The sequence below is a fragment of the Vigna angularis genome, chromosome 9 (assembly GCF_016808095.1).
Source record: "Vigna angularis cultivar LongXiaoDou No.4 chromosome 9, ASM1680809v1, whole genome shotgun sequence".
NCBI lineage: Eukaryota > Viridiplantae > Streptophyta > Magnoliopsida > Fabales > Fabaceae > Vigna > Vigna angularis.
Genome location: NC_068978.1, coordinates 25,820,129 through 25,892,217, shown reverse-complemented (window position 1 = coordinate 25,892,217; position 72,089 = coordinate 25,820,129). Strand labels below are relative to the sequence as shown.

The window sequence follows — 72,089 nt, the reverse complement described above, 5'->3', positions numbered from 1 at the left end:
TTTCATCCAAAGAAATTATTAAATTTTAAGTTTAATAGGCTTTTTTTTGTCATTATCATGATTTATTTAATATCGTTTTATTATTTTAAATATCCTCAATTTTATTTTAGAAAAATGCAACTCGACAAATTTCTTCTATTAAAGTAATAACAACGGCAGTACAATAATTATTATGAATAGCAAATAGTATGTTATTAACTGAATAAATATATATTATTTGTTAAAATTAACTTTTTAATGGAGTCTATATGTGCTAGGAATATCAAGTATCATTTAGTAACAAATTTGACAAAAGGAGTTGTTGATTTTCAAATACTTTAGTTAGTTTAGTTAGATGGTGATTAATTTTTAGTATGAGTTTTTTGGATTATTTGGAGTTTAAAAGAAATATATCGATATTTACATTTTTGTAAAGATATATGATTGAAAGTTTCATTGATAAATTAACTAGTTCTCATTCATACAAACATATGATTTTATTATTATATATTTATTTAGATTATTTATAATAAATATATTCTGTTTATATTTCGTGAAATATAATTTTTATCATAGATTTAATGTCAGAACCATTAAATTCAAAGTAAGTGGAAGTCGGGTGTTGGTGTGAGGGTTTAGAAAATTCAGAAAGTGGAAGACATGTGTATGCAGCTGGTTGGACAGATCGGTTTTTTACGGTAGTATATAAGCAAAATTTTCAAACGTTGAGCCACTTTTTGCATGCACCTCTTCTCTTCAGATTTCTGAGTTTCTCCTCCTTCTCTCTACAATCCTCCTTCTCTCTAAAAATCCTCACTCTCTTCTTCTGCTGATCATCATCTAGGCCGTGTTTGAATTCTTCTTTGGTGGCAAGAGTTTCTTTTCCATCAATCTAGCTGTTGTGCGAAGTGGGTAAGTAATTTCTCTCGTTCGTTAAAGTTTTCGATAATTTCTTATACATGCAAGAACTGTTCAACTTGCATGTGTTCTTCATCTATCTCTCTCTAAACCTATTTCTGTTTTGATCCTCTGGTTGGTCCCTTTTCACCGATCGGAATTGTAGTGGGTTGCTTTAGAAGTGATTGCTGGTTATTCAAAGTGGTGTAGGCTTAGGAAATTCCTAGTTTATTCAAGGTAATGGAAGCTAGTGATTTAATTACATTTTTTTTGTGTTTGACGTTGATATGTGAGCGTTTGCATGTATAAATGATGGTATGTTTGATTGAATTGTATTCAAATTTTGTGTTAGGCCGAGACTTGTGAACTGAATTAGAGTTCCTATTGTAGAACGTTCGGTCAATTTGGGTGAGAGAAGAGATTGTGTGAAAATGTGAGTAGTGAGCGGTGTGTAATAGGTTCAATAGAATAGGTTTAAAATAACTTAGAAATCACGTTTGGAGGGTTAGAGATTAAGAAAAATATCTTATTTTGGTTTAAGAATTGTTATTCAAAGATTTGTTCAGTTGACCGTTCGACTGTGTTATGTACTCAGTCATTAACTGGGTTCAGTCTATTAGCAGTATTATCTATTTATGACCGTTCTGTCTAATCGTAAGTGTTATAATATTAAACTAGTGTTCGGTCTGCATAGAGTATCAAAGAATCTCTAAGTACTCGGTCTAGTATAATATTCAGTATAAGTTTTTAAGAGTTTTTAGTGTAAATTATGAGTGTGTAGTTTAAACTCTTTGGATTGGGCTAATTTTCTAGTAGTTGGTTTCTATGGTGGTCGGTCAATAATAGCGTTCGGTCAGTGTTTTCTACTTTGTTTGTTATGAACCGTTTGGTTCTCTCGATTGGGTAGGGTGAAGGTGTTCGGTCTCCAATGTTCACAGGTTTTATCTTTATTATGTGAAAATTTAATTGATGAATGATTGTGTATGTTAAGAATTGAAGATTTATACTTTCAAATATTGTGGAAGAGAATTCCAAGGAGGAATGTCTCATAGATGATTGTGGAATTGTAAAGTATGAATATGGATATGCTAAGCTGGCGTTCATCCTGATATTCTGTGAATTACTCATTCTAAAGTAGAGAGGAGTAACTCATGAGTGAGAATGGCAGGAGGTCCTACCGCCTCAGGGTGCCGAGGTAGGTAGTATGGGATTAACCTTGGGTAGTAGCTTGATTGGTGTCAGCTATTACACTACCACAAGTGCAAGGACGACTGTAGCTACATATTCATACAATCCAGATGGTCAAGTCAGAGTGTTCGGTTTATATATATTGATATGAATTATGATGTTTTGGTTGTATGTGATGAATTGTATTCATTGTTGTATGATGTACCGTTCGGTTTCATATTGATTGAACTTGCATGAAATGCATATATGTGGTTATAATTAAATTACAATAGCTTACCCTATTTTCTTGTTATGTCTTGTCTTGTCCGTTCGGTTTTCTTTTTCCTTGCAATGATCATCCTATGGATGTGAGCAGAAGGTGACGAGTGTATGGTGGAGCAAGTGTTGGAAGACGAAGATCATGTCGCTTAAGTTATGACCGTTCGGTCATATGTTGTGTATAGTTTTGAATTGGACCGTTCGGTCAATATATTTAGTATTCCTTTTTCAAACCGATCGGTTTATACAGTGTGTTGTATCACCGTTCGATTTATTCCTATGTTTTGTATCAAACTTATGTTACTTTGTAAAGTTTTTAAGTTTTATGGTTATTTTGGATAACTGTAATGTTAAATACTTTACTAACTCTAGTTGAACTGATCTATCTTATTATTATATGTGATTAATCTATGATATAGTATTATGCTATATTTTGGGATGTTACATTTAATGTGATTTTTAATGTTTTATATTTTTTGATTTCTTTTAATAAATTTTTATATGATAATAAATAATTACTAAACTTTGGAGTGTAATGATTATTAAGATGTCAAAATTCATTTTGATATTTATTATTATTCTATTTGGAAATAAGATGGAATTGGAAAAAAAATATATTAAGTTCACTATGTAAATGTCTTAAAAAAAATTAAACCAAAGTCATACAAAAATCAACTAATACTTCCAAAGAAAACAAATAAATGAAATCTAAAATGTGGAAGTTAAACCAATTTCGAAAGAAATCTAAATAAATAAACGAGAAAAAAAATTAAACCAAATAAAATCTTGTTTATTTCCAATCCCAAAATTAGGTATCCACACATCATTTCCACAATTTGCAGTCATACTCACAATTTAGTGACCGAAGAACATTCAAAGAAAATGTGTTCTTATCACAATTAGCACAAAGAACATAGAACAAAGAGTGATTCTTTTTCTTGAAGATCAATATCAATGGACAATCTATCGTGTAAAAGTTTCCACAAAACTAAAGTTTTAATTGGAGAAATAACTTTATTCCAAATCAAATCATCCCAAGGAAAAAAAATAGTATATGAGAATGACAAAAAAACTCATGAATCTAAATATTATTATATAAATTATTTATTCTTTAAAATTGGGAGATAAGGAAAGGTGGTAAAGCTGGATTATTTATACTATATAAAACATGTTTGATAATAATGTTTGGTTGTTGAACCCAATTGAAGTGTGAATGATGTATATATTTTACATTTCACGTGAACTTGATGCAATTGGTAGTTTTAAATGGATGATGACCATTAAAGCAAAGCTGTGAAATGGTCAAATTCCATATTATTGTCATGCTGTATATTTTATATAAAACTAACTTCCAAGTAAAGTGGGTTTGACTCATAGAAAGACATAACATGTTTAAAGTGCGAAATTAATAAACCAAACCTACGTGCCAAAGTTCTTTAGCAAATTAATATTTTAATCTTGAACCATAACTTCTTGTCTCCATCAAGGAATACAATAATTAATTCCACCCCAAACAGAAAGAAAAGAGAAAAGGTTGAAGCTATTCATAATAGATCAAACTATTTTTATTAACAAAATAGATAAATAATTAATTTAGTAAAATGAATATTTCCATATTTTATTTGTAATATAATAAAATTTTCAATTTTATTTGTTCTATGTGAAGTAAGTGAAGACGTAATCTCTAATAATTGTCATGTATTTATTAAAATAATGTTAACATTAATATAAAATTAAATTTTAAAAATTACTAAAAATTTTAAATTTATAAAGTAAAAAACCAATGTAGGAGGGTTTTTCTTAAAGTTAAGTATATATTAATCCTATTTTTTTCTTTAATGAATATATTTTTAATAAATATATTTGATAATTATTAAAAACATTATCTTAATTATAAACGTTAAATAACAAAATTAAAATTTGTGTATTAATTATAGTACCGGAGGTAGGTGAGTACCAAGAGTGGTGTTAATAATCATTTGTAATCGTGTGAAGATTATAGTAGAACCCTCTGCGAAGGAGAGTATATGTAGCTTAGTTTGAGCAAACCAGTATAAAATCTGTTGTGTTATTCTCTCTTCTCTTTACTAAACGATCCTCTTAGAAAATTTGCAATTAAGTTTTGGTTTAATACATCATTTGGTCTCTAGTTTTGGGGTTTTTGTTCAAAGTCGTCATACGTTTTAAAAAAGTTCAGTTAGGCCTCATATTTCGTTAAAAAACGTTCAAAATGCTCCTTTTGACTTACGGCGTTAAAAACATAACGGTGCAGTTGCCTTCGTGGCCAAAACTGAATGACGTGTAAAGTTTTTGCAATACGTGACACATATGATATATTTGAATGTGTAAATTAAAAAAAAATATAATGACATCAGCTAGGTTTAACGATATGGGTTAAATTAAATTATCCTTATCTAAGAATCCTATCGCGATTTTTGGGTTTAACAATATGGTGAAACTGGTCTTGTAATCACTGTGGCATGGTGATTCGTTGAAGGTCAAATTTGAGGAGCGTACGTACGTGAGGTAAGTGTTGCCAACCCTAGCCTACTTACTTGATGTTTTTGTTGTTGGATTTGGGGATTAGGGTTTGAGGTGGAAATAGAGGGTGGAAAGTAATGGTGGAGAGGAAGTGGATGGTGGAGTGGAGGTGGACAAAGATGGTGGACTGGAGGTGGAAACTAATGGTGGAGAGGAGGTGGATGTGGAGTGGAGGTGGACAAAGATGGTGGATTGGAGGTGGAAACTAATGGTGGAAACTAAGCCATATATCTTTCATGTGTTTTTCGTTGATATTCATTTGGGACCAAAGTACACAGTTTTAAATTGAAAAGGAGACCACATTGCACAATTTTTGACCAAAGGGGAAACTAAATTTAACATTACATATAAACACCTAAATGTAAACATTGAGCTTCACCTTCACATTACATGAACACCTATACCTAAACGTAAACATTGAGCTTCACCTTCACATTGTTTATGCGTTTCTAGCTTGTGCAATTTGCAGGTTGGTGCCCATGGATGCTACTTGCGAACTAGGGTTTCTACGATTTATGTAGTGATTATGTATGTTTATGGGTTGCTGCAGGTGTGAATTGGGTTTCTAGGTGTCGCGATTGTGATTTTCTTATTCATATTTGGGTTGGAATTTCTGGTTTGCAGGTTAGGGATTTCGATTCGGTTCTTGCTTAATGGTGGTGAGGCGCAACGCATGGTGGATATTTTGCCCTGATTACTGGCGACACGATTTAGGGTTTCGTGGTGGCTAGGGTTTGATTTCTTGGTTTTATGTTACTTTTCTCTGCTTCGAATTGTAGGTCTGTGTTGATGGTGGTGACGGCGGCACGGTAGCTTGAGGGTTTGGTGGTGGCGCGTTTCATTTTGCGGCAACGGCGACTGCTAGGGTTTCATGGTGGTGACACAAGGGTTACTGGTCTTAGGAAAATTAGGGTTTCATAGTGTCCTCCTATCCTTTTACATTAACATTGCCACATTAGTGGGTCACATTTGCCATGTCATAAAAATTTGGACAGATCACAGTTGCCACATCATTGCACCGTTATGTTTTTTGTCGCCGTAAGCTAAAAGGACCAGCTTGAATTGTTTTTAACGAAATATGGGACAATAGTAAACTATTTTAAAAGGTAGGATGACTTTGAACACAACGCCTCAAACTAGGGACCAAATGATGTATTAAACCTTAAGTTTTATATTTGAAAATATAAGAACTTCCATGTTAAACGAACCTTTATTTTTAAAGGAAGTTCTTAAAACACTACAATAGAAATTATTCTGAATATCACGACGATCTTATCAACGCATATATTTTAAGTCGAGCGTCTAAGCTTTTGAAAGAATATTTTATATGCTCGATAACATGGTACATCAGAAGTGTTACAAAAAAACATTTTTCATAAACACTATTCAACCCCCTTCTAGTGTTTTTTAGGTACTTCAAGACTTTCATTTCCATAAGAAGCTAGCTTGCTTCGGCTCATAGAGTTTATTGAGAGATTTAAATAAGAGACACTTAATTTTAGATTTTGTTTATGATTTTCTAATCTATTCAATCAGTTTGGTCTAGAAAACATTACTTCAGCTCTAGGCTCAGACAATATAAGATGCTTCTTTACTAGAGGTTACTTGTTCGAAACAACTTTTCCTACACAACGATATTTCGTTTAATGTTGACTATTAAACTTCAAAACTTAGGTTGCTTAGATATTCTACTCTCTATTTAACATCTTCAAAATGACCTCTTTATCTACTGGATGTCAACAATGCATTCCTTAATGACAGTTTGTAAGAAGAAATTTATAGGGAGCAACCTCCTATATTTTTTTCTCAAGAGAGTCTTTTAGGTTGATATTTTCTCTTTTTTGTCGTTTTTGCAAATCATTAACAATTTAGTGTCACTCGAGTGTAAAAGCATAAATTTTCACTAAATGTTAATTGACTATATTAATAGAAAACTTATGATACATACGATTTGTATGCACCATTTTGAAGGAAAATATTAGATACATTATCTCTATTTTATCTTTATTTTTTATCTTTAGTTACTTTGTTATTATTTCTTATTTGTATTTTGGATTTAGTCAATATTTCTTTTATTATAAATAGAGGACCCTATGTGTATATTCAACACTAGAAAGATTAATCTCACATATAGTTTTTCACTATATTCAACCTATATTATTACCAATAACATGTTACAGTTGTAATTGATATATATTAACATATGAGACATTTTAGCTAACAAAATATTACTAATTTAAAAAAACATGAGTTGAATGAAAATATTAATATTTTAATGTGTAAATATAATTCTTTTACTTTATCATAGTTGTAACTTTTTAATTTAGAAAAAATGGTAAATTTATGTGTGGTGTTAAATTTAGTTTTAGTTCCATTCAACTTGTTTTGGTCTTTTGTCCACTAATTTTGAAAAAGCTCTACTTTGTTTCTTCTCATTAGTACAGTCAAAGGTTTTATACATGGAAAAAAGTACTTTAGATAACGCTTAGAAGACTAAACATAACATATTTCAAATATTGAAAGGAGAAAAAATATTGAAAAGAATTCGAGGCAAATTTACAAAATTTTAATATGATAACAATAAAATTTAATATTTTTCTAATGATACTTCTTATTGCGAGGTTATCTTATAAAATCTTTCAATTGTTAAATCTAAAACTCATAAAACCATAAAAATAAAAAAATTTCAATTTCACAAAAATAATTAACTCCCATGTTATGACTACATAAAATATTTTATGTGCAACAAAGTAAATCATTATGAAATATATGTTTACATTTTAAAATGTTCACACATTTGACCTTTTATTTCTTCACTTTATACATAATAAAATGTCAGAATAGTTATTAATATAAATTTTACTTCATTATTATTAATTAGCATCCTATTAGAAAAGTTAAACCATAACAAGTGACTGGTCAAACTCTTTAAACAAAATAATATAATAATAGGAAACTATTTTCTGGAGAATGCATTCCGTGGAAGTTATATAAATTGAGAACTTTTAAATTACATAAAAGCTATATAAAAGCGTGTACGTAGTTATATGCAAGACTAAATTTCCTTGACTGTTTTGTTTCCTCTCTTTTCGAAAGTAACTTATCATATATGATAATAATATTATTAGCAATAATTTCTTCTTTGAGAAATATAATTAAAAACATTCTTGTTTTCATATAATAATGATAAATTTATTTCTACGTCAGTATTATTTTATTAAAATAATATTTTGAAATTTTTTAAATTTATATTTTATTATACTTAAAATGCAGATTAACTTTTTTTAATTTATAATATATATAAAAGCAACCATTTTCTATCTTTTCTCCGCGTTTCTTCAGGGCAATCCCTGCACTTACGCGATCCCTATTTGAAGTTATTTATAATTAGTAAACTTTTTTATAAATAAAATTGTTTTGGGATATTGAATTTTTTTTTTAGTATTACTAAAGGATCTATGGAGAGAAATATACAAAGTTTATATACACTTTGTCATTCAAAATAGAATTCTTGTTTGATATTTTTGTTTGTAAAAATATAAATGATCTAAAATCATTTTATGAAAATGAGTTACAAAGAATATATTATTTAATTGGATACATTGGATTGACTCTATATCAGAAGTCAAAGTTTGGAATTGAGCGGCTGATTTGCATTTAGTGAATTGATCTAAATTGACCATTTAGATTGACTTTGAATTATCAAGTTCATACCAATTCATTACTAGCCACATAAATATATGAATGTTTAACATAAATAGGAATTTAGTTACAACAAAATGGATATTGAAAATAGCAAAGAAAATAAGAACAAATCCCCTTGTCTTCTGCATTAATACCAAATGACCTTTTGCTATGTTTTTTTCTTTTCAAAAAGTCATCCATTAATTCTTCAAGGTCATCTTCAACATAAAACTACTTTTAGGTGCAAGTCTTCCTTCTTACTTTTCCAATTTAACCATATTTACAAGTATTCTTCTCTCTATTCCTCTATAATTCTTTGAATTTTTAAGTAGGTCCCACCTACAATTCTTACACGCATACATTTCATCAATAATATATATATATATATATATATATTAAGTTATAATTATTTTATTTATAGAATAAATAAAATATAAAAATTAAGGGATTTGTTTATATATTATTTTGCTAAATAGTTCTAAAAATTCTCTAAATTATGACATAGTATTCATTTTATATTATGAAAATGTGTTATGACATTTAACAAAAAATACTGTACAACATTTTTTTAAAATTATAAAAACAAATTAATTTTCCAAATATACATGCTCTGGTCATTAGTTAAACAATTATTGCTTCTAAGACAAAGTAACATGTTATCTAAAACCCATGGTGATTAAGAAAAGCACCCAAAAAATAATTAAGCCTAAAAAAAACTAAAACAAGGAAACAAAATAAGCTCCTTTTACATACAATCCATGGTTGAGGATCAGAAATAAGCTAAAGGAAAAAAGCAGCCTCACACTACCTTCTTATGATGTTACAATGCCAGCAGAATTAGAAGTTCAGTAAATCTTCATAAAGCAATACATAGATAGCCATTTAAAATATATATATATATATACACACTTATCTCCTTTGTAAGTAATATATGCTAAAGCATAAGCATGGAAAAGTACTGCTCAAATTCTTGATCAATTGTTGGTGCCCTTGTTGTGCCTGATTGAGCCTCTGCAACCAAAAAATAACTTATAAACAGAACATTTGATGTTCAGAACACATATTCTAGCAACTAATTTCAATGAACATAAAATGATCCTATCCTCACAAACATTCACTGTCAATAATGCAGATGTATACCTTGGTTTAGATCCCATCTTCCAGATGAAAGGACATACTTGTGATGGTTTTCTCTTTTAGTAAAAAGATCTTCAAATTCCATATCAGTGGACTCCTCAGTACTGTCTTTAGCATATTCTTGGAGCAAGTTATCTCTGCAGCTTTCTATTTCTAAAATCTTTTCCTCAAGATTCTTCAGAGCCTGTAAATCAGCAGAATGATAAGATGGATCACATTCTTTGTCATGGAATGTGTCTGCTTCACCTGTGCATCCCTTATCAACTGCAGAATCATCTAAAGTGTGGTGATTATCCTTGGCACTGTAATCATCCCAACCAAGCAAAGTGGAAGGTCTTCCATGTTGGTATGTCATTGAAGATTCGGCAACATGTTTACCTTCTTCATTTACAGACATGGCAGTAATGGAATCTTCTGATAAACAGTTGCTGTCTTTGACAGAGTCAGCTTCTGAGTTTTCTGCATCTGTTCTACCCTTGAGTACATAAATATGCATGCTCTCTAGTGCAGGATTTTCATCATCAAACGTTGAAGCATGTTCAGAAGAGGATTTTTCAATCCAGCATTTATGCTTTGGTCTAAGCAAATCCAATTGATTACTTTGGAATTTTCTTTTCTTGTTCCATTCAATAATGTTGACCTTGTGTACTCCATCAACACAATATCTGAAAAGAACAACCGAATCATTAAGAGAGGTTGGAATCTGAAGCAATCACAATTAGTTAAAAGAAAATGCTTAGTTAGAGCTTAAACATAATGAATCATTACTATTCCATTATGTTTGGTCTTGTGTGTTTGAAGTTCCATATCAACTAGGACCACTTTATATTATATAAATAGATGCACACTTCACCTTATAAGTCTGTTTTCTCAAAACACCTTATAAGTCTGTTTTCTCATCTTATAAGTCTGTTTTGTAAGGTTAAGTTAGGTTTAAAGTTCAAATTGTGGAAAAATTTTCTCATATACAATACTTATCTTGTTAAAATCATCGTTAAGAGTGTGTGCGTGACACATTAGGTAAGAGTCCATTAGCCTTATGATGAAGCATAGTTTATTTGAAAAGAAATGTTCTAATTAGAGTTCAAAAATTACAAGTTTTCAACAGATTTGAGAAGGAATGTCTTGTGTACCATAATGATCAATGACATGGAGTTTAAACAAAAGATCTTATAGTGGTATATGATAAATCAGATAATATTCATGTATAACCTTATATGTCACACTCAATTTGTGTATGAAGTGTACAATATAGTATAGGTCAAATTTTGCATGTAACAGCTTTATTTACATGGTTCCAACTGTAAAAATTTAACAATTCTTGAACTAAAATAGACAACAATAACTTCCATTTATGTCCATAAATAAATGCAAAAGGAAAACTCAATTCACAGTGGAGGAAGCCATTTTGTGCATCCAATTTCATGTGTTTCCATAAAAAAAATAGAAAAAAAAACACCTCAAGCACAAGTTAAGAACTTCCCAAAATAGTTCCATTCCACACAGTATGCAACAAAATCTAAACACTTCAACATATAATCATCCAAATCACTATCCAAACACGCAGACAACAGAGTTCCATTGCTTTTAGTTTTTACACTTCATTGAACTGAGTGATTTCAAAGCCTTATTATTCTTTAGGTATTCAACAAGTTAAAACCCTTTTATCAATTTACAAGCCACAGACATCTGATCTTGATTAGAGGAGTTTTCCCATAAAAATTCCTCTTTTAAACAAGTTCATAATTTAAAAAAACAAAAAAAAATTGAGAAAACTTCATGATAGTTGTACAAATGAGATTGTTGATATGATAATTTTAATTTATCTCAATTTCTTCTTCCATTTTTTTCTTTTATAGCTTTACTCAGAAAATGTTCCCCAAATCCTTAAAACCAAAACGCAACAGTACACAGGTGATCACAGGAACAGTAACATCAAATCTGACATGAAAAGCGGAGAAGGGTTCTAACAATTCAGAGATAAAAAAGGACCACAAAAAAGAAGAAGAACAAAACTTTGGAAAACCCCAGATTGCCAAACCTGTAACCTTGAGGTGGGTTGTGAATATCTGCCTCCATCTTTATCTAGAATATCAAAGAGGTCTTCACAGCTCAGAAAGAGGGACTGAGAGAGAGACAAGCCATGCTCTTTGACAAATTCCCATAATATAATATCCACACGGTTGTCTTTTTCTTATCCATTTTTCTAGATAAATTAACTAATTTGAGTGTCATCTCCACATAAATTAACTTTTTTTCACTGATAAAACTCAAACTAAATTAAATAAATAAATCATAAATAAAAATAATTCAACTTATCATTTATTTATACATAACAATTAATAATATAAATTTCTTTTTTATAATAACATTTTTCTACACAATTCCTTTACCCTTTTATTTTTATAAATACAACTAATTTTATTCTTTATATTATCCGCAATAACTACATCAACAACTGACGGTAGATATTTTTCTTAACTTTAGTACGCACTTAATTATGTGTTGTACATATTTTAAAATTTATTTTTAATTATATTTTAAAGTTTTAAAATATTATAAAATACTCATTATTGTTAGTTTTATTTTTTAATAAAAGTATGAAAACAGGAATGGTCTTGTTTCAGTAAACATAAGAACAATAGTTTATAAAATATTCTTATAACAAAAAAAGTTAAATAGTTTATTTAATATGCATATGTGAAAATTGGAACACTTAAATGATCAACTTTACTATCAATATATTAAATAATTTATTACAAGTTTATATCAATACAAAAGTATAATCTAATTTGCAGAGCGGCTGTAGCGAAATGGTTAGCGTAGGATAACAAACCAAGATGAAACAGATGATTTTATCCTGGTTCGGATCTTACTAATCCTACGTCCAGTCGCGTATCTCAAGACATGAGACACACTTCCCTTAAACACACCAAGGGACAAACACCTCCTCTGAATACTTCACGAAGGATGACTTCCTCTTCCAAACACCTCCTCAGACGCACCAAGGATGAACCGACTATTCCTCTGTCACCTTAGCAGCACTTCACCAGCTCCGAAGACGAGAGTTTCTCAAGCCGAACAATAACACACAATTCTCAATGATTTCTGAGTTTTAGAGCATAAGGGAAGAGTTGTTGTTGAAGAAAAATGAGAGTTTATTTATAGACTCAAGCAAATACTCTTCCGTTCTTTGTTTCAGCCATTTAACATTTTTAATCGATTAATATTCTTGTTAATCGATTAAAATAAGTACAACGTCTAGTTTTAACGGCTAGAAAACTCTAACGGTCACCTTTAATCGATTAATTCAAGTTTTAATCTATTAAAAAGTATTTTAATCTATTAAAATAGAGACAAATTGAGTTTTCAACTTTTACTCTGTTTAATCGATTAATACTAGTTTTAATCGATTAAACAGTGCGATTTTGACTCTGGACATCAATTATATAATATGAAAGTACATGGAATCAAAACCACTTAAAATCTAAGTCCTAGACACAAAATTACAATTATTACAAAAGCTTTCTATAACAATACAAGTCTTCAAAGGATCTTCTTGAATCTTGATTTCTCTCGACTTGATTTGGACATCATCAAAACTTCATCTTTATCTATTCAAACATACATAATAGGAGATTTAAAACATATAATTTTAGGATAAAGAACTTAAAAATCATTGTTTAAACATACATTGAATCATACAAGATAGGAATTTTAAAGCACACAAAAATATGACTACTTTTTCAAATATGCGAAACTGGGACGCATTTAATCGATTAAAGCTAGGTTTAATCGATTAGCTTTGATCTATTATTTTATAGAATAATTGATTAAAATCACTATTTTTCGTAAAACGCTTAAAAATGCACAAAATAGATCAAAATGTAATCCTAAGAGATTTCTAAAATTCCTAGATCTCTTCTAATGTTTACCCCTTTATATATGTCTCCAATTTTGTTGTGTAATGATAATCCTCTAGGTTGGTGTCACATTTTGTTTAGATCTTCATTTTGAGAATTGTCATCATTCCTTGGTTCATTTGTTGTCTTCTACAAGTCTTCATTTTCACCTGCATCTGATTCATCTGACTCAAGAGGTTTTGCCTCAAGGTCTACAATTTCATCAAAGATATCATGCACATATTCTTCTATTTCAAATGTTTTCCTATTGAAAACTCTATATGTTTTGCTTGTTAGAGAATATCCAAAAGAGAATAGCTTCATCAGCCTTGGAATAAAATTTTCTTAAATTTGTTTTCCATTATTTAAATTATTTAAAAAAAATTCTTAAATGTTAAACATTAGGTACCCAACTACTTTGTATGGGTCCTTTGGGTTAGATTGAAAAAAAAATTGAAATCATTGTACAACCCAAACATATCTACCACTTGGAACACCATAATGCTTAATTTTACATTTATTTGAAGTATGACCTTTTTTCATACAATAAAAGCATGAGACAACATTTGTGTTCCTATAAGTTGTTCCTTTTTCTGCCCAAGTTTAGGGTTTATGGTTTAGGATTTAGGGTTTAGGGTCTATGGGTTCTATTATTATGTTTATTTTTAATTTTAGGAACATACTTATTTTTATCAACCTTTTTACTTTCTACATTATTTTTGCTACATTCACCTAAGGTTGTTTGTTCTAGTAGTTTCTTAAAATTTTCACAAGATGCACATTCATCACTACTAGTAAATTTACCCTTTTCATAAAATGAAATTTTATTTTTTAAATCTTTATTTTCTTCAAAAATATTTTCAAAATTTAGTTTTAAATTTTTATTTTCTTCAAAAATATTTTCAAAATTTAATTTTAATTCTTTGAAATCCTTTTTCAATTTCTTATGAGCTTTATCTAATTTTCCAGATTCTACTATTAAAGCAGCATAAGTTTCATGCAATTCATCTTCACTATATTGACTATAATTATCAGAATCGCTAGATGTACTTACTTGGCTTTCAGTGGCGTCGTCCGCCATTAAACATATGTTTACTTCTTCATAAGAATTGCTCAAGTTATAAATTGTTTCGTTGTCATCGTCCCATGCGATATAGGCTTTCTTTTTCTTGAAAAACTTCTTTTCTTTTCTTTCTTCACCTTTCTTTTGATTTGGGCAGTCAGCTTTTAAGTGTCCCCTTTCTCCGCAACCATAGCATCTATAGTTTGAGGAAGATCCTTGATTTTCTCTCTTTTCGTATTTGAATCTTCCTTTGTCTTTTGATTTCATGAACCTGTTGAGCCTTTTTATCATGAGTCTCAAATTTTCTTCATCTTCTGAATCTTCATCTCCTATTTTGTTCTTGCTCCTTTCTACCTCAGATTTTAAGGCTAGAGTCTTTTTTTCTTAGTTTTTGCTTCTTCTTCATCTAATCTTCCAAGGTCAAGTTTATGCTCTCTCAATTTCCCAAATAATGACGCCATAATCATGGTGTTGAGATTGTGACTCAGAAATTGCAGGCCCTTTTGGTTGCCACGACCTGTGTAAAGATTTCAATATTTTTATGTTAAGCTCATCATTTTAGAAAGACTTACTTAGTCCAATGAGATGGTTTACGATGTTGGTGAAGCGTTTCTGAGCATCTGATATTATTTCTCCTTGCTTCATCCTGAACATTTCGTATTCCTAGATCAAGGTATTCTTTCTCGCTCTCTTTACGTCATTTGTACCTTCGTGGGTTACTCTTAGCACTTCCTACATTTCTTGAGCAGTCTTACAAATAGAGATCCTGTAAAACTCATCAACAGTTAAAGTAGATGAAATGATATTACAAGCTTTTACATCATTTTGGAATCTTTTCTTATCATCAGCAGTCCACTAAACACGAGACTTTGGTTCCTGCATATTTTTAGTAGGAACAAAAGGGCCAAATACAATAGCTTCCCAGATATCTGTAAGACCCATAGAAAAAAATAATAATTTATATATGTTGTGGTTTTGAATAATTATTTATGGTGTAAAAAATGTATAATGAAAGTTGTTACCCAAATTAATTGTGATAAGATGTTTTATTTCATTTTGTTCCATAATTAATAAAAAATTTATTGTTATATGATACTAATATGATATTAAAGTATTGAGTATATGATTTTAATATTTTATTTTAGTCTATTGTATAACTAGGGTATATATATCTATATTTTATTAAGTTAGAATATACATCTAGTATATAAGTTGTCTATAGTAGAAATACTCATTATTTTGGCTAATGAAAATGTAACATCTTACTTTTCTCACTTCCATAATGAGGTCTTATCTTATTTTCCACACACACCTATAATTCATTTCTTTCCACCTAGCAACTTTGAAATTTTGACTCCACTTCAAACTTCTGCTCAATGAAACCAAACAGGACAAACCTACAAAAGTTGAAGTGATATTGTGGGAAACATTAAGTGTAGATTAAGGGAGAGTGGTCTCTTTGTGGTAGGAACCATCCAACACTAAGATTGCTGGTTTTCAAGGATAAATACATTGGTTCTTTGCCTTAATAAAACTTAAGAAAACAAATTAAAACTTTGGAGAGAAGTGAGGTTGGTCTGAGAAAGGAAGAAAAGGGTGCATAGAGTAGAGAAGTTGGACAAACTCAATCTAGATCTAGACGTTTGGAGTTACTAAACTTGAGGTAGGGGAACAAATCATTTCTTATATATGATATTTATACATGTTATGATCATGAATATGAGCTATGAACATGTTAAAATTTTGGTAATGGTAGCTATCTATTCACTTGTGTAAATTTAGTTTTCATGATTATAATTTTATTATTTTCGAGTTATTGTGATAAAACCTTTCTTTTCATTTTTTTTACCGTTGGATTTAGCTAAAATTTTAATATATGAATCATAAACCTGTTTATTCACTTTGACCATCGGATAATTAATTAGAAGTTTGTACTTGGAGAAATAAATCCTACATGTTTGAGTAAATTAATTACCCATGTAACTCTGATACTGAGTCCTCTCGGTAAAATATAGATTCTGGCCTATTTGACTATTAGATCAACCTGAAAATGTGATATATGCTTCCTAAGATATTTTACTACACTTTGACCGATCGGATTTGTAATTGGAATTCTATGTTTTGAGAAATTAATTTCGAAATTGTGAAAAATCTGATGAACATTGTATTTCTATTCTTAAGTTATCATGGTAAAAACTTCAAATATATTTCATTTACCGTTACATTGAGCCCAAACTTTACTATGTAGTTCATAAGACATATTAAGTCATTCCGCATTTTGAGTATAATCGAAAACCACTTAAATTCCTGTCCTTATGTTACCTCAGTAAAACCTCAATATCTACCTAGTTAACCGTTAGACTAACCTGAAATTTTAATATGTAGTTCCTAACACATATTGAATTACTTTGACTGTTCAGATTTTAAATTGGAGGTACAGATTTAGAGATATTAGTTTCGTATCTTCTCAGGGATCTCAATATTGCTTAATTTCTGTTTTTGGATCAATTATACAAAAAATAAGATTTTCGCCTTATTAATCGTTGGATCGAACTGAAAATTTTATCATATGATCTAAACATGTTGTTAATTAGTTTGATTGGCTCAAATCTTTAATTAAGGATATGTGTAATGTTAGAATCATTAAAAATGCACTCAAACCCCTCTGAACGGACGCTAGGTGTCAAGCAACAAGGATCCAAAAATCAGATAGTGAAAGGCAGGTGTCGGCAGATGAGCGGACGTTCGTTTTAAGCAAAACTGAGTTTTTGGAAAGTTTACGTCACACTCTCTGCATGCATCTTCTTCTTCCAAAACTCTGAAATTTCATTTCTCCTCCTTCTCTCCACCAAAACTCACCCTTTCTCTTCTTCGATCACCGTTCAGGCACCGTGGAAGTACTTCCGGCGTCCAGAGCTTCAGTTTGAACCGAACGGTTTCGAGTTCTGAACTGGTAAGTTCTTCTTGTCCTTAGTCGTTCGTTCTCTGGAACATGCAAACCAAGTTCCGGTTGCATGAGTTCATAGTCTCATTCTGAACCATTTTGGTCTGTTGTTTGATTTTGGTTTGAAGAGTTCTTGAGCGTTGAGGGTAGAAGGAATTGTAGTCAGGCAAACCGTATTCTGTCTCTAGTAACGTTCGTTCACGCTTAGAGGTAAGGGAAGCTTATTAATTTAATTTGTATGATTATGTGCTGCATGAACGTCTGTTGAGTTGATGAATGATATGAAGTACTAGTTTGATATGTTTGATTATATGAAGTATGATTATTTGCTATGTTATGGGTGTCTGATCTTATGAAAATTGATTATGATATGAATGTATAAAGTTATGAAACTATATGTTAAGAAATGAGTTGAAAAAGATAAATGATCCTGGTATGAAATTCCCCTAAGAAAGGGTATGTTCGTTACTGAACGGTCCTTGACCGTTCGGTTTTCTAGTGAACTTGGTTAGAAGTGGATTCTTTCATTTGGGAAGAATCCTAGATGAGGATGAGCGTCTGCGTTTCGAAATACCGTGCTTGAGTGTTCGGCCAAGCATAGTTGTGTCTTGATATTCTGTTATAAACTTAAGTATCTATATATATATATATATATATATATATATATATATATATGTATATATATATATATATGTATGTATGTAATTGTATATATTAGTTATTCTTAAACACTACTCCAATAGTATCTTAGTATAATTATCAAGCCTCTCCTCTTTAAGATTAGTAGCACTTGGTCTTATATCAAGCGTTCGTCCTAATCAAGTGTTTGGTCTTACACCAAGTACTCGTTCTAGTTCCTTACGCTAACTTCATAATACGAGCGTTCGTTCAAGCCCACTAGGGTTCGCTCACTATAGTATTCAGTCATTAACTGGCATTCATTTTCTTGATGCTAAACTCAAATAAGCTAAGTAATTATAAACGTTCGGTTTCTTCATGAGAATGCTTCTATTATTATTCTTTGAATGTCTTGAAGTGTCTATATCCATTCGGTTCCAGCCTAGAGTCTTATTACTTGGCATGGTCTTTTCGGCATTCGGTTGGAGCTCTCAGGAGTCAGTTCATCTAATTGGCTCACTTTGTAATGTACATTCGTTCTAGTCGTCCCTGTTACATATGATTGTAACCGGTTCCTTCTCAAACCCGATAGTAACCCTCTTTGATTTTAATCTGTTCTGGAACAGGAGACCTCTTGGTCTCGCTCCAAGTATTCGGTCTCGTTCTGAGTAATTGTTGAATGTTCGGTATTTAGTACCCTTATGGAGCTTTGTGAGAAATGTTTAAGCGAGATGAATAATAATGAAAGATAAGAGAATATGATATTGATTGAAATGTTTTGGATTATGGACGAGCGTTATGGGGAGGAACAACTCATGAATGAATATTGAAATGGTAAAGTATGAATGTGGTCATGCTAAGTTGGCAGTTCATCCTGATGTTCTGTGAGTACTCGTCCTCACGTAGAGGATGGTAGGTCATGTGTGGGAACGACAGAAGGTCCTAGTCCTTATGGTTAATTTAGACAGATAGGACTAACCTCGGGTGGCAGCTGTTGAGGGCATCCCAGTTACTACATCACCCGGGTGCACGAACGCTTGTAGCTACACGGATTTCATACAGTCCAGACAGTCAGTCTAGTATTAGGCTTTGTATGAACGAACTATGAACTATCTTGTTTGTTTGATTTTGTGAAATGTATGTTTATACATGAATTAAATTACATAAACTTACCCTGCATTTTCTTGTCTTGTCCTTTTATGTATGTCCATCTTTGTCATTGCAATGATCATCCGTGTGAATGTGAGCAGAAGGAGACGTACTGTTGGAAGAGACGCTGGAGGAAGAGAACCTGGTCGAGGTTGAAGTTAAGACTGAACAGTAGGACGTCCGGTCAGTAGCTTAGCTTTATAGTAAGGTGGTCGTTCGATCACCTTCCCTTTTGATTTGTATGACCGTTCGGTAGTTTCTTTTGTAAACCGTTCGGTCAGAAGTGTACCTTTGTACAGTTTTACTTTCTTGTTTTACTTTGTAAGGCCGTTCGGCCATGAACGTTCGTTCTCTCTTAGTGTAAGACTGATCTGAATTATTATTAAATGTGATTATTCTATTATATAGTTTTAGACTGTATTTTTGGGATGTTACATGTAAAGAGTAATCTTTCCACGAAATAGTAAATTTCTTTGTATTGGGTAAAATCTTGACTAATTATATTCTTAAATTGTATGTGTAGTTGTATTTTGAGGATTGGAAGATGAGTAATATGATATATTCTATACTAGAAATTAAATTATATTGAACATTACCGAGTTCGTAATCATTATTTGAGTTAAATCATGGACTATAAATCATTTGATGGGAAATTTGGATGGGTTGTATAAGTATTCTTGCCATAATTGTAAATCCGAAATTTTTTATTTTCTATGACTTTGGTAAGTCGGGAGGAGAGAGGTTCGAAGTCGGACACTACTTTGGTAAGTAGGTGGGAGGATGAGAGGTCAATTTGACATAAACCGTACTGCTTTGGTAAGTAGGCGGAATGTCTCATGCTATGCTTTTATGTAAGTAGATAATGTCACTTGTTTGTGTTACTTTGGTAAGTAGACAATATTACCTTGTTGTGCTACTTTGGTAAATAGACAATATCACCTTATTGTACTACTTTGGTAAGTAGATAAAAAATCACCTTGTTAGATTACTTTGGTAAGTAGTCAGTATCACATGGTTATGCTACTTTGGTAAGTAGACAAAATGATTATTGACTGCTTTGCTTTGGTAAGTAGGCAGGTTAATAATATGTTGTATTGACTCTAATAAATGGACTAATGATTTTGACTTGAGAAATATTATATAGTATTAATGTAATAGTTTGTTCTTGCGTATGTTTGAGATGCATGAATTGGACTAATTACCACTCTTGTGATATTAGTAAGATTGCGGATGATGTATATTTCTTGATTCGGTTAGCTCACCTTACTGTTTGTGTCTGTGTATGTGAATGCAATGATCATATAATGTGTGATATTATACGGGAGCAGAAACTATTTCAGATGAATTAGCAGATGGTTTTGGACTTGCTTAGAAGATGAGAGATCTGCGGGGAAAAGAGACATGGGAAATTTCTAAATAATTATAGGTTTGAATTTCTGAACTGTGTGGAATTTTAAATTTCAGAATTTTCTGAACTGTGTGAAATTTTATTTTCAGAAGACTTGTGTTGTAATAAAGAACTTAATATTTTTTGTTGGTGTAAAATTTGTCAAAAAATAATTATATATATATATATATATATATATATATTATGGAACATAAATTGTAACGCCTAATTCGAGGTGTTACAATATCAACATCAATAGACTCAATAAATATTTGCATTCTAACCTTCCATAATGCATGATTTTCACTTGTGAATAGGGGTGGTCTATTGATAGAAGCACCTTCTGCAAATGTTTGATATGATCCTACCATTTGAATAACTATCAAATATAGCTCTGATGCCAATTGTCAAAGCGACTGCAGCGGAATGATTAACGTGGGATAAAAAACCAAGAGGGGTTTTAATACAAATGTGTGTCTTTTAAATTTCTACTCAATTAAACTTACTAAGCAAATAATAATAACAAATAAAGAGAGTAAGGTTGAGAGAAATTTGCACAGATAATTTTATCCTAGTTCGGATCATACCAATCCTACATCTAGTCACTTATCTCAAATCAAGATAAACAGTTCACTACTCACAAAACAATTACAAATTATAATCACAAAGAAATAATTTGTAAAAGTTTAGAAAACACCTCTCTTGAAGCCACAAGAGATGAAACACACTTTCCTTAAACACACCAAGGGACGAACACCTCCTCCGAATACTTCAAGAAGGATGAACACATCCTTTGAGTCTTCACAAAGGATGAAACACTTCCTCCAAATACTTTATGAAGGATGACTTCCTCTTCCAAACACCTCCTCAGACGCACCAAGGATGAACCGGTTATTCCTCTATCACCATAGCAGCACTTCACTAGGTCTACAGACGAGAGTTTCTCAAGCCGAACAAGAACACACAATTCTCAATGATTTCTTAATTTTAGAGCACAAGGGAAGAGTTTTTGTTGAAGAAAAATGAGAGCCTATTTATAAACTCAAGCAAATACTCTCTCGTTCTTTGTTTCCAGCCATTTAACGCTTTTAATCGATTAATATTCTTGTTAATCGATTAAAATAAGTACAACAACTAGTTTTAATGGCTAAAAAACTCCAATGATCACCTTTAATCGATTAATTCAAGTTTTAATCTATTAAAACAGTGCGAGTTTGACTCTGGACATCAATTATATAATATGAAAGTACATGGAATCAAAACCACTAAAAATCTAAGTCCTAGACACAAAATTACAAATATTACAAAAAAAATTTATAACAATACAAGTCTTCAAAGGATCTTTTTAAATCTTGATTTCTCTTGACTTGATTTAGACATCATTAAAACCATCTTCAACATTTTGCTAACATAATTAATATATATATATATATATATATATATATAATATCTTTATATTTGTATATCTAGATACATTATAATTTATAAGTCATACAAATTCATTCTCATTTAATATAAAAACAAATAGACCACTTGTGTGTTTATATGTAAAGAATATTTAAAATATAGAATATTAATTAATGTATTTTAGAAAACCTAGATTAGTACATTAATTTTATCATATCAAAGTAAATTTATTATAACTTATGTAACACATTTATACATTTAGCAAACATATATATTGTAATATGTAAAAATTGTTCCTTTTGATACCTTATATATATATATATATATATATGATTATAAATTCATATAAATTTCACCATCTTAATAAATATTGTAAAACAATATAACACATTTAAATAAAATAATAAATCAATTAAATATTAAATTTATATTCATTTTATATTCATAAAAACATACATCTATCCAATAAGTTTAAAAGATCATAATAAAAAGAAAAAAATATTTTTAATTTCAGAAAAAATGTGCCCATTTAAGTGAAAATTTTATTTTTTAATTGAATTTTGGGAGGATTTAAGAATTAAATTATAGTGTATTTTTGTTTGACCAAAATAATTCTTTTTTGGAACGAAAATATAATTGAGTAAAATTACTTTTAGTTTTATTCTCATTTGAATGAAAAGTATCTCGTATAATTGAGAGAAGAGTTTTTATTCTATTTTCATTTCAACAAAAAAATCAATCCCAATAACAAAACGAAACCAATTTCTAAGGATAATTTTAAAAGTATCGTGATATAACTTTTAAACAATTTAATTGAGTAATTCAAACCATAATTTAGTCAATCATAATTCTTTACTCATTTCATATCGATCTTACTTTCTTAACTTAAAATATGCATGTTTAAACTTATATCAATTTCAAATCATCTTAAGAAAATATACATACATTTATTTTATATAGCTAAATCATCATATTTAAAACTCAATAAAGAAAACTATATACTTAACACATAATTTAGTCACTAAATATTGAATAAAATTCAATAAAATTTAACTTTAAACCTTCTAACATTTTAACTTTTTAGCGTTTTAGTTTAGGATTTAGGGTTTAATTTTTTTTAATAATCATTAAGTTTAAACCTAATTAAATTTCCTTTCTTTCAATTTTTAAATTGAGTGTAGTATTATCATTTTTATACCATTGTAAATCCATTTAAATGCTTGAATACTTGCTATATATAGAATTAGATATGAGATTTTGGGTTAGGTCAAGGGCTCTTCAAAACCTTTCAAATAAGTTTTATCTATTACTTTTCCCTATTGTTTTTAAATTTAATATAAAAAACACAATTCTAATAAATAAATGTATAAGCTAAATAATATATATATATATATATATATATATAACTACTTCTGTATGGTTCATTATTAATTATATTTCCACTTAGTATAGATTATGTAAACATGACATAGAAACATATGTTTTAGGTGAGTTAAGACATAAATTATGTTATTAGACCAATATTTCTTTCAATTTAACATTTTATTTTTAAAATTTCTAAAGTGGACCATATTTTATATTTTTTTAATGACATTTTTTTTACATTAAATACATAATAATTAAATTATTTAATTTTTTACTAAAAAAATTAATTTTTTATATTTAAATTTTCATAATATTCTCTTTTTAGTCTTAATTTATACATTGATTTTCTTTTTTTAAAGGAGTTTCATTAATTTTTCTTTTTAATATTAATATTGTGTGGATTTTGAGAATTAAATACAATTTTTCATATGACTCAAAAAAATCAAAACCTTAATTGGGTGTTCACTTGAAAGATGAATTTGAGGAGGGGAAGTTGATGAATTTAAGATGATTTGAAAGTAAAATGAGTGTTATTTTTGTTTTTGAAGGGATTTAGAGGTGATTGAAAGTGAATTTCAAGGTAAAATTTGTGAAAGTTTGTGTAAGATTTAATCAAGATAAAGATAAAAAAATATTTTAATTAATAAAAAAATAAAAATTACCAAAATATTTTTAATGATAAAATTAATATAAAATGATTTTTATTAATAACATATTTATTTGTAAAAAAATATTATAGGAAGGAAAAAAATTAAAATTAATTTTGAAAATAAAAAAAAAATTGGTTTATGAGATTAAATGAAGATGGAGAATCTATGTTATGTGAAGAGAGAATTTTTTTTTGAAAGAAGCTAGAAAATAAAGTATTAGAGTTGATAAGTGTATTAAAATAATGAGACCGAGTATTTTATTATAAAATAATCTTATAATATAAATAGAATTTTCTAAACTCGTCTCATTATCTAAAATATCGTCTATCTCTCTAAAACATTATTTTGTTAACCTCTCTACCATCTCTCTAAGTTTTCTCACTCCTTGATCATTTGTTTGACGATCAGGATGTATCTAGATGATCACGACATCAAGGTCTTCAAATCCAACCGACCAATTTGTTGATTAGAGCAAGTAAGTTTCGTTCCTTTTTTCTTGGTATTTATTGACTCTTGATCATGCAAATGAAATTTGTTTTACATGTAATGAGAGTTCCTCTTCCTCAACTCTTGATTCAATTTAGGTTTTAAGGTTTGTCTCCAATCACCAATCGGTGATTTTGTAGGTCGTTCTAAAGGTTCCTTGCGGTGGAAGCAATTGTTGGGTTTTTCTAGAACTGTGCCAGTTTTATAGAGGTAAGGAAAGTTAGATATTTGGTTTTAATTGCAGCATGTGGTGTAAGTTTGATGATTTGTGAGTATAAAATTGTTTGAATGCAAAATGTTGTTTTTCGTTAGTGATGATTAAAGTAATTGGATGAAATTGATTATGTGATGATGAAATACTATTATGACATGTATTGAATGATTACTTGATCTGAAACTGGATGATATCATGTTGTGATTATGTTAGAAATAGGTGTGGGAAGGTTTATTAAATAAATGTTGAGAACTTAAATGTGTTAATAGTGTTTTGGTAGGAGAAATGAAGTTTTAGGTATTGTAATTGTAAGGAAAGAGTAGTAATCTGGTTTGATGCAGTTGTGGTCTGTTATGGGAATGTTTGTGAGTTGTTTTAACAATTAAAATAGAAGAAATTTGAGGTATGAGTATGTGATGGTGGTTAGGTAGAGTCCACTTGGTTTAGAACACAATTTTAAGGAAGTGAACTAGTGAAAACTTGAGTTAGAGGTTTTGTACTCAAATGGTCAGTTTGGAGAGTCTTGGTAAGTCATTTGGTACCTGTTAGAGTCCTTAAGTTGGCTTGAAATTGTGCCACAAATGGTAGAATTCAATTTGAGTCTCTAAGTTGAAGTTTTGTAACTTTTTGGTTGAAATCTTGTAGCCACTTGTTTAAAATGAGTTTAGAATGGTTTAGACACCTTTGGTTGAGTATAATTAAGTGTTTAACAAGATCTAGGAGGGTAAGAAGTTGGGAAAAATACATCAATTTGCTCAATAATGGTTTGGGGTAAAAATTATGCAATTTTCGTGCTGCAGAATTATGTAGGCTCGTTGAGCGAGTGAGGTCGCTAAATGAGAGGTCAGGGGTTTGGACCACTGTCTCTTGTCTCACTTAGCGAATGGGTTCATTGGGCAAGTGGTTGAGGGGTCTAGACCACTATCTCTAGATTTGCGTAGCGAGTGGGTCGTTGGGCGAGTGGTTGAAGGGTATGGACCACTGTTTATGGTCTCGCCTAGCGAGCTGAGTCACTAAGCGAGAGGTTGGAGTCTGGGAACACTATCACTTTTATTCGCACAGAGAACTGGGTCGTTGAGCGAGAGGTTGGGGTCTGGGATTAATGTTATTTTACTCGCACAGGGAGTTGAGTCGCTAAGTGAGAGGTTGAGGTTTGGGGAACATTGTCTGCGTATTTGCACAACGAGCTGAGTTGTTGAGTGAGAGAACTCTATGGTTGCCCAGCGAGTGTGGTCGCTAAGCGACTGGTCTAGGTTTTTGGTTTACTCTTTCCTTCTTTGTTCTTGATTGATTAGAGTTATGCTTTGATTCATTGTGGATGATGTATGATTGTGTATGAGATTATATAAGTATCAAAGTTATGAGTTGAGATTCAAAGTGAAAGTATGTGGTATCAAAATATGGTTTCAAAGTGGTGAAAGTAAGTTCCAAAGTGGAATCTCTTGGTGAAGTTCATATATGTTTAGAATGAATGCAGGAGCTCAATCTTGGGAGTTATCCTGAAACTGCAATGGTCTTTCATTTTCAAGTAGAGAGGATTGATCCATGTCGTGAGGAGTAGCAGGAGGTCTTAGTCTTGGGTGCTTCTAGTATGATCCAAGGCGTGGAACAGACTAACCTTGCGAGTGTGATAGGGTGAAACCCATTGGCAATGACTTTGCAAAGCAGTAGAAGCCACCACAATTGCACAACCCGACATAACTCGACAATCATTCTAAGTCCGGACGGTCAATTCATTTTAGTGTCATGCATAAAGTGTGTTGTGTTGGTGAATGACTATGTGTGATTGTATGTAATGTAGTTGATGAGTATATTGATTGTTCTTTTATTTTAAACTAGCTTACTCTTTTGTTTGTGCTTGTGTTTTGTATGTGCGTTGTTTTCCTTTGCGATGATCATTCTGTGGGTGTGAGCAAATAGAGAGGAGGTTTCCCTAGAGCAGGCGCTTGATGGAGGAGACCCTGTAGCGTAAATTTCTTTTGACTAAGCTTGTACATAGTTTTGTTTAGTCGTCTGTATATAAAGTTTAAAATTTATAGTTTTGTTTTTGTGACTGTAAATTGATACTTTATAATCTAATTGATAATTGTTCTATCATATTAAATCTGCGATGACTCTTTTATATATTTACTATAATTTTGAGATGTTACAAATTTAAGTTTATTATAAAATTGAAGAGTTTGTATTTTAAATTTTAAGAAATAATAAAATCCATTCCATTTCAGCTCTAACCTTTTCCATTACCTTGTAAAAATCTAAAAAAAATTATGAATTAAAATATTAGATGATTGTTTTGCTTAGTTAAAATTAATATATTATTATTATTATTTTATTTGATTATTATTATTAATTAGTATAATTATTAGATTTGAATGAATTATTTGTTGAAATTATAACGTTGCTCCACTAAAATTTTGCCATTCCAAAGAAATATTATTAGCAGAATTTTTATTTTGTAAAAATTAAATAACAAATAATTTGTATTTTACATTTTAGAAAACTAAATGTATATTTTTAAAATAGAAAAATAGATCACCTATTGCATGGACTAAACGAAAAAAAAATCATAAAACAGTATAACATGAATACGTGTTCAGAATTGGTGGTTAAATTCTTATTAGAATCGAATATATAATTTTTCGTAATCGATTCCAAGTGATTTATTTTCACTTATCATTCTCAAAACCTGACGTTTTGAAAGCAATTCTCTTTTTTGCAATTTCACATTGGATGATGATTAAATGAGAATAATATTGTGAAATTTTTTTTCTCACAAACGCAAATTCACGCCTTTATTTATTCTCAAATCGTTCGTAGCATTATAACACAATAATTACTCACAAATCTACTTTTTAGAATATATGGTTGTTTAAAAGGAAAAGAAAGAATCGAAAAAAGAGGAAGATTCACGAACTGCAATGAAAAGATGGATAGGGATGGAACAGATTCAACACCGTGCTTTGTGTCCCAACTCCAGACTTCTTTGGCATTATACTTAAGAAAATATATTTTATTATTATTATTATTATATACTTTATTATATGACAAGGATTGACTTTAAATATTAATTAAAAGAGAAAAATATGAATAGATGGATTATTTTAGTGCTTTAAAGAATACTTTTCACTTTCTTCTACTCTTATGATTTTATTTGTTTTAACAATTTATTTTGGACTTTATTATTTTATTTTATTTTATTTTCCTCCATTTTATCACTTTGAAATATTTTATTTCCGAGCATTTTACATTTTTTTTTCTAGTTTTATCTGCTTTAATTTTTGCATAATTTTAAATTTTTGTAATAATATATTTATTTTAAAAATCTTTTAAATATTCAAATTAAAAATGAATATATAAGATCGAGATCATAAAGATGAAATGGTTATAAAGAGAGTGCATATTTCACTATTCAAATATTCATAATATAAATTTATTTTATTCAAAAAAGTATAAATTATCAAGAAAATATTCTAAAAATTAAATAAATAATAATAATTTATTTTTTTTCTTTAATGAATGTCCACAACTAAAAATGGTCTTTCTTTCAAACCAATCCTCAATTCTACATTATTAGAACTCACTTCATCACATCCTTTCAAAAAGTTTGGAAATATTTTTAAAGTTTAATAGTCCTTTTTGTCCTTAGTTTCGCTCTAATGTGTTCAACTTTAGGAAGAAATTGTTTTTTATTCTTATAATTTAACGTTTTTACAACTTTTAAATTTTGTTATCACTTTTATTACAATAAAATAGTCTTACAAAACTCATTTTTTAATTAATGTTTTATGGGTTATATATTTTTTATTTTCAAATTATTATAAAAAAATATGTTCATTTATAAATTAAATTATAAATTATTATGTTTTTACAATTTATGAAAGTAATATAAAATATATTTTCAACTCATCAATCTTTCGAATAAAAATTTATTCACACAATAAATATATATATATATATATATTATGTTATTTTTTTTTAAAGTTTCAACCTTTAAAAAGAAAACATAACAAGTCTCTAATATTAAATTGATAAAATTTTGATATAACAAAAGTGTATATAATTACTTTACAAAATGATTTATGCGTCAGGAAGTAAACCATACCACTGATAAAAAGTTGACAAGAGCTGCTGCGTTGCAGAGGAATAGAAGAAAGAAAAAGAAAAACTAACGCCGTTTCCGCATATTTAACTTGGTTGAGGAAAATTTTATCAATTTTGGACGAAATTGACACTTTTTTAAAAGGTTAGACCAACTTGACACACTAGAGCGAAACTAAGGACAAAGAAGGCTATTAAACTTATTTTTAATAATACAATTGTTTTAATATACACATTGTTTTACAATTTTATCTTTAAAGTTATGTAGTTATTTACTTACTAAAATAAATAATAAATAATTATTATTTTTTATTAATAACAATTACGTGTTTTGAAAATTAAACTGTTATTTTGTCTACCACTATATATGTATATTTTTTTAAAAAAATTAAACAAATAAGAGAAAAACTATAAGAACCTAGAAAATAAAGTATTATAGTTGATAGGTATTTTAAATTAATGAGACCAGATTATTTTAATGTTAAAAAATCAATAATATAAATAGAATTTTATAAACACGTTCCATTATCTAAAAACATATTATCTCTCTAGAACCCTTTTCTCTAGACTTTCTCTCCCTTCTCTCTAAGATTCTTAGTCTTAAGTTATCTCTTTATTTATCAGGAGGTGCCTAAACGATCTCGATAGTGAGATCTACATCTTTAGCCGATCAGATTTCTATATAGAGTAATTTAGTTTCTACTCCTTTTTCTTTGATTTTCTGTTTAGGCAACATGCAGGAAGGTTTGACGCATGTGACATCCAACCTCCTTTTCTAGCTCCTTGTCGATCAGTGGTCCTAAGGACCTTCACTGATCGTTATTTTGTGGTCTATAGGTACCATTAGAGCTAGTTGAGTTGAGGTAGGGGTTCTTGGACTAGTAGAGTTGTTTAAGCTTTTCACCAGGTAAGTGAAGCTAATATATTCTTTAATTTTATGTTAGGAGTGTGAATTTATGTTGGATGGATTATAATATTGATGTTAGTTGATTTTGTTATCAAATAAACTGATTGATGAGTGAATATTATATGTTGATGAATATTGATATTGTGAATTGTGAATTGGTATGCGATTGAACTCTAACGCTGTTGATTTGGAAAGTTGTTTTGGTACAAAACTGTTGTAGGATTGGAGGAAGTAAAAAGGAAGTGTTGTGGGGCTGTTTTTAGTATGAATTGAGGTTTTGGAAGGTGAATTTTTTAAACAGTGATCTTGGAACTAAAATTGATGTTAGAGAGCTATTTTTAAATCATTTTAAACTTTTCTAGAACTTCAAATAATCATAAATCTGATGGTGAGTTGATAAGTAGTTAATAGGTTGAGTTTAGGTTGCTTTTGGTCCATTTTTTAAGAGTTTTAATAGGTGAAAATCTAAAGAAGCAAGTCTGAGTTAAAAATGAAGGTTTAGGGTCTATTTTTAAGTCAATTGTGACTTGTTTAGACTCTTTGTGACTTGTTTAGATTCTTAGTTTGCAAACTTCTGGTTTATAACGTGTAGAATTGGTTATAGGTGTTTTTGAGTGGTTGAGTTGATCTAATGCATCTTGTTTCTGAACAAATGAGAAAAGTAGTACTCAATTTCATCCATAAACATGTTTATGCATTAATCCTAGAGTCAAGGAAGTCAATTTCATCATTTGGATAGGTTCAAGGTTCATCTAATGTTGTCATCTGGTATGGCGTTAAGCGGTCTTGTGTGATTCTCAACGTTATCAAACCCTAGAGTTCCTAGGCTACAGGACACTGAGTGCCACTCTGGGTGCTGACACTAGTACAATAAAGACTAAAGGCACCGGTCGCAAATGTTTATAGGCCTAGGTTCTATAACCGAGGCATTCGGAGGCGCAGTAAAAATGTTAAGGTTTATGCTTCGGTTATAGGTCGAGATAAAACGAAACAGAAATATGCATCGGTTCTTAGATAACCGAGGCAATAACGTGTGTGTTAAACAGAAATATGCCTCGGTTCTTAGATAACCGAGGCAATAGAGTGTGTGTTTTTTTTTCCAGATCGTTCATTCATGCCAACCAAACTCAATTTCGCATTCAGCTCAAGAATCTAACACAAAACAGAAATAAAAAAAATCCCAGTATTATAACAACCAATAATCAATGTCAAAAATCTGTCTATAGAAGCAGCAAACAATGTCCAAATTACAAATTACAATGAGAAAAAAATCAGATTCAGAAACGCAGATACAGAGATATGAAGATGGACTTAAGCAGAGACGAATATGGACTTAACAGGAGCATCTCCGACCACCAGAAGCAGTGTCGTTTCCATTGTCACTAGGAAACCCCGATTCCTCTGTCGCAGCCTCGAAAACTGCATCTTCCCCACCGGAGTCGACGCCGGAGTCGCGCACGTCGGCATTCGGCACTTGCTCTCCTCTCGGTCTTTTGTTCTCTGCTCCAACCTGAGAACCCTTGTGGAGGAAGTGAAGTTGTTGGGGTTTGACCCTCTGAAGGTGACCTTCGTTGTGGCCTCCTTCCGCGAATCCTCCATCCACCGCCACAGATCTGCCTTCCGCCCCTCCATGCGTGCAGATCTGCTCTCCGCCGCTCCATGTGCCTAGATCTGCCCTCCGTCACCTTCCTCCGTCACTGCTGCGTCGTCGTCGCCGTTGCGTTCTCGTTGTCGCGTCCTCGCCGCCGCTGCGTCCTCGTCGCCGTTGCGTTCGCGGTGCCGCGTCCTCGCCGCCGCTGCGTCCTCGTCGCTCTGTCTTCGCCGTTGCGTCCTCGCTGCCGCTGTTGAGTCCACAGTCGTCGCCCATCGCACATCGCAGGAAGAGACAGAGAAGAGACAGAGAAGAGAGAAGAGGCAGAGAAGAGAGACGAGGCAGAGAAGAGAGAAGAGGCGGAGGTGTTTGGGGAAAAGAGAGAAGAGGCAGAGAAGAGAGAAGAGGCGGAGGTGCTTTGGGGAAATGAGATGTATTGATTTAAAGCCCAATATGCCTCGGGTGCATGCCAACCGAGGCCGATTTAGAGCCCAATACGCCTCGGGTCCATGCCAACCGAGGCCGTATCTTTGCTACGTGAGGATTATGCCTCGGTTCACTCTGATAACTGAATCAGTATCATTTTTAGACACCGGTTGCTTAACAACCGAGGTATATAATGCTTTTAAAATTACAAGACTGCCACCGCGTTTTGATATGCTTCGGTTCAGTAAAAACCGAGTCATAATGTACGAGTTAAAAACGTTATTTTTTACTGGTGTGAGCGTCATGAAGTCAATGAGCTCTCTAACTTCGAGGCATTGAGCAATGTATTTGGGTGTTGAGCGTTACTTGTTTACCATAGGTATGACATTGAGCACTAGGGTTTTGACGCTAGGCGTCCTATTTACAGTTTTGGTTTTTTCTTTCTTTTCTTTTATTTCTTATGGATGGGAGATACATTGATACTTTAAAGTTTGTTTGGTAATATGTATTGAATATTATGATGGTTTATGCATGAGGTTATGTATGTATTGAAGTATGGTTTGAAAAGAGTTTCTAAGGTGAAATTCTTGATTGTAGGAGATTAGTCTTAGGGGTTATCTTGACACTCTAATGGTCATTTGTTCTCAAGTAGAGAGGGGTGAGACATGTGGTGAAAGTAGGAGGAGGTCCTAGCCTAAGGGGTTTACCTTGGCCTAAGGTGTTGTTTAATGAACTAACCTTGTGTGGTAGCTTGGGGTAGGCCAACTGTTCCACCACTACAAGTGCACAACTCGTCATAGCTCGACAATAATGCATGTATCCAGATTTTTGAGTCTATATGTTTGATATTTTAGGTATTGTGCCTAGTTTGAAATGAAAATATTATATGCTACCTTGTGAATTTCATGTTTTATTATTTTGATATTATCTTACCTTTGTTGTGTTGTGTTGTTTGTGTTTGTTGTATGATTTAAATGATCATCTGATGGGTGTGAGCAAAGAAAGATGATTTATCAATGGAGTAATCCCTAGGCAGCGATGGTGCAAATGTTTAGTTTGTTTAGTGTGGTTAATGTTTCTTTTTGGATTGAAATTGTAATGGACCTTTTGTAAATAAGTAGATAGTCTTATATTAAAGTTAAGCATATAAATTTGACTTATAGTTATAGAAACTGTGATATTTCCTTAAGAGTGTTTAGACTAATGAAATGAGATGTTACAAAAACACATGTATTTTTTTGTAGTTTATTAAATATTTTTTATAGACATATAAAGAATAGAAAAATAATTATATTTTATACACATTTTTATAATTTTATTTTTTATATTCTAGTAATATATTTTTATCATAACAACTACATTCATTATATTATTTATTGTTTTGTGTTTCACCTTTGGCATCTCAACTTCAAACTATATGTTAGGAAGCTCACTTCGAATTTTGAGAACAAACATCACGACAAAGTAGAACAATTAATCATTACTTTTAACAAATAAGTTTTAGTCAATCAAAGCAACATATTAATGCAATAGACTCTTGTAAAATTTTAAACATTTTTTTAGATAGAATTTTTGTAAGATATATTTGATTATTTTATCATTAAAAGGTTTGATATAAATAAAAATCAATTAAATAAAACTTACTTTATAAAAGTCACTATCTTTTTAGAAAGAAAGAACTTTCTTCTCCTCTACCTTCTCTCTTAGATTTTTGACTTTCTACCCATCTATTTGAATATTTGAGAGCATTATAGGACTCCTAGCATCGAGACCTACCCTTCTATCTAATCAATTTATTGAACAAAATAAGTTTTTATTTTGCTTCTTTTAGATTCAATTGGGTTTTGGTTTGCATGTGAGAGGGGAGGGGTAATAGTGTCAGGTTGCATGTGTGGTTTGGGAGCCATTGAAGAATCTCTATTCAATTAGGATCATTAGGGTATGATATGATCATTGATTTTCATTTTCTTGTGCATATTCTGTCTATCTTAATTATTAGGGTATGATATGATATTTAGTGTCAAAGAAGCTTGATAGTGCTCTTTAACATGTAAAGGAAATTGAATATTTAAATTTGGTTTGGACTTAATATAGAACTGTGATGTAATTTAGTGAAATTGATGTATGTTGGAATGGGCTGTTTTGAATAGTTGGATATTGTGATTTGCTTAACTAAGTTTTGTTGTTTGATATATACATATGAAATTTATGAATTGTTGGCATTTTGATATCAAGGATTGATATATTTGACTCCTTTAGTTTTCAAATGGTATATTTGACTAATTGTTTTGTTTTTCACTATAAATGATGAAGAGGAATGGAAAATACCATTTCAAATAAAAAAGAACAAATTTTTCATTCACTTGAGCTATGATATAACTTTATTTCAATTGGTATTAAAAGCTTTATTTTCTTTGTAGAATTGAAATTGTGTTGCTGATAGGAAATGCTCTATGAAACCTTTGATGGATGAAAAATGACACTTTCTAAGCTAAGAGATTGATATACTAAAACATTATGAGATTTATTAACAGATGAATAACTCAAAAAGTGTCGAATTGCTAAATTAAAACTCAAAGACAACTTGATTATTTTTGGGCAAGCAATTTTGTCGCTGGACAACACCAAAGTTAGTGAGCTCACTAACTTGTGGGCTTTAGGTGCCACCTAAGGTCATTGGGTGCTACTCTTTTATTTTAAATCATGGGATCTCCATGTTACCAATAAGGAGTATTGGTAAAATCTGAAGATGTGTTTTGATGATGCTGCAACTTATAGATTTTGGATGTAGTAGGAAAATATTTAAAAAAGCAACTTGTAGATTTTGAATGTAGTAGGAAAATGTTAAACATTGTAATTTTTACTAGTATAATCGATTATGGTTAAGCAATAATCGATTATCACAAGTCATACTTGAATAATCGATTATCACTTCATATAATCGATTATCACATTTTTGAAAACCTGTAACGGACTTGAATAATCGATTATCACTTACAATAATCGATTGTTCATGGCAGTTGAGAGCTGACCTTTGGCACTCAGTGTACTTGGCTATATAATTTGATTTGGAGAAATCAGAAGGGAACGTTTTTTGAACTGAGAAAGCTTAGAACACTGTGTATCAGAGGAACGTTCTTAGAGAGCTTTTTGTTCATTGTTCCCTTGCTTGGTCTTGTGAAAGGAGAGGCTCGCGTATCGTGTGTCGATAGTCGGAGCAGACTCTCTTCAAGTTAGCAAGGTGCTCTGCCTGGTCTTGTGAAAGGAGAAGCTTGTGAATCGTTGGTCGATTGCTGGAGCGGTTCTCTTCAAGTTGGTAGAGTGGTTCTTTTCATTTTATTCCTGTTCATTATCTTGTAATCTGTTAAACCATTTTTAGTGAAAAAGGTTAATCACTATTTATAGTGATTAACGACTGGACGTAGAATCTTTTGATTCGAACTAGGATAAAAATTCTGTGTTGATCTTCTTATTCCCTACACTCATATTATTTTACGTATATCAACTGTTTGATTAATTTTCTGAAAGAAAATTATTTTTACTAAAAGGACAAAATTAATTTTAATTGTGATCGAATACGCTTCCCGCTCTCTGAGTTTTAATTCCGCTGCGCTATACTCTTCGAAAAATACCCCCTCCGATACCAACACTCCAGGGGTGTTTTTGTTGGGCATACTTTAGGCTTGATGGGCACCATATAACTGACATTGGGTGTCGTATTAAGTGGGAAATACATTTAAAGATGCATGTCTTTCATTTAATGTTTATTTAAGTGTGAAATAGGGGTATATGTTATAAGAAGAAGATTTCTTTGGATATCCTCACAATGGCTACAAAAGATGAAGGCTTAGATTTTTTTTATATTCCTTTTTGCTAATTGCAAAATTAACCATTGTTCTCCTTCTTTTGACCTTGATTACTAGCAATAATTGACACTTAAAACAATTGGATGTTAAAAATACGTTTCTCCATGAAGGTATGCATGAAGAGTTTTACGTGAAACCTCCTCTAAGTGTAAAATCTAAAAAGAAAAACTAGGTATGACAAATACACAAATCTCTTTATGGTCTTAAATAAGGAAGTTTATGAGTCCAGCTAGAATCCATGCACATGCAATAGGAGGAAGCCATGGATGGTTGAAGGCGCACAAGCAAGTAAGAATGAGAGGAGAATATGGTCTAGAAAATTGAATTTTGAGCTAAAAAGAGTGCATGCGAGAAATGTGACTTGCCACCTAAGCAAGTCACATTTTCCTTGCCAAGTGACGCCTAAAGAGAAGCTTCGTCTCCAAGTTTGGTACCAATTAGGGTAGAAAACCCTAATTCCATGTGTCACACTCCTACAGGCCAATCTTTTCTTGATCCAAAAACACTTTCTAGGTCCACAAGCTCATCATGGCCAAATACATAACCCAAAGAAAATCCTATACTATTGGGCCCATAATACAAAACCAAAAAATAAATCCTAGTTTAATATTTACAAATACAGAGTCGTATACTAGGTCTTCACATCCTCCTTAGCTTAGATGAACTTTAGCTTAAGCCTTTCATGCTTAAAGGAGGTCTAGTCTTCTTGTATCCTCCTAGCCATAACTTTATTTCTAAAACTCATTGTTTTCAACACTATTACTTTATTAGTATTTGTGGATGATATTGACATGAAATAATATTATTGAAATTGACAATATCATTTTTATGCTCAATCAAACCTTTAAAATAAAGAACATTTATGTTCTAACATATTTTCTTGGTGTCGATAGGGGAGCCTAGCTTCTATACATTTTGGTTTTTGATGATGAATAAGTTAAAATGTTTTTAATCATTCTTGCACAACAAAATGGCATAACAATTGTTTGTTAGTGCTAGATGTTTGAATTCATTCATGTGTAATGAAATAGCCTAAAACAGATTAGAAATCAAGTTTCTGGTAATAATAATCATTTACATAAGTTGTATAATCTGTTAGATTAAGCCAGAACACTTAGAAAACTTAATTGGAGCAAATCACTCTGTTATAATCGATTACATAAGTTACATAACCGATTAAAACAAAGAGATAGACATAATTTGTTATATAAGTAACATAATGTGTTAAGAAAGACAAATGGATGATTAATGAAGCTAAGTGTAAATATAATCGATTACATAAGTTCAATAATTGATTAAAATAGAAAGCAAGGTATAATCCATTATATAGGAAGCCTAATATGTTAAAATTGTTAGAAGAAGCAGTTATAGGCATAAATGTTAAATTAATCGATTATACATGTGTAATAATCTGTTAAAACAGAGGCAAAAACATAATAGATTATGCAAATAACATAATCGATTACTCTGCGTTAGGATTTGAATTTTCTATATAAACTTGACTTGAGACCTGGTTCATTAACGTTCTAATTTTCATATACTAACAAATTTGCTGAGTTTTGATTACAAGTGCTCTCAAGAATCGTTCTAGGAGAAATCAAGCTTCATTGGTGATCACACAACAAGATTCAAGACTATTTGGACTCCACTGTTTCTTATTCATCTGCACTTTAGGAGTATGACTTGATCATGTTCTTTTGCAATCAATGATTTTGGATACGTGTACGAGGATAGCCAGGGTTGAGAGTTGAGATTGCTCTTATATATTGTAAGAGATTGAGTGATTTATCTCTTGTGTTTGCTATCTCTGATTTGAGTGATGTGAGGAATACAATTGAGAGTTTAATTGTATTCTTGTAAACTCAAATTGTTATTAGTGGATTTTCATTCAACTAAGGTTGTTGAAGGAAGACTGGATGTAGGCTTGTGATTAGCCGAACCAATATAAATTGTTGTGTCTTGATCTTTCTTTCATTGTTCTTTACTTAGTTGATTCATTTACCTTTGATTATTGATTTCAAAATTCAAGAACTCATAAATATTTTACCTCATTCTCAACCAAAGCTAATTCATTATGAAAACCAGTTTGTCATACAAATTGCATCCAATCAAATCTTTTACAAAAAGAACCAAATACATTGAAATTTGTTGTCACATCAAGATTTAGTCGAACTTCTCCCCATTGTTCAAATTTGCTATAAGTTGATATTTTTACCAAAGCTTCCTCTTTTATCTTTTCATGTTTTTTTTAAAAGCTCATTATTTTTTTTCATACCTTGTGCTCAAAATTAGGAATGTTCAATATCTAGTGCCAACTTGAAATAAACTCTCAGAAATCATAAAACAATTGATTCTGAATACATAACTCAAAATTCAATAAGCGAGTTCTTCAAATTTAGTTTTTCTGATTTTTCCTCTACCTCCAAGTGCTTCTTCCTTGACCTTAGGCGTCGTTTTCAGTTTTTCTATTTTCTATTTCTGAATCTTTATATTTTTGTTTTTTTAATTAAATTAATGTAATTTTTTCTTCATTAATACATCTTTTTTTCTCCTTATGCTTTCTCATGTTTGTTGCTCCTTCTTACCACACATACATGTTTTTTTGCTATTTTTTTTTTCTGTTTGTAATGGGGACATCCATTCTAGACAAAGTGTAGCCAAGTGGTGTTAACGAATTTCCATGTACTTGATAGGAGAAGAATGAAAACCTAACAAGTTGTGTGAGGGGAGAAAAAAAAAAAAAAAGAAAGATATGGTGAGTGAGGAAATGAGCAATTTTTGTGACTAAAACAAATTACAAGAATGTTAATATTATATTAGAAATTACATAAAACAGGTCAGTAGACCAACTTTTCTTTAACATTTTTCACTTCATTCCACAAAACACACCTTTTGATATGACTTAAACTAAGTTTTATCTTCACCTTTAAGCATACATATAATATACTTGAAAAATAATGTTAAAAAATAACAAATAGCATAGATCTCATAAAGACTCATAAAACGAAATTAATATATATTTTAACAATCATTTACACTGTTTCTTTGGTACGATAGCTAGCTTCAAATAATTGAAAGCATAAATTTAAAACAAAACTAATATCACTCTATATTGATACGAGATATTAGCTTGTTCTTTTGGTAAGTGAGTCAATTTTGATTAGATATTTTTAACAAATATCTCATATATTCAAGACAGATATATATGGAACACCGGTATTTTCTTTTGGTTGGGTAAAACAATGTTCATAATCATTAATACAATCTTGTTTCAAGATTGATTAGTTAGGCTAAATATGAAAAAAAAAATAGTTAGTTAAGCTAAAAAACAAAAGATATAATTATTCTGAGGTAAATTATGTGATAATAAATAATAACTTTTTGAAAAAATTAATATGTTTAACAAATATACCAAGTTTTGGAGTCTAAACTATTCTCTGGTAATTTTTTTTATTGTCATCATATGTTGAACTTTCAAAAAAAAAACTGATGATTTTGGTATATTAAAAAAGTTTTTAATATATTTTAAAATATCAGTGTCATTTAATGTATTTTAAATTTACGACTGAAAGATAACTCAAAAAAATTCAACCGATAAATCAGATTCTAAATTACAGTCATTAGCATAAAAAAAGTGATGATCATTAATAATTTTAGATTTTAAAAAACGTTTAACATTTTCCTTGTAAATATATTCTCTCTATGTTTTTTCTCATTCGAAAAAATATAATTATTTTGAATAAATCTTGATGCATATATTATTTAAATCCCACCGGTATATTATAGGTTAGTGTTCGTTATCATTTTGCAAAAATTACAGCAGAGTAGTTATAAATATATTTAGTTCAAAAAATATATAAAATAGTCAAGTTTACTTTTATTTTCTGGCTAAGTAAAATAAATCCAAACCAATTTATTAGAACACTAATATACCATGTTTATAAATAAAAAAATATTGTAAATGTTTAAATAATTATATCAAACAAATTAAGATTTAAGTGGAAAACACGATAAATATAAAATGGGAGAATAGAAAAAATATAAAAGGAAAGAGTTATGTTTTAAAATTTTTGAAAGAATGGATTTTGGTTAATTACAAAGTTTTTACTTTTAATTGAGAATGTACTTTGGTTAAGAATAAGAAGACCAACAAATTACTTTTTAATTTTTGTATATAATTTAAATTGAAAATATGTAATATTATAAATTGAAGAAACTAATGTTTTATTTCATAATGTTGTGTAAAAGTTCACAATGTAAAAAACAAAATTATTATAGAACAATATTTTAAATCAAGAATGTCAAAATAGGTGACAAAAGGAGTGGGTTGAATTTTATATTTAAGTTTGTTGAATTTTATATTTAAGTTTGTTGAATTTTTTCCAAATTGGCATATGATAACAATGATTAAATGAAGTTTTGACTCAATAAATACACTATCACACAATTTTTCGTTTTGAATAACATCTAATAAAGATTTTATATGCAACTTCAAGTTGATAAATATATTTATTAAAAATTTTCAAAACTCATTTGAACAAAAAATTTTCTTCTTTGTTAGTTGCAAATTAATAAACATAAATCTAAAGAAACAAGGGTAAAGAGACATTTACACTATACATTTTTACATTGATTTATCTGAAAATTCAAATTATGTCTAATTATTGATCAATACGATCAAATTTCACTAACTGACTAACATTTGCAAATTATATATTGAGTATTCTTTGGATTTCAATTACTCCTGACTCACCACTGACTATTATTTGATCATTAGACATTCTTAACTAAAACATAACGTAACTACTTCAAGTTAAAATTAAGTATTATTTGGAACCATACTTGTTATTAAGATCGAATATTCTTTAGAACATAACCATAATTAAAAAAAATTCTTTATTTTTATGGAAGACAGTAAATAAATAATATATGTTTTCTTGATTATTTATTGTTTAATACTTATAATACTGTAATTTTTCTATGTCATTATCTAATTTAAGCACTAAAATCTAACTAGTGATTTATTTATCAACTAAAAGCTAACGAAGTTAATTTTTTTCCTGATAATCACAAACCAATAAATTGAATATTATTTATTAATTACTAACTTTTCATACGGTTTTGCTAGATATATCCCTCTTCAAACTAATTTATCACATTTATTATAGTATTTTAAGTATTTATTAATTAGTTAACTTATTATATAGTTTGCTAGATACATCCTTCTTCAAACTAATTTGTCACATTTATTATAATATTTTAAGTATTATTATTCTAAGCCTCTTTAATCCATCCCTCAATTGAATACATTCATTGCTTTTAATAATGTAGTTAATGAATTTTAATTATTTGTAATTAATTAAAAGTAGGACAATTTGATTCCCAACAAAATACTTCCAAAAAGGATAAATTAATTATTTTTTGCACAATCTTCTTACCTCTATTATTTATTTATTAAGACTATTAACGGAAGTGGTAAAACCACTATAAACATTTCCTGCAAATAATAAATTTATACGTACCTAAAATATTAAGAGATATATTTGTAACAAAATGTATCTAATAAATTATTTCTATATTGATAACATTGTACATATGGTTATTTTTTTAAAGTTTTTATTCAATGGCCTAAACTTTATAAATATAGATCTGTCATAGAAAGTATTAACTAGTGTTGAAAAGTTTTATGAAAATAAATTTTCTTCTGTCGTAGTTAACAATTTAACTATTCTAATAACCTCATCCTTTTCACATCCAAAACACTTTGTTCAAATTTTGGTAAGAACAAAACCACAGCAAAAGAAAATTTTCTAAACAAAAAAACTTGTAATTGCTTTTAAATTTAACACTAAAAAATCTTGTAAAAACAAAATCAATAGTTTAGTGGATACTTTCTAAATGAAATTAGTTAACTCCATTCAATTTTACTAATTTCTTAGTAGGGAAGACAATTTTTTTTATCCGTGATTGTTTGCTGATAAAATATATAATGAATACTACATGAATAGTCTATATATAGAGATAATGAATATATGTATTTAATTATTCCTTTATGATGAGACATGTATTTATATTATGGTATTTGATTGGGAGATATATCTACCAACAATTATTAATAAATTTTATTTAAATATTTTTCTTTAAATTCAAATGATAAAAATATAATTACTAGTGAAAAGTATATGAATCATAAAATAATAATTTAATGTTTGTTTTATTTTTATATAAACTTATGAGATTAAAATTATTATATAAAATGTTATTTTTTAAACTCTATATTTTGACCTAATTCATTTAAATTTGTTATGTAGAAAGAATAAATTTATTTACACTAATATTTTATTGAATAATTTAACTAAAAATTAATTTTTTATCTAAATTTATATTTCAAAAATTTGTTTTTAAATAATTTTATTTAAACTTTTGAAAAATATCAATAGATATACGAAGAAAATTGTATATATTCTTTATAAACTTAATGGGACTTTTTTCTTTGACGAAACAACGGGAACACATCATAGCTTACCGGTTCTCTTGCCATATGTTTTTTAAATATCCACCTTGTAAAAAGTTATAAACCATAACGCTGTAGCGAAATGTCACACATCAGCTGAAATTAAAATATTTAATTAAAATATCATTGAACAAAAGAAATATAGTTAAATTTTTATTAAAATTATATAAATTATTTATTTTGTGTTTTTAAAATCAAACACCTTAAACCACATATTTTAATTAGAAACAGAAATTGGACAGATATAGAATAGAGAAACAGAGAGAAGTTATTATATTTGTTTGAATGTATAAATTGACGTTGTTGTTATAGCTGTTGCCAAATCGGTAAAGGAGGTAAAATTGAAGGCAAAGCTATTGTCTGGAATTCTCTCGCAACCCAACCAACTAACCTCCGAATTCAAAGCGCTCTCTCTCTCTCGTTCCCGGAGACGCCGTCGTTTTGGCTTAGCCGGCGGCGCCTCCGCCTCTCCCCTCGATGGCCGCCGACAAAGGGAAGCCCTTCAACTTCTCGCTCCCTGTGAGCGTCGTCGTTTTGGCCATCGCATACATTTACGTCTCCACCGTCTTCGTCTTCATCGACCGCTGGCTCGGCCTCTTCTCCTCCCCGGGGATCATGAACGCCACGGTCTTCACCGCGCTCTCCGCCGTCTGCGGCATCACCTACCGCGCCGCCATCACTACGGATCCGGGTCGCGTCCCCGCCACTTACATCCCCGACGTCGAAGACGCCGAGAGCCCCATCCATGAAATCAAACGCAAGGTCTTCTTCGCTTCTTTGTCATTTAATTTAAAAAATAAAAATAATGGCTTTTGCGTTTGGGGGATTCGTTTGTCGTTCATTGTTGCTTGTTTTGTTTTGTGTTCGACATGTTTGTTTTGATGCTGCATTGTTAGGTGCTTGAATTTAATGGATTCTCTTGTGGTTGAAACTTAGCTTGGTTGCATAGGGGTTTGTTGTTCGTGTTGTTTTGTGATCTGGTGGTTGCGGAAGGAGTGGCATTTTGTAGCTTCGTTTTGAGGCCTAGCAAATCGCTTTAGGCGTGTGTGTGTGTTTGTGTGTGGTGCTGTTACAAGATAGGGTATTTGGAGCTTTGTTGTCAGTAAGAGAGTTTGAATACGTACAACGAAGGTCCCCTGAAGCACCTGTGAAAAAAATTTGAAAATGGTATAGTTTGTAGTCCTCTTAGAAGAGGAGGAGAGAGAGGTAACAAACGACATTCGCAAAAAGTGATCAATAGAGATCGCATGATGAATAACATTCCTGAAAATTTGAGTTTTAGTCGAGTTGAATAGTGTCGTGTGATTCATGTAGCCAACTTGACCTTGGGATGAACCTTGTTGTTTTTGGCTGGAGAGTTTAGTGGTTTTGTTGATGGTTTGTTGATGTCTAGAATGAATGGTTTTCCTAATCAGCTGTGACTATTGATTTGGAAACAAAATTGATTTCAAGATGATTAGATTGGGTAGGATCTAAAATTTGTAGTCTTTTTCTTATAATCTGATATATATTGTTTAGCAGACTAAGTTTTTTACACTCCACTCTTTGGATTTGGTTACCAAGAGGTTAAATGCTTAAGCTATGGTGCTCTTGCATTGTCTAAATACTGTATGTAAACTGGCATTATAATTTGAAAATATGCTTGAATACTGTATATACATTGGGCAGGAACTAAAATATGTAGTCTTTTTCTTATGAACTTATGCATTTTGTTTGGCAGGCCAAATTTCTTCCTCCCCGTTTTGTATTTAATTTCCAAGAGGCTAAATGCAGCTATGGTGCTTTTTTATTGTCTTGAATACAGTCTATAGACTGGCATTATAATTTTAAAATATGCTTGCTTTGGTGGAATATAGCACATCAAAACCTACTCATTTTAAAGTATACTATATTATACATTGTTGTCTTCCTTTGAATTATACTGTCTCTTACTATTAACCAACATCTCATTACCATATTCTTCAAACTTGAGTTAACTCCTAGAACTTACAGGTATACAATCTCAGGTCTTAAGATAGGGAATTAAATGATTTGTCTTAAACTCAGGTAAAGTTGCTGGTTTGAAGGCAAGTTTATGGGTCTGGATAATTTGAACTAAGTGTCTTTCTTTATTTGTTTTCTTTTATTTGTTGCTTCGAAAGCCAAAATTTTGAGATAAAGAAAAGGGCCTTTGCTGGTTTTCACATTTGTCTGTGAAGCTTATTTTGTTCATTTGAATCATTCACATTTCACTTATGTTAATGCCTATGTCAGTTTGAATCTTCTGGTTCTATTTGCTTCTAGCCTGAGTAGTTTGGGACCCTATCTCCTCGGTTGTTGAATTTGTGTTATACAATTATCCTAGTCAAGGATGTGAAATGTGCACCTACATCTCAAGATGTAGCCACACCACGTTGAGGTTGTGGATTGCATCAGTCACAATCGATCCACAGAAATATGCAAGCAACAGCTGCAATGCAACCACAAAATCATGTTTATGTGCATGATGTTGATATTTTCCAATACCTACTTTCTCTTTACTTCTGAAGTTAGAAAAGCGATCTCTGGAGTCATGAGAACTTGATGGTTTTTCTACTTTGTATGATGATTTAAGATTGCTTTTATCCTTTGTTGAGTTGTCTTGGTCCCGTCTCTCTTCCTTTTTTTATGATTAATGTACTTATAAAGTGTATAGAACTTGTGGAGTTTGAAGTTAGGTTCTTCTGGGTTCTTAAGTGAATTTGTGTACCCAAATTTCTACATATCATACTATGTTAAGATGGCTTATTTTATTTAACAACTTTATTGAATTAATCCCATGGCTTAAAAGGATATATATTCTGATCTGCAGAAGATTCCCATAAATATTGGTTTGTATATTAATATTTGAGCGTCATGAAAAATAACTCTTCAAGTAATCTGCTGTTGTATCTGCAAGCAGGGCGGAGATTTGCGATATTGCCAAAAGTGTTCTCACTATAAGCCTCCTCGTGCACATCATTGCCGTGTTTGTAAAAGATGTGTTCTACGAATGGTATGAACGATCTAAATTATTAATCAATGTTTAACTTGGATTTCATGATAATGGCTAATCTGTTGTCACTTGGTTGTAAGGATCATCACTGCTTTTGGATAAATAACTGTGTGGGTCATGCAAACTATAAAGTCTTCTTCAATTTTGTCTTGTACTCTGTAGTTTCCTGCATCTACTCCCTGGTATGTTTGAATCTTTTTCATTATCATTATGAGTTGGTTATTATTGTGATTTCCCTGTCGTGCTTATTTGGAATGTCATTTGTATTTTCTTTTTTCAAAAGCTCTCTGTAAAAAGCTTCCAAAGAAGCAATTATTTCTCTAAAAATGGTAATCCAAACTTGTTCAAAGTTTCACTTGCATGAATGAAGTAGGTAGCCTGATTTAATTTTTCTTTCTTTCTTTCTGTATTTGTCAAAGCAAGGAGCTAGATTTGATGGTTTTGCTTGTGCTGACAATCTTTTTTCATTTCTTTGTTGGTTATTACTGTATAGGTCTTACTAGTGGGTAGTCTAGCTTATGATGGCATACAAGATGAAGAAAAAATTGGAAAAAGCTCTTTCCGTACTGTATATGTAAGCTCTGTTAAAAATGACTACATATTTTACATAAGCAAACTCAACAATTTGTTTTTCATGATTTTTTTTCTCTATTTTTGTAGGTTGTTTCTGGGCTCTTGCTGGTCCCTTTATCCATAACATTATGTATGCTTTTTGGGTGGCATATCTATCTTGTCCTACATAACAAGACCACAATAGAGGTTATACTTGATAAAAGTTTATTTAAAAACTGCTAGTTCATTTACCAGATTAATGTCAACTTTCTGAAATAAGAAATTGTGTTAACAGTATCATGAAGGAGTGAGGGCTTTATGGCTTGCAGAGAAAGGTGGGAGTATCTACAAACATCCATACGACCTTGGCCCATATGAGAATTTGACTTCTGTAAGAATTGAGGACTAATGCATTGTCTTTTTTGTTTAGTGGTTTTTCTCGGTTTTCACAAAGAAACATGTAATATGATATTTTGTGTTTACACTCATTGACAATCGTATGCATTTCTTTAGGTTTACTAAGAAATGTATGTTTTAAATATTGCCTAATATAGTGTTAACTGTTAAGGAAGCTAAGATATCTTATTTATATATAGATGATCTTAAGATTCTAGCATTGATATCCAGAATTCATTTTGGTTTGAACTGGTTTTTCCCTAACAGTTGTTACCACACATTGTTTTTGAAATAAGCTATGTTTCTCTTGCCTTTAGTGTGTGGATTCAATTTAGTTATCAGGGATTGCAGTTTATCAAGCTATGCTAATAACATAAGATTATTTATTGGTTTGTGACCGAATTCAACACTCAACTAAATGGTTCATAAGTTGTTTTGTAAGGATAGACCCTGGCTGTGCTTCAGCAACAATGCTGAAACATGATTCCATTATCATACGCAGAAGTTTAAATCTTTTAATAGAAGAATAGTGGCAGTAATGATAAAAAATCTTGACCTTATGGTCATTAAAGCTGTAATATATTCACCCTAAATCTAGGCTGTTTGGTGATGACTTTTGAAGGGTTTTATCAGCCATTGCATTGCGGTTTGCAGTATTTCTGCAAGTGATATTATAATTGCAATTACGGCCACTTTTACCAACTATTTTCAACAATCTCAATACTGGTTTAAGGTTTAGGGTATACCACCTAACTGGAACTGATAATGTGGGACTATATATTATACTTAACGATACTCTGAAAGGTGAAAATGATAGATGATACAGTGTGTTTATTTGTGAGTAAAATTTGTTTGATTGTCTCCATGGATGAGTTCTGGTTCTTTGATTGTTGACATGTGCAATGCCCTCACCACCACCTCTCTTCCCCTTTTCTTTATTTTTTTTTTTGAAACTGATAGAACTGTGAATAGGGTCCAAGTGATTGAGGAAGGCCCATGGTGTGAAGAGTGTCTGTGAGGAGGAAAAACAGAGAGAAAGAGTATGGATGAGGTGGCAAATGATGTAACAGAGTTACTGAACGTGAGTGTAGGACATACAAGAAATGATTTGAGAGAGGGTTCATCCTTGGGATCCTGAAATTCCTGCTATGGACAGAGAGAGTGCTATTCTCTCTTTAGGAGTTTAGTTCTATAGCACTAGGAGTCATTTCCCTTTGTATTTTATGTTATCTGAAAATAATACGGATCAGTCCCTATTGTTATTGCATTGTTTTTCTGTCGGGTGTTTTTCTTTTTCTATCATAAACGAAACTGGAAGCTCCATGTACGAACTACGGATTTGAGTTTCTTAGTTTCTGTTTAATTGCTCTGCAGGTTTTGGGACCGAATATCCTTAGGTGGCTGTGGCCTTCTGCAAACCATATAGGCTCTGGACTTAGGTTCAACACCATCTATGATCTCCCAAAAGGTTCAACATCCAAATGAGATTTTGGCATTGCTTTGCAGTGGCCATATGCAATGCTATTCGTGTTAACCCTTGTTATGAATAGTTTGAATGATGACAATACTGAATGACTGGTAATGTTCTATCTCTAGTCCAATACAAAGTTGCTTTTCTTGATGACAATGACCCACAATTGCTGAAGTGTAGGTGGTCAAGAGCTGCTTGCTGCATATAATTGATGAAATTGACTACACAATGTGAATGCCCTTGTGGATATTTTTCTTTTTCTTTTTCCTTCATTGCTTTGCCCATTTTCTAGGCACAGAATAGACTTTTTTTCTTGCTTTCCCCTTCTTCCGGTCTTGTTACGGTTTGGATGATGTGGGGTTACAGCTGTAGAGTTCTGCGGATAAACCTATTGTACAAATAGAATTTCTGAAACAGGCAAGGAAGTGCCTAAAGGGATTCCTTAACCCGTTTGAAGTTGTACTTCTGTATTCTAGAACTGTATTTCTGTACCTTGGGTTAAATATTTGTATTATCCATTTTTTAATACACATTTATTTTTTGCATTTTGATAGTTATACCTATTTTTTTCGTTATTTATGTCAACTAGTTCATCCCACGTGGGGGGGATATGAACAGGGTTCTACTCCTTGCTTTCTTTGCGGGTGTTGCAACAGCAGGTGTATCTATGAATGCAACCTAAGCACCAGTTAGTTGTATTGTTGAATTGTCATTGTTGTTCGGCATTGTTGGGTTTAGTCTTCAAAAACATTAATTTTGGTAGTTGCAGTACTGTGGCAAATAACCATTCTTTCGTACTACATTGAACATGGCACTAGCAAATCTGTGACATCCTGAGATGTATTGTTGGACAGTGTCTGTCGTAAGCATAGAGGTCATAGGTAAGTAAGCAATCGCTTCCATCCATTACAAAGTATGATGCAAGTTCAAGCATTCATGATGCAAATTAGAAAAAAGGTGCACCAAGAGTTTCAAGAAAGAGATTTGGTGCTCAAAATCCACACTCACAAAAAACACTGCGGAAGGAAGGAGTAGAGATCGGAAATTAAAAGGTGTTTTTGTCATTTCCCAATAATTCAGAAATTTTTTACAAATTGCTGCATCCACCATCAGCGAAGACACCTAATTTTATCCGCATATCTCGATTGAAGCCTGCAAAGGAGAGCATAAGCAACCTTGCACTTCCATGAATATTAAAATTTCTGTTGTACAAGCCAGAATCAAAAAGTGACTTCTGAAATGTATAATCGAAGGTAATTCTTTTTTTGCTGAAAAGAAATTTCTGGGTTATGCTGCAACCAAGAAGCTGTATTTTAACTTTCCAACTTTCAAAAATTATTTTTGACTTTTTGATTTTAGTTACAATTCGAAAGTAAAATATAATTTTGGCATAATCCAATAATTTTTTCTTTCTAAGAAAAGAAACTTTTGAATTAAGCTATAATAAAATTATCTTTAATTTTTTAATTGTGCAATTTAATTTCTTATTTTTTTTCAAAAAAAATGATTTCTAAATTGTGAAATTCAGAAGTAAAAAATCATTTTAAATTTATGTAATTAATAGGCTTTTCAAATTATACATCCGATGTCATTTTTTATTTATGGATTACACAATGCAAACAAGATAAAAGAGAAAATTTTATATTTATAGGAATTGAGGACGAAAATACAAAGGTGTTGGAAGAAGAGGGGTGCTTTTAGTTTTGGAGTTGATGCCGTTTGTCCATAAGGGTGAAGCACATACGTGAAAAGAAATTTTAGCATGAGCATTTCTATTGTGGCATTAGGCCACGTGGTAAAAAAAGAAAAGAGAAATGAGTAAAGGAAAAGAGCGCACCAGAAACAACAAGGGAATTTTTGACATGAGTTGTTTATTACTAAAAATATTTTAGATTTCATAAATGAGTTTGTAAAAAATTATTTTTTCTAGACATTTTCAGTGGGATTCCTTAAGTTGTTTTTTTCTCTCTGTTTTTACCAAAAAAATTGTGGTTTATAGTATCATTAAGAAATTTGTACATAACTTTGGCTAAAATTGTTTATTTTTTTAGGTATTAATTGAAGATACATGAAAATTTTAGAAAAGAGCTTAATAAAATATTATAAAATTTAAAAAAACATTAGATGTCTGATGAAGAAGCTCTTTATACAGAATTTCTTGATGATTGATATGATAGAGTGGAAGCATGAATAAGAGATGTTGAAGTGACTTGAAGTTGTGAAATTGGTGATGCATTCTTGAAGGAGGTTGGACCAACCTTAAAGGAAAAAGAAGAAATCTAGAATAGAGACTACTCAAATGAGAACGAAGAAGAGAGGCTTGCAAATTTGACAAAGTTTCTCTATATTTATCCAAGTTCTAACTCTTTACAAAGGGTGTCTCTATTTTTATACAATTCCTTAATGTCATCAAAGCCTAAAATTTGTGAACCTAGGGTAACAAACATTGTATGCCTCCTAGATAATGCATTGATTATAACATTAGTACTCATCTTCTTGTGCTTGATCATACAAGCAAATTGTTTCAAGTATTCTACTCATGTGGCATGCCTTTTGCTCACCTTTCCTTACCCTCTCAAATACTTGAGAGACTTATGATCGGTGTGTATGATAAATTATCGAGTCACCAAGTAATGCTCTCATGTTTTAAAAGCATGGATAAGGAAATATAGTTCCCTATTAAGATAGTTTAAGGTAGGTCCTCTAAGTTTCTCAGTAAAATAAGCTATAGGATGACCTCCTTGAATTAACACAGCTCCTATACCTACTCCAGATGCATCACATTCTAGGTCAAAGTTTTGGAAAAGTCAGGGAATACTAGAATAGGTGCATAAGTTAACTTAGTTTTCAAGGGGTTGATCCTATAAGTTGGCCTATTGGGAAGGCTTGCCGCAAGAACTAAGTCAATTTGGTGCTCTATTTCCTCAAAGGTGGAAAACCTCTTGGTACCTCTTTGGGAAACAAATCATCAACCTCTTTCAAAAGTTTTGGCAACCCCTTAGATAGAGATTCAAGTTCATAATTTATAAAAACGAGTGCCTCTCTGTAGTAGACAAGAAAAGTGAGGCTGTCCAAGCAAAAGGGTTTTAGAATTTTTCAAAGCTTGTGGTTGGACAACTTCTTTGGAAGGGGTACTAGGTTCCAAACCCAATTTCTTCTCTTTCCTTATTTTTCTTTTTCCCTTTTTTTTCTCCTTCTAACTTCTTTTTAAGGTTTATTTGGTCCTCTCACAATTGTTGAAGTGTGAGAGGATACAAAAGTATCTTCTTTCCCTTGTGATGGATAATTATTTTATTGGTGAGACCATCATGAAGAGTCTTCTTATCATATTGCCAAGGCCTTCGGAGTAAAATGTTTCCAACTTCCATTGGTATTACATCACAAATAATTTTATCTTCATAATTCCCAATGGAGATTGGTACACTTACTTGTTCTTTTACCCTTACTACATCATCCTCTTTAATTCACTGAAGCTTGTAAGGCTTAGGATAAGGGGTAGTAGTAAAGCCCAACTTTTTAATCATTCTTGAACTACAACAATTACAATAAGAACCACTATCTACAGTCATAGAACATGTCTTTTTTAAAACTTTACATTTTGTGTAGAGTATGTTTTCTCTTTGTGATTGTTCTACTTCAACATGTTGGCTCTCAAGAAGCCTTCTCACCATAAGTAAATCACCTTCACAAGGCAAAGTTTCCTTCTTAGAAATGGAGGTACTAGAATCACTAGTATATGAAGAACTCTCACTTTGACTTGAAATACCTGGAAAACACTAGAATGGGGTTGGATAGTGTTGTAGAAATTCTTTTTCGTCAAAAGATAGTTTAACACCTTGTTAAAGATTAAACAATTTATATAAGTTGCTAAATACTTGAGTTAAAAGGTTATGTTCAAACTACAAGTTTTGAGATAAATATTTTTCAATTGTCTAATTAAATCTCCTATAGTGTTTTGAGAAAGATAGCTCTTAATAAGAATAACATCTATGACAAGAGCTTTTCATAAATGGTTGAGATAATAAACTACTGCATAGTTTGTAAGAAAAACAATAGCAAGACTAAAGTAGAAAACACACAATTATATTATATTGGTTCACTCCACCGAACTACGTCCAATTCTCCCTAAGACCTCTTAGAGGGTTCCACTATAATCTTCAACAAGATTACAACTGAGTATTCGCACCACTCTTGGTATCACCTAGTTAATCTTAGTAACCCTCGTTACTTTGACTAGAACTGAGTTTCACCCACTCCTGGTTGAGCAATATTCTTCATCACTCTTGGTATCCCTAAACAATCCCGATATCTTCCTGATATGTTGTCTAGTTAAGTTTCACTCGCTTCTGGTTTCCATTAGGCAAACCCGTCTAACTACAGTTTAACCCCACCGAGTTAAGCATTAAGTGTTTGGTGACTTGCTCTAGGAATTCCTGGATAGTCCATCACGAGCAATGTAGGGAGCTAAGCTACACGAACTTAGGTTCAGTTTCACATGTGCAGGGGCAGAGGAGGTGTCATGGTGTTTGAAGGTTGATTTATGGTGAGTATGTGGTGGATTTAGAAGGCCCTCTAACGAAGGAAGGAAGTTGGAGATGAAGGAGAAAAGAGTAATCTCGGGTGACTTAAAAGCAAAAAGGTGTTGGAGTGATTTCAACAGTATAACAATTCACTGCATACAAAACTGAAGATACAAAGGGGTGGGGTGCTGAATTTATAAGCAGGGTACGTTGAGTGCTGGTTGGATGAAATCCTAAGGAGGCTTCTAATCTCCATGGGCATGGGTTGACTGGTCTAGGACCATTAGCTGCCAATTGAATTTGAGGAATAACACCTTGGAGTCTTTGGATGGGTATTCTGACTCTTCTTGAAGCTTTCTTGCTATATTTCTAGTAATTGGGCCTTGATTGGAGTTTTGGCTTGGGCCCAAATCACCATTTCCTTCCTCTTGAGAAGGATTTGTCCTCAAATCTAAAAATTCATCCTCACTATCATAATCACATGTAAAAAGGCGAAGTTCAACAACATTAAAAGTGGAATGAACTCCATAATCCTCTAGAAAGTTCAATTAATATGCATTGTCATTGACCTTCCTAAGAACCTTGAAAGGACCATCTCCTTTATGATTTAGTCTAGACTTCCTTTGAGTTAGAAATCTATCTTTTTGAAGATGAACCCAAACTAAATCTCCTTCCTTGAAGATTATTTCTTTCCTTCCCTTATTTTTATATTTAGTGTATATCTGAGTTTGGTGTTGAATTTGAATCTTAGTCCTCTCATGTAGATCTTTTATGAATTTTGATTTTGATACCCCTTCTTTATAAATAAAATCAAAAGAAGTAGGAAGAGGTATCAAATCCAAAGGAGTGAGTGGATTAAAACTATAGACAACCTCAAAAGGAGATATCTTAGTAGTTTTATGAATTACTCTATTATATGCAAACTCTACAAGGGAAGGTACTCATCCCAAGATTTATGGTTACCCTTCAAGATTACTCTCAATAAAGTAGATACAGATCTATTCACTATTTCAGTTTGACCATTTGTCTGTGGATGACAAGTAATGGAAAAAGAAAGCTTAGTCCCTAATCTAGACCATAAGGTCCTCCAAAAGTGACTAAGGAATTTAGTATCCCTATTCGAAACAATTATGCGAGGTAAACCATGAAGTTTAACCACATCTCTAAAGAATAATTTAGCAATATTGCTTGCATCATCTACTTTGTGGCATGGTATAAAATGAGCCATTTTACTAAAATGATCTACTACCACAAAAATAGAATCAAAACCCCTAGAAGTTTCTGGAAGTCCTAAGGCAAAGTCTATGCTAATTTCCTCCCAAGGGGTTAAAGTAATAGGTAAGGAAATATAAAGGCCATGAGGCATTGCTTTAGATTTGGATTCTAAACAAGTAATGAATCTAAAACAATGTCTTCTAAGGCTAAAAGAAGAAGCTAAAAATGTGATCCTTTTACAAGACTAGAAACTTGAAATCCCATCTTCCCCTTCCATCTTCTTGACCATTAGAGGTTTAATGTCTTCTAAGGTTTAAAGAAAAGCAAGAATAAACTTGAAAGTCCTTCTTCTACTTCCATTCTCCTAGCCTTAACTTAAGTTGATGCTCCTTAGATGGATATCCATTTAGTTCCCTAAATAGGTTTCCATCATGAAACCTTTACGAATTACTTGATATCTCTTTAGAAATAATTAAACGGTCAAATCTTATTTAAACGATAGAAATCTTGAAAAGCACATAGTTGTTCTGAACACGCATTAAAGAGCATTAAATGCACAACGTTTCAAAACAACAAAAGTCATAAGAAAAAGGACATATCTTCTTGTATGCATATCTACTTCATCTACTACATCATGTACAAGTCAAAAGTGGATGTTAGAAACAAACAAGACATTCATGGAATGTTTTCACCATCAAAAGTCGGACTGAAAAGTTCATACAACCTACTATGGTTAAAGTACTAGAAAAACATGTCTGCTTTGATAAGTTGACTTCAACCTATAGGTTCTACCTATGTGATAAGTGCATATTTATGCCCTCATTTAGCCTTTAATATTGGATTCTTAATTGGTTTTTGTACTCTAATAGAATATTTTAATTAGGATTTGTTATAATTGAGTTTATTTAGTATGAGATACAAAAAACATGTTAAAAATAGTTCTTTAGTTACATAAATGTTATGGATATTTTGAGATGTGTTAGTGCAACTGCAGCTAAGTTGAACTCATTGAGGTGTGGTAATAAACTGGGTAAAGTGTTATGAAACCTTAAAGATAAATCCAAGAATAGAAAATAATCAAGACCACAACAAATCAATCCAAGTATAACATGAAAAAGTGAAGAAATTTGGCTAAGACAAGAAGAGAGAACATGCAACAAAAATTGGATCTTGTGGTTTTCTCTACTTTTTCTACTAAAAGAGATTTGATAATTGATAAATATTTATGATTAAAGATAATTTGGGGAAAATATATCTTAAGATATTTTATATGATATTGTTAAATAATTATCTTATTTAACTATTTCAATAAATATCAAAAGATAATATTTGTCAAATCTTTTTAATCTAGCAAATATCTTGTCAAATATTTTTTGATCTCCACAACAAGCAAACATATCTTGAAGACATTGGATAATTTAGAAGATAATTTGAGAAGATTAAATTATCATAAAGAAGATTACAACAATAGAAAAGTCTCAAATAATGCCTAATCCAATTTCTAAGAGACTTAGGAAAACACATTAGGGAAGCTTAGGAACTCTTTTGGGGATCAAATTTGTTCTCTGTCTCTTCTCCCATAATCTCCACCCTCTTTTCTTCGATTTTCATGTTATTTCTACACTCCATGGAGTGTTAAGCCTTTGTGGTTGATTCTGATGTAATTTCTTAACTCGATTATGAGGTGAGATGAATGAATTTGTTTGTGCTTTTGATTCTTGTTGTGATTTATTTTTATCTATGTATTTTGCTTCTTAATCAAGTAAAAGTAATGATTTTTACATTATAGCAATTTAGCATGGTGTTAAATCTACATAACATGTCAATCATTTGAGTCTAAGCGTTTTTAATTTTAATTGAGAATTTACTTTGATTAAAGTTAGAAACTTTCATGTGATTAAATGAGTTTTTGCTAATAATTGAGAATATACTTTGATTAAAGGTGAAAACTTTAACAAGAATTAATCAAGAATGTACTTTGGTTAATGAGATTTTTACTTGATATAAGAGGTAAAAGAATAGACATGATTAGGCATAATAATATTTAATTGAGAATGTACTTTGGTTAAATTTACTATGATTAATCTACAAAGTTCTTGCTTTTAATTGAGAATGTACGTTAGTTAATAGTGAGAACACCAACAAATTAATTGAGAATTTACATGGATTAATTTGAAAATCTAACACAATAATTAATTGGACAATAATCTTTAGATAACCAATGATGAATCTTATTTTGAAAAAAGAGTGAAATCAACCTATTTTTTTTTATCCATTATTTTTATCTTTTTACATCTATTTATAAAATTCTTTCTTTCTATCTTTTGTTACTTCCTTCTTTAATTTTTTTCTTTATCTTTATCTTGTTTATTATTTTACTAGCCCTTTTGCATAATTTTTATAAGAACTAATTTTTTAAAAATAAATTATGTGCTCGTTGAGAGATGACTTAGGATTGAATTTACCATTTCTATTCTGTTGGCTACTGTGTTAGTAATATTGAAATTGCTATAGTTTGGTAGTATTAATTTGATCGCATCAAAGACAATGTAAACATAAAAAACAAGCACTATGAAAAGGCTATGAAGATCCAAAGATAAAAAATAAGCACTATCTAATAGATATTTTCTCAAGAAGCATATAAATAGAAGATCCTTTAAGAGAAGATCAAGAGAATAAGCACACGAACAATGTAAACAATATTTGAAGTAAAACTCATATTAGTGAAAGAATATATTCTCAAGCTTCATAGAACAATAAGCTTTTGTAACAATAGAGAAAATTATGCAAAGTCTATTAGATTGAATTATATTGTAGACACATCCTCTTTGTGAGAGTTATCGTGTAAGACTTGTAAACAATTTGATTGATTGCACATTTTGAAGAGATTTCAAACACTTTTTTATTAACTCAGTTGAGTTAAACGATTACTAGGCAGTGTAGAAGATTGATACCATGCTTGTCTAGTGGAAACCAGGAGTGGATGAAACTCAATTCTAGGTAGTGTATCACGTTGATACTAGAATTGTCTAGTGGAAACCAAGAGCATGTGCAACTCAATTCTAGGTAGTGTATAGGGTTGATATCGGATTGTCTAGTGGGAACCAAGAGCGGGTGAAACTTAACTAGGCAGCGTATCAAGAAGATACCAAGATTGTCTAGGGATAGCAAGAGTTATGAAAAATTCTACACAACCAGGAGCGAGTGATACTCAGGTCTATTCAGTGTAACATGTGTTACAAGGATTGACTAGTGTAACCAGGAGTGGTGCTAATACTCAATTGTAACCTCATTAAAAATCTAGTGGAACTCTCTAAAAGGTCTTAGAGGAGAAGTAGATATAATTAGTTGAGTGAACCAGTATAAAAATAATTGTGTGTTTATTGCTTTATTTTTGCAAAACATATTATTTACAAACACTACATATGCTTGGAAAGTTAATTATTGATAAACACTCTTGTCATCACACATCATTATATTTAAAGAGAGTTCTTCTTTAAAAACACTGCAATAGCTTTGCTAAAACACTTGAAAAATATTTTATCATTGAATGCGTGGTTTATACAGTACTTTACAAGTCAAGTGTCTAACAACCTATGTAAACCATTTAATCTTCAATAAAATTAATAAACGTCCTTTTGACAAAATGTTTTCTAAAATACTATTCAACTCCTCCTTATAGTGTTTATGTTTTTCATTTATGTCACAAGTCTATCTTAATTTGGTTAGTCATTGCATGGCACAGATACATGCCAATGCATATAGGAAAAGCTAAAAAAAACATAATAGAAATGTAAACAAGTATTAAGGAAAAAATGGTAATTAAGTTGATAATGAGTTAACTTTCCACTCAAATCTCTCCACTTACAAAAAATCACTCTCTCCCACACTCCCCGAATCTGTCATTGCGAATACTCCCAAATCAAGTTATACAAATAAGACTTACTTGAATTTTCATCATGTGCTACGTTAAATATGTAAAAACAACATAGACTTAATTCTAACAAAACAATCAAACTTTCGCCTCTTTTTCTCTGTAAATCCACTTTAATTCACTCTCCCATATCCACTTCCAAAAATAAACATAAACAGAAGCCAAAGGTCATCTAGGTACATTTATTTCATTACACTTTCTTCATCAACAAAAATATACCATTAGGGTTATATTTATATATATATATATAATTTTATTATTTCATAAATAAAATATACTATTTTATTTATTTCATATCTATAATTAAAGTATTTAAATAATAAAAACATTGTATATATGCAAGGAAAAACACTAATAGATTTTTTTAAGGAAACTTTCTAACAAATCTCTTTAGGAAATTTTTCAATAAAAGATTAACGTAACATATTTTAAAAAATTAACAACATAAAAATGTACAATATTTTTAATTATTAATATATTTAAAAGAATACTTGCTGCTTTTTAATCCACCCCCAAGCAAGTGGCTGAAGGAACAGACGCTACGATGGAATCTGGGCCATTCAGTCTTTTGACTGCAACTCACTATCTTTGACTGATGAGATCTTTGTCTTTGTCAGAACCTTGTGCATCATCATACAGATTTAGCATTTTTGTCAAGAATAAGAACAAAACCGTGTGTTATATATATATATATATATATATATATATATATATATATATATATATATATATATATATATATATATATTACAATAAAATATCTAAATAATAATTCATTTTAATAACAAAAAACAAATAATCACTATAGTAATTAATTTATAAACTAAAAATTATTGTTAACTAAAATAATATTTAAATTGGTCTCTAAATTTGTTACTGTAGTAAATTAATTTTTAAATTAATTACTAATATTAATTAAAAAGATTTTGGTTAGTAAACAACTTGGTTTCTAATTAATTAATGACTTAAATGCTTACTTCGTCGTCGCCTGAATTTCTATTTAATACTCAGTTTTAAAAATGTAGACATTTGGTTCCTATGTTTTCAAATTTGTATCAATTTAGTCCTATCCGTTAAGTTGGTAGAAACAACGTTAACTTCACGCTTATGTGGCTACACTTTTTTTCTTTCTCATCTGCTCTTCCTGTCACTTTTTTCTCTCTCTCTCTTTTCTATTTCTCTCACTGTTAACTACCTACCACCTTTTTCTCTCTCTTCCACCATTAACTCATGTTCTTCCTGCCACCATTAAGTACCATAAATTGCACTTTCTCTTCTTAGTTTAAAGTACCATACTTCCATTTCCCTCCTCTCCTTTTTTGAATCTCATCAAAAAGGGTTGAGGAAGAAGTAGAATTGGAGGAGGCACCAACGATCGGAGTATTGCTTTGAATTCCCTTCGTCGCCTTCTTAGTGGGAGACCTCATATGCCCAAACAAGGACTTCCTGGAAGAAAATGTCTCATGTGCCCACCAAGAGCTTTACCCGAACTGAAACCTTTGTTGTAGATATTGCATGTGAAAGAACGAATCTCATTACGTGAAAGAACGAATCAAACCAAACTCGTAACCATTTTACAGATCTCTCTGGTCACCTTCATCGTTCTGCTACAGTAACCGTTCGGCCAATACCCAAATACCATTCGGTCTTTCATTTGTTTCCCTTCTATTACGTTGTTTTGTTGATCGCCATTACCACTTCGTTCGGTTCTTCATATATTTGGTCATACTACCGTTCGGTCTCATCCGCCTTCCCTGACCGTTCAGTCTCATCCACCCTCGGACTCATTCATACATCCACCTTCCGTGACCGTTCGGTCTCATTCATACATCCGCCTTTCGTGACCGTTCAGTCTCGTTTGGTCTCATTCGTACATACGCAGCCACAAGCTCCCAATGCCACTGTTCTGGATCGCTCTCCAAAATTACACCCACCAATACGACATTCATTCGTCTTGCAACCTCCCTTCCTCTTTCATTTCTCTCTCCTGCAACAACATCACCACCAGATGCCAAAGCTTTGTCCAACTTGGATTCCCATCACAAACAATACCATTGATTGCAAGACTATTGCTTCTATCTATGCTACTTCCTTCTCCAACCTGCAAGACCCCAGAACTGTTGATTGTCTGTTCAACTTTGGTTTTCCTTCTTCGGTTTCAACTGGTAAGCGTCGAAACATTCTTCTTGTTGGTCTTTGGTTTTTTTTTGGGCTTACTTTAGATTGAAGCAAAAGAAGAAGGATATTTGTAAAACTGAGATGGTTTTGGGTTCTGGGTTGGATTCTATGAACTAGACTACTACTTTGAATAATGAGTGAATTTGTATTCGTAAAGATGAGCTTTGGAGGAAGAGAGAGAAAAAAAATATTAAATAAAGATATAGAAAAGATAGAAAAAGTTGGGAAATTGCAAGAAAAGCAGAGGAAAGAGAAGAAAAAGTGCAGATTCATTCGCCACATAAGCGGGAAGTTAACTCCATTTATGTCAATTTAACGGAAGGGATCTAATTGACACAATTTATACTACTTTGGAATAAAATAGAGACACTTTTAAAATCGAGTACTAAACATAAATTCACCTCTTAACATGAGGACGAAGTAACCATTTAAGCCTTAATTAATTAAAGACCAATTTAATGATCATTTCTTTAGTGACCAAAAAATCTTGTTAACTAATAATAGTAATTAATATTGAGAATAATTCATAATCAAATACAATTCTTCATTCATAATTCCTTCCTTGGACACCAACGTATGTGTTCGGTAAAACTTATGTTTGCAACATAAAAAAAAAAATGACTCGTGCCATGCTCCTTCTTAAGCGTCTTTGGTCCCTAGTCAAGACTATGTCATGAAACTATTTTAATTTAGTTTATATATTAATATCTAACTTGGTGGTTAAAATAACAGATTATTTTTTAATACTAAAATTAATCATTATATACATATTTTATATATATATATATAATATATATATATATATAATATATATAATATATGTCTGTTTTTCAAAAAGTTATTTTATTTTGAAAGTTTTATATTTTGTTTTATTTGGATGAATTTAACAACAACGGTAGGCGAGTGAAATTTACCTCATTGTCAGATTTGTTGACGAACACTCATCGTTGTCTATTATGTGATAGAGATTGACTTTCTCATCTTCTTAATCAGACTCTGAGAAGTCCATGTCTTCCCAGGTACTCATCATTGTGTTTTTTCTTGTTCTGCTTGAAAAATTTACGTTTTCTCTTTTTCTTTACAAGATTAGGACACTCATCTTTTTCTTGTTCTTTTCTTTCTTTACGGTTCCATCTTGTTGAAGCTCATGAACTTTAAGATTCCAATAAGCACCTCTAAGTTCATCCCATCAACATTATTTGAGGTCCTTAGGGCGGTGATTTGTGGTCTCCATTGCCTAGGGAGACTGCAAATAATTTTGTCAATATTATCAAAATTTTCATGTCTTACCTAACGATCTTAATTCGTTTAAGATCGTTCGAAGTCGGCTGAACATGGCTTGGAGCTCTTGTTGTCTAGCATGGAGAATAACTCATACTCTCGAGTTAGTAAACTTAACTTGTTTCTTTTGACTTTGTTTGATCCTTCATAAGTGACAATCAAGGTGTCCCACATTTCTCTTACCATTCTCAACCACATACCACATGTCGATGTGATAGGATTCAAAGAATGTTATCATTCTTTGTATTAGAAATAAAAAAGGTTGTTTCCCAACACCAAGAGGGGGGTGAATTAGTGTTTTATAAAAACTTAAAATTTTCAAATCTTTTTGAGAAATTAGAATGATATTTAAACTTTCTTGTGTTGTAAGTAAATGTGCGTGCAAAGAAAGTAAAGAGATAAGGAAAGAAAATCAAACTCTAGATTTCTATCCTGGTTCGACCTCAATGCCTACCTCCTGTCACTCTCCCAATCAACCTTATATTGGAAAGTATTTCACTATAATTATCAGAGTATTACAACAAAGGTTTTATAGAGCTCTCTCAAATGCAAAAACCTTCCAAACTCTCAACCAAATATAGAAACAAAATACACCTGCACACACAGAACCACTTGTCCTTGTTGTAGAAACCCTTTGAGAATCCCCTCTCAAAGTCCAAGAGCTCCTCACTCTTCTTCCTGAAGCGCACGTCCAGGTAAACAGCAAATCAAAGATTGCAAAAACTTCTTCTGATCAAACCAGATACACATGCAATAGTGCTAATGTGACCAGCCAATGTAGTCCACGAAAATGCCCCTCAAGAATGCCTCAAGATTCTTCACGTTCTTGATTCTTGAAGCATATGTGCAACTTGTAAATCTTTCTAAGATCAAAACTGTAGGATATAAAATTGTTAGAATGATCAAAAGTTACAGAATTACAAACAATTCGTCAATTTATAGTTATTGTCATATCAGACACAAAGAAATCGATTACGTTAGTAATGTAATCAGTTACATAAAGCATATGTAACAGCATTACAACTAACTCAACTCTTAATTGAATAATCAATTAATGTAATCGATTCACAATTAATGTTGGTCAAACATATTTAAAAATATGACCGTTAAAGCAGTTATGACAAGCATGAAATATGTTTTCAAAAGATAACAGCCTTAATTGATTACATAAAATGTGTAATCGATTAAGCTTAACACTTAGACACATTTTGAAAACTTTTCTCCTTCAAAATTTATCACAACACTTTTGAAAATGATATGTTCAAACACACGAGTTTTAATCGATTCAACAACTAATGTAATCGATTCAAACTTGTTGTTTTGCCACAGTTTAAAACATAAGTTGTCTGATGACCTTAATTGATTACTACAACATTGTAATCGATTATGTCATGCATATATGCTTTTGTGCTTATGGTTTTCATTACACGAAACATACAGTGTGCATACACAGATATAATCACATCATAATCATAATAGTATGCATAACTAACACAGTATGTCCGACATATGCATTTATCACAGTATGTGCATATAACATAGTATGCATGTACATATTCCACATATGTTTAACACAACACATAAACACTTTTATGTTGTGACATGCCAACATTCATGTGTTGTTGCTATTAATGTGTTGTCATCATCAAAAATAACATAATAGGGATTGGGTTCAACTATCACATTGCTCCCCCTATCAACACTTTGTTTTCAATAGTCAAACTTTTCCCCCTTGAACAGAGGAGGTCGGTTGACAACATATCCTTCGTTTTCCATGGCCACTAGGATCTTTTACTCAAGTTTTGTTAGGAACTCACCCTTAAGGTAATCTTTGATGCCAACTGAAATCATAGGAAAACACTAGTGTTTTTTTAAAATTCTTTTGTAAAATGGTGTCTAATAGTTTATAAAGGATATATAATTTGTAAGATGTTTAGACACTGATTTTTATAAGATGCGTTAATGGAAAACGTTTTAAAGAGAAAAGTAATAAAACACATATTTTATACTAGTTCACTCAACTTGAACTACTTCTAGTTCTCCCTTAAGAACTCTTAAGGGTTTCCACTAATCTTTAACAAGATTACACGAGTTTTACCTCTCTAGGTCTCCCCTTCAGACTAGGATCTCCTACGACTCTCACTACATAACTCATTCTACTCTACATGAGTGTGAATGATTATTAGAGTATTAGGATATCTTCTTACTTGAATCCTTACATCAATGCATGCAATAAAGTTATGCCACCATAGAATATCCCTACAAGATTCCTAGAATTACACCAAACTCATACTTTCATCCATAAACATGATTCCACATCAAATTCCCAATACCAAACAATCATCCATATTTGTGTTCATCCATACTAAGTCCATGTTCGTGTTCAATTACAACCATCATATATTTTCTTACATGCTCATATCCATTAACAAGCTCATCATCATCATCATCATAGTTTAATACATCATTATACACATCTGTATGCATCAATGAATCCATCAACAATTCTATAAAAAACCATAAAAATTCTTTTATTCCAACCCAAAACAAAACCACATAATAGGAAATGCTTTTCACAAAAATAGAAACCTAAAATAAGATAAACATAAGAGACTAATTTTTCTAACTACAGACCTCAAACCAAAGGTTTCATTAGTCAAAGTAACAATTCATGTGTCTAGAACCTGTTATCAAAATTTCAGCTCAACTCAATAGTTAATGATGCAGGAATCTCATTTTTTCCAAAATTACATAAACCAAAAAAACAGGATGGTGCCCAACATGGGAAAATTGGTGCCTGGCACTACAACCACATGAACCCACTGATTTGAGTGCGCCTAGTAGTCCAAAAGTGGTGCCCAAAACCCCTAAGTCAGTGACCATTGTCTTAGTGATGCTTGACAATGCTACAATGGCGTCCAATGGTGTATTAGTACCCAGAACTCCCTCTTTGAGCTTTGATTGAGAAATTTGACTCCTCTTTCGTTAATCCCCACTTAGTAAGCTTTCAAACACTTAAATTTTCATCTTTTTAACTCAAGCCACAATTTAACTTAAAACAAATATAATTAGCTTCGTTAACAGCTTTAACTGTCTAAAACACCTTCCACTTGACAAGATGCTCTATCTAGACATAGGGACATAAAAAGAACGATTAGGACCTATAGTAAGGATCACCGATCAACAAAGAATTATATTGATGATTCGAAAAGCACATGCAAGCAAGAAAAACCAACATGCAAGACACAAACATATTGGTCATACAAAAAGGGAAAAATAGTGACTTACTTGATTGAAGAAACTAAAAGATCCAAATTGAAGAGCTCATCAAGAGAATTACTCCTACGGTTTAAGATGATGAACGAAGGGTGAGAACTCCTAAAGAGATGTCAGATAACTCTAGAAAAGTGATTTCTTATATATGATGTGTTTTAAAATAATGAAACTTATTTACAAACTTCCTATTTATATAAATTTTTTTAATATTAAAATAATAGAATCTCATTATTTTTAAACTAGCATTAATTTTAAAATATCATTTTTTTTAAGTCCTCGTAATATATTTAATTTCTTTTAATTTATATAATTAATAGTGCATATTTTTTATTAATATAAATTGATATATATATATATATATATATATATATATATATATATAATAGCAAAAAAGTAAAAATTATTTTCTTAGAAAAGTGGTAAAATGAGGTGGATATGAATGACATGTTGGAAATTAGACTAGAAATAGTTTTAGACAACTGATTAAGGATAGTTGTGATAAATTTTCATCAAAGGAGGGGAGAAAATGATGAAAATAGATTAATTTCGTTTATAAATTAAAATCAATTTATGAATAAGTTAGTTGATAGAAATTATCTTATATATTTTCTTAGTTTTTTTCTAAATTGTGGAAAAACTATTTTAACATACAGATAAAACTTCATTATCATTATTTTTTTGTAGTTTTTTTCTTCTAAAAGTATTATGCCCAAATTTATTCAAACATTTATCTCAACTAATCTTTTAAGTGTGGAGAGGTTTAATCTTAGATAATCGTATAGAGAAGTGAACTTAGAAGATTCCAACCTACGGTAAAAAAAATTTGTTCTAAATCTTGTTGTTATTGGGCAATAAATTAAAAAAAATAATCTTTCTTACATATTATTTGCTATTTTTATTCATACAATTGTTATTATAATATACAGGAAAGTAACACTGTTTGAATTCCACACGGGTGCTTAAGGGTGATGCAGTTAGGAGATAAAAATATTAAGATCATTAACATGGTGATAGATATATTGGAATTTGCTTTTGTTGAGAACATGTAATTGGGACAAAAATGGTCCTCTTATTCCGGCAAGAAAACCATACTTTATGCTGAACATATTATAGGGTTATCCTTAACAAGTTTAAGATTCTACAACTTTTGAATTCATACAAGAATCATGGTCCCTCAAGTGCAATAGACTACTTAACACAAACTCCACCGGTAACACTTATGCACACCAATCTTAGACATGTGATGGTATCAATTCTTTGTGGTGTTTTTTACAAGGTACCTCGTCTTATTAGGAAATTCAAGCATTATTTTTGCTTCACCTATTCAATTTTACTTAAAACACAAAAACTAGTTATAACTACAACGATTATGTCAAAGGTATAAGATTATATTCACTAATAAATTCATAATACCATATTCAACTTAAAACTTTAAAATAATAAATTTGTAGATATTTTTCTTTATACTTTATTTATTTCACTCTGTATATAAGACTTTAATACACATTTAACTCTAACAATAACGATGAACTTCAATATATTGAACCACAATTAAATCAATAGGACATTGTTAAATTTGATAATTTGACAAAACAAATGCTTAATAAAACTTTTTTTAAACAAGATTTTTAATCCAAATTTCTAAATTAGTAATTATACTAGTACAAAAACAATGTTTAGTGATGCAATTGGAAGATTGTTATAAAGATATTGTTTTCAAAATCACTTTTTTAACGTTTATTACTAGGCTAAATATTTATATCTCTTAGTTAGGATTTAGTCATTTTTACTTAACGTAAAAACCTAAACGTTATGATTCAATTGTGACTAGGTTTACTTAACGTAAAATTTTGCTTTTAATATTAAATATAAAACAACAATAATTAAATAAAATAATTATTATCATATGCTCTTTATATTTACAAAATGGTATCAATTTTTAACCACAACTTGAACCATATCAGCTCTAAATTATGGTTGAAAGAAGTTTTTAATCGCTTTTAAAATCTCTTGTTCTTTTAGAATTAACAATATTCATATAAAACAAAATATATTCAATTGTTAATTCTAACTAGACTTATGACAGTTTATGCTTAGGTTATGTGTGAAAACGCCAAATGTATCCAACTTGCATGTCTTTGAATTGAAACTAAATAGTTCATATGTTACATAAAAAAGAACAGTTGTTGCAAAAAGTTTGAGCCTCAACTTATGAGAAAATATATTACTTAATTTCACTTACACAGAAGTGTGAAATGTGTTGAAAAGGATCCCACAAACTTATTTTCTGCGCAATATACAAAGGAGAAAGATATGGAAAGTGTGCATCTGAATATGGACAAAAAATCTTCATTATAAAAATTTAGAAACAAAAAGGAAAGGACGTCTATATTAATTTCTTTATAAGTAAAAATAGTTTAGGTAAAAAATAACGGGAAAAAGTTTTTTAACATTGTTTTTATGTATTTTTTTCTTGACTTAATTAAGTTTAAAATAGTTAGTAAATTTATAAACTTTCAATTGAGTTTTTATTAAAGTTTTTTTTTCATTAAATTTTGAAAAATTTTAAACTATTCAATCAAATTCTTATTATTAGTTTTTTCTGCTATAATTAGATAATGGTGATGTAATGTAAGTGTTAATAGCATAATGTGACTGTTATTTTACTTTCTCACGTTGTTTAGTCTTCGGTACATATAATTTAAGGTATGATTGCTTATTATGTTTAATACTTATGAACGCATATTGAAATTCGCATGAATTTATTAATTGCAAAAGAAGCAACCATGTTGTTGAGATAATGACATATCTATAGCTCTCAAGCATAATTAATATTCCTTTTTTTACTTCACAATCATTGTTTTTTCATCTGCGTTTTGAAGGATTTGGAACAAAAGATTTGTCTTGCAACTTGAGATTCTTATTGCCAAATGATTAGCTTATGAGAAAATCTAAAGAATCAAACCAACATTTTCTTTTCTCCTTCCGTATAAGAATACATCACAAACAAGTATAAATTGGTGTCATCATGCAAAAGACTCTCACCAAAGCAACATAGTGCATTCTATTATTAGATTATTTGCACATGTTTACAATATTTCTTTGAAGAATTGAGCTTGGTTTTCGGATGTGTTAATCTGCATCCTGAGGTGTAGATAAGTATTTTTGCTGTATCTACTCCTTGGGAAGCAGATTACCTCTTCCTTACAACCAATTTGAAATGATATATGAAAATTGATATTTTTCATTTTATCAATGGTTCAGGTAAGACTTAATTAAGTTAAGATTGAGTTGTCTACACCTTTAAGTTTAAAGTAATATTTTGTTGTATTTAGTTCTTATGATAAACATACAATATTTTTATAAGAGTATGTTATTGTACCATACAAACGCAAGACACACCACACACACATTTTATAATTTATTAGAATTTATTAGAAGTGTTTTAGGATTTCTTTTCTAAACTGTTGGTCTTTATTTTTGTTACAATCATGCCTAGGATATATGTAACACTAACATATATTCTTTTAAGCAATGAAAAATACTCTCATTACTTTCTTGTTGTGCATTTCTTTTATTAGGGTCAAACATTTTGGTCCTTTCGTTGCCTCCATCATACCTCCTAAACCCTCTTCCAAAGATGTTGATGATCCACTTAAGGCCATTCATGACCTCCTCACTTCCATGCAAGCTCACATGGAATCACAAGATATTTGCCATCAACTTCCAACTCTTGACATGACATCTTGAATGCCTCCATGGATTCTTTACTCACCAAGTGTCCTCTCTACTTCGATTACTACATCACCTATTTTTGCTTGTATTCCCTTTCCTCACATCGACCTACATCCTCCACTGCTTCCCTTAACAATTGACTCCCTTATCGTATGCCTTACTCCTTCATGATAAACCAACATTTACTTCCACCTCTTCTATCTCATCATGTTACCTTTAACATTATCCAATTTAACTCTTCCTACAACACATCATCATCACAAAAACATCTTTCGTCATTACCTTTATTGACTCAATTAAACTCCTTCCATTTGCCCCATGGTTATTGTCTTTTCTAGGATGAAATATTTTAACCAACATCTAGTGCCCACAGATCAACACTTATATATGACTTTTATTAACATGAAAGATAATGTACTAAGTGAAAAACATAAGAAAACACTTATACATGTCTTTTATTAACATGAAAGATAATGTACTAAGTGAAAAACTCAAGAAAACATTAAAGGAGGGTAAATAGTGTTTTTAAAACTTTTCGCAAATGGCGTTTGATAGGTTATCAAAAGATTAATAAATAAAAGATACGTTCAGATGATATTTCAAAAGGGCTTTGTGAAATCTTTTGAAGAAGGAACCCAATAAAACACATCTTTTATACTAGTTCACTCAACTTGAGCTACGTACAGTTCTCCCTTAAAAATATTATTTTTAATTCAATTTTAATTTTTTTTTTAGTTTTTAGATTCCGCAAGTTAGAAGGTTTTATAACTTATTTGTAACATCTTAAATTTTTAGATTCCACAAGTTATAAGGCTTTAAATTAAATGAATAAGATACTCTTTTTAATTCAATTTTAAAAAGTTTTAAATTTTTAGCTTCCGCAAGCTAGAAGGTTTTATAACTTATTTGTAGCATCCTAAATTAGGGTGTTACACCATGGTCAAACACTTTCAAGAAGGGTAGAAGTCATTTGTGAAAGATGGACCTAAATATTTTTCTCTTGGGGGGCATCATGGAACTTATAGTACAATAGGAATAATTTAGGTCTTGTATTATGAGCCAAGTAATCTAGGATTTCTTTTTGGGCCTTGTATTTTAGGTCAATTAGTGTAGGATTTTTGGTCAACTTAGGCTAACAAAGCCAATTGAACATCCATTAGCTTGTGTTGACCATGTAGTCAAAGTTTTAACCTAGCTTGGTGAATAAGTGTGTGGGAAGTCCCACCCATACGAGTGTGGTCATGTGTCATGCTCTCATTGAAGAGGATTTCCCACAAGTAATTGTCACATGTTACTCTAAGAATGGAGAGGATTCTCCATAGGTAGTGACCACATGTCCTCCTCCAATTGGAGAGAATTTTCACCTTGGTCTCCAAGTTAGGTTAAACTTGTGTTTTTAGGATTTTGTTTTTACAATTGGAGACACTCTAACCCTATAAATAGAGGTATCTCCACCCTTTTATTCTCACTTTGAGATTAGTAATGAAATGTTGACAAATTATTGAGCCATTAGTCTCTAAAGTCAAGGTTAAAGCATCCATGTGATCTCCTCTAGCCACCTTCCTCTGGAGTTGACCTAACCTCTTTAAGAGCACCATCAAACACCACCCCCATCACCATCTAAACACCAAGGCCATGAGCTTTTGCACCTTCATCATCAATATAGCATTTCTTCATGCTTTGGTCAAACCTAACTTAAGAAGGTTGCTATCACTACTACTTGGGTCAACTATAAGTGTTGACTTTTGTTGACCTAAGTTGACCAAAAATCTTACACTACTTGACAAATGATACAAGGCCTTAAAAAAAATTCTACACTACTTGACCCATAATATAAGACAAATTATTTTTTTATTTCTAGAAATGTTCCACAATGACCTGAGAGAATAAGAACTTAATTTGTATAGATGACTCTAGCTCTTCTTGAATATGCTTGGTCATGCTTATTGTGATTCATCTCTTAGTTAAGAGTTTGTCATCATTTTTAGACACCTTTTAAAGACAAAATCATGTTGGAGCTCCTAGCTTCAAGTGAATAATATACATTCAATATAATAATTGATCCGGTTATATCATTCCAACATGTTTGAGGTTGAAACATGAGTGAAAAAAAAAAGTAATTCTAAAGATGAATCCCTGCTCCCTTAAACCTTGGCTTCGAGACATGTTTTAGTACATTCCATAGTTGTGATACTATCTCAATAAACTGAAGGTCCTTCCATTAATGTTGTATGTAAGAATGAAAAATAAGATTCCAAAAGATAATTAAGACTTCAATTAAAACATTTATTCCTATATATCTAATAATTTTATATCACTTAGAATGAATTCAAATGTGAACGAATTACTTTCAAATGTGAACAAATGCCATGTGTTTTGTACCAGGCTTAGGGTTCCTAATAATTTTATATTTAATTCATTGTCTTTTGTTGTTAAAAGAACACACGGATGGTCATTTACCCTTTAGGAATTTATATTGTTCAAAAGTAATATAATGAGAGATGAATGGTTTCAAATTGCATCATATATGTGATCGCATGCGTTATGGATTGTACATGACACTTATTTTCCATTAGAAATTAAGGTGGAATTCTACAATTAAAATATTTATTCTTTTGAAAAAGAAAAAGGTAAAATAGAATCATATCAAATATTTGTTCATTACAACTGCATTACAAATGCATTGCAGTAATTTGTGCTCAAGAATTTCACACCGCAATTGTGGAAAGCATCAAAATGATATAATATTATATATGTTGTAATTCATACAGCAATTTAGAACAATGAAGAAGTGGTGCGACATATGATGATGTGAAAAGAGGTCCACTTTGCTATATTCCTATCAAAATCACATTTTACAGTACATATTCAATCTCACCTTCTTCCTTTTCCTAAAATGATGTTTTTATAAAAAAAATTATATATATTTACTTAGATCTTACTCAAATTTGATGAAATATTTGGAGATTAGGTAACATGGCTATGAAGATGGGACACCAAATTTGTGAAGTGTGATTGAAGCTAAGAATCTATATCGTTATGAGCTCTGAATGCTACTATCATATGCTCACTTTCTATGAACTGAAAACAGGAAGGAATTTCCATTTACACATTCTAGTCCCCACTGTCTTTTAGCAGTAGGACATTATTCTTTGTGGCCTTCCAAAACAGTTATTCATTGTCCCTAGTTCAATTTCACCTAAAACAGACAGTATTTTATATATTTTATATGTATATATATTAAATTTATTTGAACTTTATTCCTTTTATCCTTAATTGAAAGAATGAAAAGTTGTTTCAAAAACCATTTATACACCCAATAGTTTTAAGTCTCTTTGGTATCAATATAAAATTTTGATGTTCAAAAAACACATAAAATTGTATTCCATTTTTATTATTTTGCTGTTACAAATGAAATTGGAGGCTTAGAAATTTTAAAACACAAAGCATAAATTAAAAAACAAGATTAGAGATCAAATCAAACTTTCAAAAAATTAGAACAGATCAATTCATATATTCAAACAAACAAACAATTTGAAAATCATAATTTTCTAAAGATTATATCAAATTTAAAAATTTAACCTATTCAATTAATCAATTAAATCAATTTATATATAAATTAAACCTCAATATCATCCAATCTAATTTATATTTAATTATCAATTTATAATTCAAATTTAAATTACAAAACAAAAAATTAATATAATATTATGCAGAACATAACTGAAACTTGACAAGAGATGAAGAGGGTTTAAGCAAAGAATGATTGGACATAAACTCAATCCTTTTTGAAATTGATATCGAAAAAAAACAGAACATGAAAAACAAAAGGTGAGTACAAATTTTAATTTAGAACTTATTTGAACTACCATAACAAAAATATTTCTAAAAATACATTTTTGTTATACAAATTAAAAATAAGAAAAAAAGTTAGATTTAGTTTTTTTTTTCTAAAAATATTTGGAGAATGGGGTTCAAGCATCTCTATTGTCTTTACTATGATGACATAATCATGAGTCACACGCACTTAATGAAAAAGTGCATTTTATTCCTATCATGTGGATTTTATTTCATGCATACTGCACTTTCGGTTTCTTATTAAATATACATACATATAGTATATTTCTCTACAACACTAATTTTATTAAATATTAATATAATAATCATATAATTGTAGTTCATGAATGAAGATAGTTTTATATGACATTTAATTAATTTTAGTTTTAGGAAAAATCAATACTATGATG

The 72,089-nt window shown here is 30.8% G+C and overlaps 2 protein-coding genes across 3 annotated transcripts; one reads left to right on the top strand and one right to left on the bottom strand.

Moving 5' to 3' along the window:
* Nucleotides 1-9,273: 9,273 nt before the first annotated feature.
* Nucleotides 9,274-11,872, bottom strand: LOC108347016 (protein FAR-RED ELONGATED HYPOCOTYL 1). The gene is made up of 3 exons (XM_017586108.2): nucleotides 11,726-11,872; nucleotides 9,688-10,349; nucleotides 9,274-9,558 (listed from the first exon to the last, which is right to left on the bottom strand). The coding sequence occupies exons 1-3, from the start codon at nucleotides 11,761-11,763 to the stop codon at nucleotides 9,482-9,484; spliced, it is 777 nt and encodes a 258-aa protein (XP_017441597.1). The 5' UTR covers nucleotides 11,764-11,872; the 3' UTR covers nucleotides 9,274-9,481.
* Nucleotides 11,873-42,485: 30,613 nt separating this feature from the next.
* LOC108346297 (probable protein S-acyltransferase 16) lies at nucleotides 42,486-48,248 on the top strand. 2 transcript variants are annotated; one of them, XR_001833797.2, is made up of 8 exons: nucleotides 42,554-43,033; nucleotides 45,192-45,284; nucleotides 45,365-45,466; nucleotides 45,778-45,858; nucleotides 45,945-46,043; nucleotides 46,132-46,227; nucleotides 47,607-47,810; nucleotides 47,884-48,248. XR_001833797.2 is itself a non-coding variant. In XM_017585335.2 (7 exons), exons 1-7 carry the CDS (start codon nucleotides 42,749-42,751, stop codon nucleotides 47,715-47,717), a joined length of 867 nt encoding a protein of 288 aa, XP_017440824.1. In that variant the 5' UTR covers nucleotides 42,486-42,748; the 3' UTR covers nucleotides 47,718-48,248. The 2 variants fall into 2 exon arrangements, 1 of the variants encoding a protein (XP_017440824.1); XM_017585335.2 differs by having other exon boundaries at nucleotides 42,486-43,033; nucleotides 47,607-48,248.
* The last annotated feature ends 23,841 nt before the right edge of the window (nucleotides 48,249-72,089 follow it).

Coding starts and splice junctions, on each gene's coding strand:
- LOC108347016 (XM_017586108.2), bottom strand. CDS start 11,763: ATGGAGGCAGATATTCACAACCCACCTCAAGGTTACAG. Junction 10,350..11,725: donor AACCCACCTCAAGGTTACAG/GTTTGGCAATCT, acceptor TGTTCTTTTCAG/ATATTGTGTTGATGGAGTAC. Junction 9,559..9,687: donor AAGATGGGATCTAAACCAAG/GTATACATCTGC, acceptor TTTTGGTTGCAG/AGGCTCAATCAGGCACAACA.
- LOC108346297 (XM_017585335.2), top strand. CDS start 42,749: ATGGCCGCCGACAAAGGGAAGCCCTTCAACTTCTCGCTCCCTGTGAGC. Junction 45,467..45,777: donor TTTCCTGCATCTACTCCCTG/GTATGTTTGAAT, acceptor ATTACTGTATAG/GTCTTACTAGTGGGTAGTCT. Junction 46,228..47,606: donor CATATGAGAATTTGACTTCT/GTAAGAATTGAG, acceptor ATTGCTCTGCAG/GTTTTGGGACCGAATATCCT.